The sequence below is a fragment of the Nothobranchius furzeri genome, chromosome 7, assembly GCF_043380555.1.
Source record: "Nothobranchius furzeri strain GRZ-AD chromosome 7, NfurGRZ-RIMD1, whole genome shotgun sequence".
Lineage (NCBI taxonomy): Eukaryota > Metazoa > Chordata > Actinopteri > Cyprinodontiformes > Nothobranchiidae > Nothobranchius > Nothobranchius furzeri.
This window is the reverse complement of record NC_091747.1, coordinates 47,943,830-47,994,690: the sequence shown is the minus strand read 5'-3', so window position 1 is coordinate 47,994,690 and position 50,861 is coordinate 47,943,830. Positions and strand designations below refer to the sequence as shown.

The 50,861-nt window shown below is 40.2% G+C and overlaps 3 protein-coding genes and 1 long non-coding RNA gene across 4 annotated transcripts; 3 read left to right on the top strand and 1 right to left on the bottom strand.

Annotated features, from left to right (window-relative positions):
• Nucleotides 1-487: 487 nt before the first annotated feature.
• LOC129167199 (uncharacterized) lies at nucleotides 488-1,429 on the bottom strand. Its single transcript, XR_008566033.2, has 3 exons — nucleotides 986-1,429; nucleotides 647-884; nucleotides 488-570 (listed from the first exon to the last, which is right to left on the bottom strand). It is a non-coding gene; the product is annotated as an uncharacterized lncRNA (long non-coding RNA).
• A 2,699-nt stretch (nucleotides 1,430-4,128) lies between these two features.
• Nucleotides 4,129-8,429, top strand: LOC107382473 (uncharacterized). The gene is made up of 7 exons (XM_015954616.3): nucleotides 4,129-4,457; nucleotides 4,526-4,670; nucleotides 4,951-5,064; nucleotides 5,148-5,292; nucleotides 7,643-7,791; nucleotides 7,865-7,998; nucleotides 8,075-8,429. Exons 1-7 carry the CDS (start codon nucleotides 4,352-4,354, stop codon nucleotides 8,221-8,223), a joined length of 942 nt encoding a protein of 313 aa, XP_015810102.2. The 5' UTR covers nucleotides 4,129-4,351; the 3' UTR covers nucleotides 8,224-8,429.
• A 1,121-nt stretch (nucleotides 8,430-9,550) lies between these two features.
• LOC107382474 (uncharacterized) lies at nucleotides 9,551-11,356 on the top strand. The gene is made up of 7 exons (XM_015954617.3): nucleotides 9,551-9,767; nucleotides 9,844-9,988; nucleotides 10,071-10,184; nucleotides 10,256-10,400; nucleotides 10,512-10,660; nucleotides 10,735-10,874; nucleotides 10,950-11,356. Exons 1-7 carry the CDS (start codon nucleotides 9,638-9,640, stop codon nucleotides 11,120-11,122), a joined length of 996 nt encoding a protein of 331 aa, XP_015810103.1. The 5' UTR covers nucleotides 9,551-9,637; the 3' UTR covers nucleotides 11,123-11,356.
• A 112-nt stretch (nucleotides 11,357-11,468) lies between these two features.
• LOC129167033 (uncharacterized) lies at nucleotides 11,469-32,401 on the top strand. Its single transcript, XM_070553437.1, has 7 exons — nucleotides 11,469-11,487; nucleotides 28,834-28,943; nucleotides 29,052-29,071; nucleotides 29,231-29,401; nucleotides 30,550-30,607; nucleotides 30,716-30,844; nucleotides 30,978-32,401. Exons 1-7 carry the CDS (start codon nucleotides 11,469-11,471, stop codon nucleotides 31,107-31,109), a joined length of 639 nt encoding a protein of 212 aa, XP_070409538.1. The 3' UTR covers nucleotides 31,110-32,401.
• Nucleotides 32,402-50,861: the final 18,460 nt, after the last annotated feature.

Sequence of the window (50,861 nt, the reverse complement as noted above, 5' to 3'; positions counted from 1 at the left end):
ATTTTACTAAAAGTTCCTGTTCTTGGTTGAAGCAGCTGGAACAAAATCTTCCCTTGGGGATCAACAACATGTGTCTGATTCTGGGTCTAATACAAGTCATGTTTCAGGATACAACTAAATGTCTCTGCGGCTGTTGAAACGTGAAAAAAAAACCTATATTTCCTGCTGAAAAACAGCACAATTAAAATATGTGATGCTGACTGTAAATAAAATGTAAAAAGCAAAATATATTTAAAAGCTAATACATGTGTAGTAATATAAATCAAAACTGCTTCATGTACATTTAGATTTCATGGCTTGAACTCAACTTTAAGATGTGATCCTAAGTATTTAGAATTTATGTCTTAAATTTAAATTTTATTCAAACTATTTAGATTTACCATACCATACCATACCATACCATACCATACCATACCATATACTGACATGGTTTGGGGAATGCGTTTAACCCAGAACATGCAGAATCACTCTCACAGATCTTATGGTAAAAAAAAAGAATCTTTATTTTAAAACGGGAACTGAAGGTGCACTGGAAAAGCCCAGTGGAGATCGAGAACGGGAGTGCAGCGTCTGAGGAGGGGAGAGCAGATACAGGTGAGCCCAGGAAGGTAAGTCTAAACTTGGTGAGTGCAGAGAATAGACTTACTGGAGTAGGGGAGTGTAGGAATGAGGGAGGGTAGGTTGGGTGCCAGGGTGAATCCAAGTGGAGTGTCCAGGAGAGGGAGCAAGAGGAGAGCAGGAGAGCGGGCCGGCCAGGAGGAATGGAGAACGGTGAGAGCTGCGTCCGGAAATCCTATGCGACACAGGTGAGTAATGCTGAGGAGTTGCAGAAAACCAGAGACGTAATCCAGAGAAGTCACAGAAGTCCAAAAACGTTCCAAAACCTGGTAACGGGTAAGCACAGGGAAGAGATCCAAAGGTTCACAAAAAATCCTAGAAACACTAGAGCACAAAATTCAAGAGTTGCAAGAGGGCAGGAAACTACCAAGCTGTAGTAATCATCCAGCGTCGAGGAGTGTTCTTCATCCTCCTTTTGTAGCCAGACCCGATGATTGCAAATCAGCTGCAGCTGGAGCCTCCCTCTCCTGAAACACACAACTCAAAGATGGGAAAATGAGAGGAGTACTCACCCCGGCACATACCATACCATACCATACCATACCACGGCACACCACACCACACCACACCACACCATACCATGCCATGCCATGCCATGCCATGCCATACCAGTGTAACATTTCACATTATACATTTAGATTTCATTCTAAATACTATTAAAAAAATTACGTTCTTAATTCAATTATGTTTTTTAATTGAATATAAATGTTGTAAAAATGTTTTTATGTAATACTTTGCAATCAGCACCCCATACTAAACAAACCTGAAGAGAGAGAAAATTAATTGAAAGGGAAAATGTTGCAACAAAATAGCAAAAAACTAAACAAAGCAGAAAAGATGACTATTTTGTAGTAATTGTAGAGTTGTTTTAGTTGACTAAAACATTTTTCATGTTTTTTAAAATATAAATACCTCTCTAATCACAACTCTGTCACTAAAACATAATTTCTAGAGGCAAACATCTTCCACCCTCCATCCTCACCTTTCTTGTCCTTTGCCTTCCTCATTAGTAATCTATTTGGCACAGTCACTAGTAATGGTCATGGCAGTATGATTGTCACATTGAGGCATCTTGGTTCCGTGGGGATTCCACACCAGCGTTAGGCACAAATACGCCATGAAAGTCACGCAGCTCAAGTTCTGAGGAGACAAAAACACAAATCTTCTTAGTCAAGGTCTCCAATTAACAAACAGTTCGTGCAAGAAAGTCCCAGTTGTCCCATCTAGTCCTCAAAAACTTGAAGCTACTTGTGCTGTTTACATGCTTGAACTATTTTTAAACGTAAGATTCTTCCTCAGCTTCTGACCGATTTATATTAACAGACTATTCTGTTTCATCTAAACCCATGTAAGTTAAAAACCTTACAAATGTTTCCGTGTTTTCTGCTGCGTGATGCAGGATCCACTGTTACCAAGACCTGAGTGAGTCATAAGGTGAATCATAATGCAACACCAAAGTGCCAGTGATCTTTAATAATATCCATCATACACATATCCCTCATAATGGATGGCGGGCGTGTAATTGGATATGATTTGGCTCATTAGATGATGAACAGCCTACAAATTGGGTCTTGTCCTCTGCCAGCAGCATGGGTCACAGTAATCAGTCAGTCAAACTAAAAGAGCCATCCAGACTCAATTTTAGGATTACAGAATCAGAACAGAAGCCAAATATTGTTCTGCCTGGAGAGGTAGCAGTGATGTTAAGTGCTCTTGTGGTATATTTAGCTCCATTCACTGAACAGGAAGAGCATTTTGACTTGAAGAGCTTTTATCTTTCTCCTAAATGCATGAGAAGTAATGACTCACCTCCAAGAGCATACCTGTAAAAACTCTCACTGCATGTGCAAAAGTCCAAAAAGGCCTTTAATTCAGGCCCTGTTGCAGGATTGTTCATTAATTATTGCAGACTGTTGAGAAGAGCACACTGTGAGGCAACATCTGGTGGAGGATGAGAAACGTAGCAGGGGAGGTTTCCTGGGTTGAGTTCCTCCCCTGGCTGTGATTCTAGTCTCAAAAGGAACAATGGAATGATGTGGAGAGGAACAAAATGCTTATTTTATGTCACTGTGTGGGCTGGATTATTACCAATGCAATCATTTTTGTTTAACTTTGTAAAAAGTTTGTTTTAGAGTGTTGATATTTAAAAATAAATAATGCACAACTGAAAAAAGAATCTAATGCCAAAACATGTTACTGAAACCAGTCTTTCAATGTTTGTGATCATAAATCTCACTCATTGTTCCACAAATGTCTCTTTTTCTGCCAATCATTTGAATTATAAAGCAGACCTTTAATCTTAAAGGAACTTTCCACCCTATAAGGGAAGTTAAGTCTGTTGCCATATTCTTCAGAGTTAGATAAGTGAGGAAAAAGCATTTTGTAACCATCCAGTCATTCTCCAGTAATCTGTTAGCTTAGCATTAACAACACAAGTGAATGGTAACAACTAGCATTACAATCATTCAAATAAAAATAAAACATCTACATCTATAAACACAAACGCGTGGCTACTAGGCTAACTGTTACCATTCACTCACACTGTTTATGCTAAGCTAAAGCAAAAAGAATACTGCTAGATTAGAAGAATGACTGGGCGGGTTGCGAATTGCTTTTCCCCACTGATCTAACTGGAGAAAGGGGCAACTGACTACATTTCACTTGGCGAAGGAACATCCCTTTAAAGTAAAGTAGGAAAGAAGGTGATGCAAGCTATTTATTTATTTATTTATTTATTTATTTATTTATTCGATTTGACATTCACCATCTAGGTGACAAACCACCTTCACAATATGTTTGTTATTCAGCTTGTGCATAAAAAGAACCAGGCTAAGAACTTTTGTTGTTTTTTTATGGATTCAGCAGGTCTATCACACTGCAGCAATGTAAAACAACAGTGCCACTGTGTGGACAAGACACACACACACACACACACACACACACACACACACACACACACACACACACACACACACACACACGCACACACGCACACGCACGCACGCACACACGCACGCACAAATAGTTTTACTTTGAAAAGGTATTACGCAGTTCCTTTAAAAATACTTTTTTTTCTTTTTTTTAACCTTTAAAACCATGAAAACACCTCACTTGCACCAACATATTTTCTTTATTGGTCAGCTTAGATACACTTCTAATCAAAGGAATATTTGTGTGACTATCCATTTTTATTTCATACACAGTTATCTAACTTACAAGTAAACAGATCTATGTGTACCATGGCCTGGTATTGTTTTTCTAGTTTTTATTTCGAGGATTAAGCTGTCAGCGTAGATAAGACCGTTTCAGCCTGCAAAACATGAAAGATGGTGGCACCGCTGGCCTCTACAGACAGTTTTATGTAGGACGCTGTAAACTTTCCACACAACAGCCATGTTAACCTGCTTTATGAGTTACATTCATCCAGCTGCGTTCTTTATTTTCACAAGCCTGTCTTTACTCTTTACCCTGCTTTTAACAACTAAACAGCAGAGTATTTATGGCGGGGGAAGATAACAGATACTCATTGTGGAGTTATAAAAGGACGTGCTGTGACACAAGTTATGATCCGTTCGGACATTTTCTATTATTTAACTCTTGACTCAGAACGATATTCGTCACAGGAGAGTCAGATGGCTGATGAGGAAACACGTGCAAGTTTATCCTTGAAATCTGTCATCATTTTTGTAGATTTTTATTCCTCTTGTGGACTTTCACCCCTCGGGAGGTCATCATGTCAGACCCCAGCCCAGCCCGTGTTGTGCTAATGTTTCTTGGACTGTTTATCCTTTTAGCTGCAATCACGCTCAACACTCTTTCAGGCTTTGGCGATAAATCAGGTAAGGGTTTCTAAGAGGAGTCTCTTTCATCTAAAGCTGTGGAGCAAATATCATACTCTCAAATTCAGGTGTCTTCAAGCAGCGCACAGAGGATGTCACGCTCAAGTACATGACGCCCATAACTCCTGCCCAGTGGGCTTTTTTCGTCTGGGATTTCATTTATTTTGGGTTTTTTGCCATGTTTGTCTACTTCCTGGCTGGACTCTGCAGAAGGCAAGCACTTTTAAAAGCTATTTTCACAGTTTATTTACATGAGCTCTATAGCTGCAGCCCAGTGGAGGATATTTAATACTTTTATCTCACCCTCAATGTGTGCATGTGGAAAAACTAAATCCATCTCTTGCAGGCTATTCAGGCTACTCAGAGTAGTTATTTTCTCTTTACATGCTCAAACATTGCATGAAAAGAGAGCTTATGTCCCCATTGCCACCATTTATTTGCTGCAGTGTACTTTGCCACTCATATCTAATAGTATTATCCTTTCTCCCTGCAGGAGTTCTTATGCCTGGATGTATACCACGCCTTCAGTGCTGCCCTATGGTTTTCATATCACCATTATCATCAACCTCTGCTTGAACATTACATGGTTGTTTCTGTATGACAGAGAGTGAGTCACATGTTTCTAAAATGGGACATTCAGTAGGGCCCTCTGCTGTCATGTGTGATGTGTACGTTTTTCTGTGTCTGCAGGTTGATACTAGCAGTGCTTATAACATCAGCACTAATGACTGTCACTGATTACACCATTCTGTTTTTCTCCTGTTGTGGACTCAAGATTTATGGAGCTTGGTTAAACAAACATCACAACGTAGAACTCTGGATTTTCAGAATATTGGTAATAATCATACATTTAAAGCAAAGTTCTGCATGTTTGCTGATTTTTGAGACAAGCTGAGCAAATTGTGATATAATACACAACATTATGTAACTCGACATGATGCAGTTCGACATAAACTGATACATGATATAGTTTGATTTGATTTGATACAACACATGAAATACAACGTAGATGATAAGACATAAATACTGAGCAAGAAGGTGCTATCTCATACAATACAATGTGACGTTATAGATTATGATACATTACATTAGATAATGCATTACAATATGATAGAAAAATAGGTAATTAACAGAGAAAAGTAAGAAATGAAGTAACAAAGCAAGTAAGTAGGTAATTAACTAAGTAAGTAAGAAATTAACTAGATAAGTATGTGAGTAAGTAAGTAATTAGGTTAAAAAGTAAGTAAGTAAAAGTAAATAAGTAAGTAAGTTAAAGTAATTTATGAAATTAAAGTAAGTAATTAAGCAAAAATGCAAGTAAGTTAGGCAAAAAAGTTTAATAAGTAAATGAGTAAAAGTAGGTAATTAAGTAAAACTAAGTAAGTAATTAAGTTATAAAAGTGAAAGTAAGTAATTGAGTAAAAAGTAATTAAGTTAGTAATTAAGCTGATAAGTAAGTAAGCAAGTAAGTAAAAGTAAGTAGGTAATTAAGTAGGTAAGTGAGTATTGAAGTAAAAGTAATTAAGCTGGTAATGAAGTAGATAAATAAGTAAGCGAGTAAGTAAAAGTAAGTAGGTAATTAAGTAGGTAAGTGAGTAATGAATTGAAAGTAATTGAGCTGGTAATTATGTAGATAAGTAAGTAAGCAAGTAAGTAAAAGTAAGCAGGTAATTAAGTAGGTTTGTGAGTAATTAATTAAAAGTAATTAAGCTGGTAATCAAGTAGGTAAGTGAAAGACAGTTGGAGCATCGTACACAGTGTGATGAGGGTTTGCTTTTACCTTTGCCGACATATTTCAACGTCACTGCCATCTTCGTCAGGCTTCGTCAGGGTAACCGCCGGATGTTGGTGGCATCACTTCGTAAGATAAGTAAGAAAGTAATTAAGCAATAAGTACTTATTAAGTAGATAAGTAAGTAAGCAAGTAAGTAAAAGTAAATAAGGTAATTAGGTAAGTGGGTAATTAAGTAAAAGTAGGAAAGTAAGTAAGTAGGTAAGTAAGGATGTTGGATATTATCAGTCTACCAGTAACATCGGCCTATTTCAGTGTTAAATTAAATATTGGTATCGGTTTTCATACTTTTAACTCAGTGACACACCTTTACATATCATAGACATGTTACACATCAACCTCTCCAGCTACCTCTCTCTCTCAAAATGTCAAAATATGACAGATCTGAAGTAAGTATGTAAGTAAGTAAGTAATAAAGTAACTAAGTAAGTAAGTTAGTTAGTAAACATAAGCAAGCAAGTAACTAAGTAAGTAATAAACTAACTAAGTAAGTAATAAAGTAATAGTTAGTCAGTAAATGTAAGTAAGTAAGTACGTAAGTATTAAAGTAACTAAGTTAGTAATAAAGTAACTAAGTAAGTAATAAAGTAAGTAATAGTAAGTCAGTAAACGTAAGCAAGCAAGTAAGTAGGTAAGTAAGTGTAAGTAAATGAGCATTAAAGTATCAAAGTAAGTAATAAAGTAACTAAGTAAGTAATAAAGTAAGGTAAAAGGTAAGTATGTAAAAGTAACTAAGTAAGTAATGCAGTAAGTAATAGTAAGTCAGTAAACATAAGTAAGTGTAAATAAGTAAGTAAGTAAATAAGCAACTAAGTAATAAAGTAACTAAGTAACAAAGTAGGTAAGTAAGTAATGTAGTAAGTAAAAGTAAATAAGTAAGTAAGTAATAAAGTAACTAAGTAAGTAATAATGTAGGTAAGCAAGTAATATAGTATGTAAAAGTAAATAAGTATGTAAGTAAGTAAATAAGCAAGAAACGTTTTGACCCATGAGCCGACTGGAAGGGAAGGAGACCTTAATTTTAACAAATAAAGACTTGAAGAGTCTCTGGCTTAGCATGTGATGAATCTATCCCAAATATTTGTTTCACCTTTAAATTGAATTAATGAAATAAACAAACTTGTGCACCATCTTCAGATTTTTGGACTTTTGCCTGTAACAACCCCCAAATGTTGTTTTGGTTCAATCTAAACAGATCTAGAAACCCAGCCCTCCATTCCATATGCATTTTTCCTCAAACAACGCCTAGCTCAGCTTCAGTTACCTACAATTTCAGCTACAGATAGAGTATTTGCAATATGTAGAACCAGCTAAAGCACCAGGAGAAACACGGAGGACATGCCAGTCCATCACACCGCCATGCTAACAGCTCTCTGTCACTGTGTTGAATCAGGTGCAGAACGGAGTGGCAGTTTATGCAACGTGGGGGACTCTCTCCACCCTACTGAACCTGACAATCTACTTGCAACATCAGAAAGACACATCGAGGTGCGACTGTGCCATGTTGTCGCTGCTGCTGCTACTGATGGAGCTGTTAGTGTGGTGAGGCTGACTCCCCGCTGTTTCCTGTCACAAAACAAGAGCCGAGGAACAACACTTGATTTGCTGCTCTCAGGTTTCTGTTGGAGAACTTCTATCTAGATGAACAAGTGCGTTACAATGTAACCATCTACCCCGTGGTTATCCTCTGGCTGTTGGGGGTCCTGACCAACTCTGGATCTTCTGATAACCTTATGTACATCTTTGCAGGTATACTCCAAGAACCTTCACTGCTGTTTTATTTTTACGCAACCCTAACTGTTTTTCTCTGTTCTTCTTTCTGCAGCTTCGATCCTGATGATTTCCTGCATCTTGTTTGTGTTACGAGTAGCTCTGGTAGCATGGAGGCATCACAAACAGCCGCTTTACAAGGACAATGGTCCCAGTTTGTCGCCAGTGGAAATTTCGTTGACACAAAGAAGAATCTTTTTATAAAAACTGGATGTAGCAGGAAGGATTTTTCTACAGGGTCTTTCATTGTATTGCTAAGTTATTTAAGAAAGAAAAATGTACAAACTTTTAGAATAATGAGTTTTCTAGTCAAATATTGAAAGTAGAGTTTATTTATGAGAAAAATATGTAAATAATTGAAAATATTACTAAAAAATAACATGAGAGAAATAAAATAATGTAAGCTCTTTAAAAGTTGTCAGTAATGTCAGACGCACACTCCAAGAATTCTAACGAAATGTTGAATTAACTTAACCAGATTATGTCAAGTGGTTCCACTAAATCCAGTTGCTTTAATGTAAAGAGTAATTCTTAAACTTTGTTTTATTAAAAGTAAATGTTTATTACTTTTCACATTGAAGCAACCAGGTTTAGTGGAACCAGTCGACTTTACTTGGTAAAGTCAATTCAACATTTTATTTTTTACAGTGTAGCATGTTTGGAAAGCCTGTTTCAATGGTTTCTAACATCTTTAGATAGTGTTTTTGTTGTTAAATAATTAGATATTATTACATATTCAATCAATTCCAGAATTTTATTTCAGGCTTTTAAAGGTTACAAGGTTAAAAAAAAGAATTAAATCACATGTTCTTAGAATTAAACAATAACGCTTGAACGAAAGTCCAAATGTAAAAGCCCACACCAAAACAGCTCCTTCTCTCACTCTCTTTGACAAAATACAGGAATATAACTCAATTTGAATTTTCAATCACAGTATCGTGCTTCAATTAATGTCAAGAAAGCTAAAAAATGTATTTGTTCCAACAAACAGATGCAAATCCAGCTGTTCTAACGCTTAAAACAATGACCAAAGAGCAAAGGGAAGCTAAGACCAACAGAGGAGGATTAGCTGTCACTCTTTGTGTGTTAAACAGTCTGTAGTTGTGTGCACATCAAAGCTTGCAGCTTTATAAATGTTTGAAGCATTTTTTTATTATAAACCTTTAAAATGTAATGAATAACTTTTCACATGTAAAATTGCTGAAAAATAGGGTGGAAGTTTGCAACAAACAGGACTAAAAAGGAGCACATGCAGTCCTCTGAAAACAAAAGCAGATACTCGCAGCTGTTTGAAGTAAACAAAGCAGCGCCTGTTACAGCCGGAAGAGAATCGTTAAAAAGCTGAGTTTAACCAGTCCATCTGGTTCCCACCTTACATTACATTAAATTACATTGAATCTCCACTGAATGAACTGCAACCTTCCTGTGGTATTTTATATTGTTTCTGTAGCAAATCTCATGTGGTGCCAAGTTTGAGGGGGATTACAGGTGTAGTCAAAACAGGATCATATAATTGCTCAAGATAAATAAAGATCCAAAGTCCAATGTACTCAATTACAGTGACAGTGTCCTACGGAGCTCCAGCTGGAGTCAGTCGACACAATCCAGCGGCTCCACCATGGTTTCTAACTCGGCTAGTAATGGTTGCCGTGTAGCGATCCACGCTGGCAGCATCGTTCTTGCGTTCATCACTCAGATAATCTCAGGCATCTTTTTTGTTCTGGCTCAGGAAAGCTGCGTTCCAAATGGTGAGTGAGTCTACGTACCGTTTAGAGCTCTGTTATGTTTAACTCCGGATCAGAAATGTTCTTTTGGGTCCCTCAGCACTGTTTCAGACCTCTTCGAGGAACGTGTCTGAGTCCTTCCCACTGGAGGTGTCTATGGATTGGTGGTCAGAGACCTACTGGATCCTGATTGACCTGTGGTCGAAAGCTTGGCTTATTTATGCGGTGGTTAGTCTCTTTAAAAGGTACAAACATAAACTCTGCTGTTAACCAACGCAACATGTTTAATCAGAGTTTCTGATCTGATTATGGTTGCTCCATCTGTAGAAACGTTCTCGGCCCCGAGGCTTGGAATCCTGAGATCCACCCTCCCAAGTTCTACCTGATGTGGGCCACAGTTAACATTACAAGAGTTTGCAGCATGCCCTTTTGGGATCAGCGGTAAGCCATGTGCAGTTCTCGCTCATAAACCTCTAAAAGGCAATAAAATCAACGCTCTCTGCTTTTTACAGCTTCATCCTATCAGCTGTGGTGCTCAGGTGGATTCTACCAGTCTACAGCTTTGGCATGCTCTACATATCCTACTCCAACCTCAGCAAACACAAATCCTGGCTGGCCATCAACAACCCCAGTGTGATCCACTGGACTCGCTATCTGGTGATCAGGATTTAATTTAAGGAGGCGCAATATAAAAATGGTTTCTTCTTCTTCTTAATTTTAATTTGTTGTCAAAGTAAGAGAGAAGAGCTGATAATTGTTTTCTGTCAGACCCAGAACGGGTTGGCTGCATTTGCTTGGTGGTCTGTCCTGCATGCTGCGGTGGGTCTTGGCTTGGTGCTCAAGTACTACGCTTTTGTGGAAGACCCATTAGTCAGCACCATAATCCTGGCCATCATCTTCTTGTGTATCATCACCTGGTAACTACGACCCAAAGAGAAGCTGCATATTCACAAGCCAAAACGGCGAATAGCATATTTTCTTTATTTGAAAGGTTCATCCTGCAGAACTTCTTCTTCAGCAAACACATGCGCCACACCTTCAGTGTTTACGCCGTCCTCGTTCTTGGCCTCGGTTCCATGTTCACCAGCAGTTATCGGGTCCAAAACCTCTCCATAAACACAGCCATCTGCGGTAAGACGTCAACACAGGGAATGAAAATATTTGGTTTTGATTCAAGAAACTGAAACTGATCTCTTTCTCTTTCAGGCATCATGATGCTTCTGGTCACCATCATGAGCTTCATCCACCTGATCAGCACATGTGTGGACAAGTCGAGCAAACCCGTGGCAGTGGAACCATACAGGAGACATGATGGCTGTGAGACAGTGTGCCAGCTGGGAGGAAAACCCAAAAGTACATTTCAAGCAATCAGCTCATGAGTTTGTGCTATATATTATTGCCCTAAAGGGGGCAGCAGACTACCACTTTACACACAGAATGTAGAATTATGAGAAGACCTTTGTTGTACCAGGAGATGGCACAGTGGGTACCCTGCATGTGATGCAACTGGTTTTATAAATAGATAACAGCAGCTTACAAAAATATCAACCAATGTAACTCAAAGCATTACTTTCAAATCAAATGAATAAACCAAGTAAGGATTACAAACACCACATCGGTGTGTTTTTATCCAACAACGACATCCTCGTAACAACACAGAGCACATCTGTTTTCCATCTTCCTCTCGGGTCCTCTCCCGCTCTGTGACGTTGTTCCACAGAGATAATGACGCTGGATGAAGTTGGTGAGAGCTCTCCGTCTTTAAGAACAGAATATCAAACATGCCCTTTGGCTTCAGAGGAGAGCAGCACCACCTTTGATGAGGAGACTGAGCTGTATTAAATGAAGCATTAAATTAAGCGGTGAAAAAGAAGACACAAGGGATCCAATAAATGTGTCAGAGGGGGAATCAGACAAAAGGAATGACATGCAAAGGAGCTGTTGGTCTAACAAGAGGCAGAAACACCTAATTCTAATTATTTGTTTATTTTTTTATTGGCTCATTAATAACAGAAATGTCTTTTTGCTGCTGCTGAAGTGCTGCATCATATTGTACAAGCCTCCTGTGTGGTGGGTGGATGTCTCTGACCTCCATCATAAACTCAAATTGGCAATTTACTCGACTGTGGTGTAAAATAAATAAACAATTAAATAAAACTGTTCTGCAGGAGATTATTATCTCCAGTGGGATGTTATGGAGATAATTGACTTTCAGGATTTTTATCTAAACTGCATTTAAAACCACATTTTATCTTAAGCAGCAAAAAACGATTCATTTTAATTCCCTTGCAGAAATGAATTATACATGCAGATGGAGGGTGATGCTGTGGTGCAAACAGAGGGACTTAATTCTAACTGTACTTTTTATTATCAGCAGCAGCAAAGTTTATTTTAAGAACTAAGAAAGGTTGCTGATTCTTTTAAAAAGTAATGAAATTATAATTAAAGGAATAATGTTTGTAAAAAATGAAAAAGGGTGCAGGAGGGGGACTCCGCTGGGTGTTTTTATTGATTCCATGAATACCTGATGTGCATTTTCCTACTTTGTAAATATCATTGCAATGGCGATCTGAGATTTTGTGACCAATAATTTAAAGTGAGAAAGGTTTGGCTGCATAATGTTTCAGTCTTGCTCCAAAAAGTCCCAAATCAGGACCTATGTGGTGTAAGAGCAACCAGAAGTAGCTCAATATGTAAAAATATTTAGTTCTGCTTAGATGGATGGATGAATATTTGCATCTGATTGAAACATCTTGAACTAGAGAAGCAGTTCAAAATGTTAGTTTGTTTCTTTAATTATCCATTTCAGTTGAATCCTTGACAGTTATAAATATGATGTGCTGATGCAAAAATTTTTGTAAAACAGCAGAGAAAATGTTTTTTTCCCCAACTCTAATCACAATAAAGTCTTAATTACATAGAAACGTCTGTTCTTTATTTGGCCTGAATCTTTATGGCTCTATTCAGATTTTTTTCTGAGGGAAAATCAGTTGACTTTACTCATTTTAGCTGAATTAAAAACTCCAGGAATTCATAGTATTTTTTATTATTTTCATTTATTGTTCCACATTCTACAAGAAAATTTGGTGCACATCATTCAATAGACTTCCAAGAATCAGAATAAAAGCCTTTTATTTTATTACTATGTTGTTTATTTTTTATTTTTATTTTTTTTCTAAGGGGTTTAAATGAAGGCAACTGGACTTCTTTGGTTTCTTGAAGACGTTTCGCTTTTCATCTGAGCAGCTTTGTCAATTCTGACTGGAAAATGGGAAAGTCAAGCTAATAAACTGCAGCTCTCTTTTTTTAATGAGCAGAAACTACCCACGAATACCCTTCCTCCCTATCTCCTGAGGAGTCGCTGAAGCCGTTAGGTTTGTTTTGCAGATTAAATGTGTCTTCTTGTAGAAACCTTTCAAACTTTCAGCTTCCTTCCCCCTTACTTTTATTTCTGTTTTCCATGATTCTCACTGGTTTGAATGAATTAGCCTAATTTTGAACACACAGAACCTCTGGAGGGGTCAGGGGCGGATTTAGCAATTTGGGGGCCCAAGGCGAACACAGACATGGGGCCTCTTACACTAAATTTTTGACAATCTTACCTTTAACTGGATTTGCGAAAATCTACCCTCTTCTGACACGATTTATTTTCACTTTTTATTAGTCCTCCTCTTTTTTCCTGTTTTTCTCTCCCTTTGAGTGCTTTCTTCTTCCTGTCAGTGCTCCTGCTTTTGCCTTTGTTATTTTATTTCTATTTTCCATTTTGGTCTATGTTTTCCTCCCTTTAAACATTTTCCATTGTCTTTCCTTTCTGCCTCCTTTTGATGTTTACATCAGGGGCGGCGTTAGGCCCGGCTACTTGGGCTGAAGCCCCGGATCTTTCATGATAAGCCCCGGATCTAAATCGCGGAAGTAACATGCAGTACCAAAGTCACACAGAGAGGGCGCAGCTGGCAGTAGTTTGTAAAGTCCCATTTAGTCGTCACACACACAGGTGTGTGGTGAAATTTATTCTCCGATTTTGACCCATCCCCTGAGTTGCAGACACGCCCGGGAACTATTTGGTGGTTTAACCCCCCAATCCAACCCCAATCCAATGCTGAGTGTCAAGCAGGGAGGCATTGGGTCCCATTTTTCTCAAAATCTTTGGTATGACCCGACCAAGAGTCGAACCCCTGATCTCCCGATCTCAGGGCAGACACTCTACCACTAGGCTACTTAGTCAGTATACAGTTTACCTGAGACTGAAGAGAAGCCCTTCAGCAGCTGGCTTCTGCAGTCTCTGTCTGAAACGCATGAGTGAAGATGGATATAAGGACGTTTTTTTAGACCAAAAGTACAACGACAGAACCCCAGCTCTGATGAGACTGGTGTTGACTCAGGTTTGTGAGTCTTATTTGAAAATATTTGTTGTGCTGCTGGTTTGCCTAAAGTTAGCTTACTATCAGGTAAAGTTGTTGGAGAAAGAAAGGGAATATTCACTATCATCTCACACTAAACACTAACAGGAACAATACTCTGCCCTGAATATGCTGAATATGTAGCTTCAGATTAAAAATTATGTGGTACAAGACAAATATATATGATGTTGACTAGTGCGTGTCACGTTTGTGCGCGCATGCGTGTGTGTGCGCGTGCGCGCGCGTGTGTGTGCGCGCGCGTGTGTGTTAAGCCCCGGATCTTCTTCAGTCCTAAATCCGCCCCTGGTTTACATCGAGAAACGACGTCACTTTCAGAAGTGAAAATAAAAGCTTTTATGAAGCAAGCTGCTTCTTTCTCTTATTGGAGCCACTAGGATAACTCCATTTCATGCTTCATGTTTTACTATTGCTTTGAGTTTGTTACAAACGCTCCCACCTCTCTTATTCTTCTTATTTGTGGTCTCATGGCACTTGGCAAACAACAATTTGGTGCATTTCCGCCACCAACTGGATTGGAGTGGAATGACTACCAATCACTTCCTGTTTGTGCATCGCAGTCTTAATAACCCTCTTATGACCATAGTTATAACAGGGCCGCCTGGTATGTTTTTAATCTTATGGCTGTAAAATTGTAATAAAAAGTACAAAGGTGTGTGTAACTCTTCTACTTTTTTCAGAACAACCTCAGCTTTCAGTGTGTGGTTTGTATTTAGAATTTATTTCTATTAAAGCCTTTAAAAAATCAGCTTCAAAGTGAAAAAAGCAAAAAACGGATTTGAATTTTTTACATTTCTTACTGAACAGGAACTTCAAATTTACTGGGCAAACAATTTAAACTTTGAACTGAAATGCATCTATTCCTTAAAAAGTTTGAACCTTGGTATCATTTTTAGCTGTTTTTAAGACCATTTAGTATTGTTAACTTTCAGACGTTTTATTTGATGGTAGACCTTGAAGCAGTTTCTCTCCAGCTGCAGGCAGAGTCCCACCTCACACTGCCATGGGGTGCTTCTCTGGCACACCGTGCTGCTATACCAAAAACTTTTGTTCTAGCAAAAATAATTATTTATTGTAAAAGGATAAATAATGCTGGAATGAAGCTGAATCTTACAATTAGCAAATAGTTGAGGGTTGTTAAAATAAAAAAATAAAATATAAAGACGGAACAAACATTCATATCCTGGTTCACTGGAGATCTGTCCTTCTTCGTGGTCACTGACTTCAGATATAAGCCTTCTGGGACACCTAATAGATCGTGTTGATTTTCTTTGAGGCATTTCCATAATTTCATGCTGGTTTTTATGCTAATTAGCTTCCCCGTTCCGATATCCGCTTCCACCGCGCTGTGCTCCGTTTCTATCAGGCTGTACAGCAGGATTTCCCCTCGTAGCGATATTTTCCCTAACTCTGATTGCTTCATGCTATAGATCGTTGGAAAGCTGCTTTTATGTACTTTTAGGAACCGTTGGAATTATTTGAATCTGTCAGCCGTTCAATAGTTATAAAACAGAGCATTTTGGATGACAAACTCAGCACGTCTTTGAATCTGTGTTGTGATTCGTTGCGCTCAAGACAAGGAATCCCGGTGGCTACCATAATGTATTGTATATGCACGAAAAGCCCCATTTTTAATCTTTTCAGCACTTTTGGAATTTTAATGATATCTTGAATGGTTCAGGAATTATGGTAATGAGAAGTGCGCATGTCCAATCCCGTCTGCGGCCACAGGTTGGTAATAAGAATATTGTGGCATTAACAGAGGGGTGCCGACGGTCAGGGCTAGGAGGCCCCCCACCACTAGGGGGCCCCAGGCAGCCGCCTACCTATGCCTAATGGTAAAACCGCCTCTGGGAGGGGTGCGTCTCAGGGTTCGGGGGGGGGGGGGGGGTGTCTTGTAGGTGTGGCGCTGGAATTTGGCACAGCGCCATGCCTGAGCCTATGTAGGAAAAACACTGATGTGTGTATTTACTGCCCCCTAGTGCCAGAAAACTACACACTGCCACTTTAAGGTGTAAGACTTTCCAAAAGACAGCAGTAACTTTTTCAACACACACACACAAACACACAGCTCAGCTGAACCTTCCGTTACTTGTTTCACATTTCAGCAGTGTAAATTAATAAAAAATAGCACTGCTGAAAATATATTTTAAAAAAAATCCCAGCGTGGTCTAGAAAAAATATAAAAAACAGATGCTCTCGCCATGTTTAAATAAAATACATTAGCCAGTATTAAATTAAAAACAGCCATGGTCAAAACTGCTCAGAAACATATTTCTAACTGCTTCCTTCCTAGCAAAGAAAAGCGATAAATAAGTAATTTAAAGATGTCAGGTGAAGGCCATTAAATTGTTTCATGGATGTGACTCCTGCAACCACAGCTTTATCACATCTCTCTGGAGCTCTGCAGCCAAATCCTCCCTGGAGTAAAACACAGGCTAGGGAAAAAAAGGCAGACATGTCGATAGAAATGGTGGTATTTCACCATCTGGCAGCCTTGTAATTGTTTCCAAACTCTCCAAAGACCTTTTCCTCCATAAGAGAAATAACCTAGATATGCAAATAGGCATTCTCAATTAATTTAATACATATAATTATGTGGAGGAAACGAGATTGATGGAGGAAAAGAAAAGGGAAAGTCCTAGCTCGTTCCAAGTTGTCCTCCCACTCGAATCCCCTCACTCTACAGCTAAATTAGTTCCAAATATTGAAGCATGCTTGGCTACACAGATGAGCATCAATTATCTCCAACAGTTTTTACACGTGGTCTTTGGAAACCAACACAGTGCTGCTGCTGCTAGTAGAAATCAGTGCAGGGCGTTTAAATCTGTCCCTAAACGTGACCTCATTTCCAGCAGTTCTGAAAGCTTAATTTGAGTTTTAGCGCTCAGTGAAAAGCTCTTTGGGAAAATAATGCTGAACTGAAAGGGAAAAAAAACAAGCAGGAGGAAATGCTGGGTGTTCAAGAATGATTATAAGTTAGTTTTCTGAAGGAAGTTTTGTTTTGTTTCTATGGGCGTGTCTAACCCAGTTGACATGTTGGGTCTGATAGATGATAGATGAGGCTTGTAGCCCTCCCCCTTGTTCCAGCTCATTGGATCTTTTGGCTTGTGTTTTTAATCAGTGGCCTCATGACTCTATCTTTGCGTTTTATTTATTGTTTCATACAGTTTTTGTGGTTTCACGATGTGTAAACCTTCCTTGGAGTGTCTAATGTACGAAAATGTACTGTCAATGCTTCCTTCAAGCTGCTTAGTAATGTTGAAATGGCTGCTGAGAAGCAGTTCATTCCAAGAAAACTTGATATAACATGTCAAAGCTTTTGAGACACCACCTTAAATTAGCATGTACCAACCCACTTCAACAACGGCAATGGTCCCAGTGACGCTAAACGCAGAATAATGCTAATCTGACCTACCATTGCTAACCCCAGCATTGAGCCTGAGACACACACATTTGACCATCTTCACATGCTCTCATGTCACACCTCCAATATCTCACACAACACACACACACACACACACACACACACACACACACACACACACACACACACACACACACACACACACACACACTTTGAAAAGTTAAAAATTTGGCAGCCCTGGCTAATGCTAGCCCGAGCTACTACTGCCTTCTAATGCTAGTTTGAGCTACTGCTAATGCTAGCCCAAGCTATTAGCATTCAATCTTTATTTCATCAGGTTAAATGTTTGAGAACATGTCAGGTGAAGCTCAAACATCTTCCGGTCCGACACTCACTTCCTAGTTTGTGCGTCTTCTTCGACAGAGTGAGGGACTGCCCCGTTGACTAACTGACTAGCTGTTAATATGTCACATTGGTTGTTGTCCAGTAGAATGTGGAGACAGTTTGAAAGACAACCATAGATCCCAAGCCTGAGATATGTCTATGGGTCGTGGCCAGACTATACAGTAAATTCATCCATCCATCCATCCATCCATCCATTTTCATCCGCTTATCCGAAGTCGGGTCGTAGGGGCAGTCGCTTAAGTCGAGAGGCCCAGGCGTCCCTCTCCCCAGCCTCTTGGGCCAGCTCCTCCAGGGGAATCCCAAGGCGTTCCCTGGCCAGGTGAGAGACATAGTCCCTCCATCGTGTCCTGGGTCTAACTTTAGGCCTCCTCCCGGTTGGACGTGCCCAGAAAACCTCACGTCCAGGAGGCGTCCAGGAGGCATCCTGACCAGATGCCCGAGACTGCTCAACTGGCGGGGGTGTGCGTATAAAAAAAAAAGGCGTGTTGCTTACATTATATCACAGTGCATGATAAGATAATCACTTTTATGGGTTTCTGACAAATCAAACATAATTTCTGAAAGGGAAAAATTCTGGAAAGATACTTTAAATGAGTCTTTCATCCACAAATATGTTATAATTAATTTACATTATTTTTGTACATTTAAGACAATTTATACATTGAATTTTTATAAATTTTAAAGCTTTAGACAGGGGTGTCAAACTCATTTTAGCTCAGGGGCCACATTGAGGGAAGTCTAGTCCCAAGTGGGCCAGACCGGTAAATTAAAAAAATATTTCAGATTGTTTTCTTTGTTTTAATACAATCGATATAAAACAAGGCTGGAGCCTGAGGACAGTGTAGTACAAGTACAACACCTGAAGTGTACTTGAAAATTTGAAAAAAAAAAAAAAATCAACAAATAAAAACATTCCTTAGTGATTCAAAGAGCTCACAGATCACATGGCTAGATCAGTTTCATGCAGCACTTAAAGTATATTTGACTCATTTTACTTTACATCTTTTAGCTTTCACCAGCACATCAATATTAGAAGTCACATCCTGAGTGGCGGCCAACTTCAGGATGTGATTCAAGTTCTTGTGTGAGCCTTGGGTGCAGCTTTGTTTTATTTATACTCATTACAAAGGAAACTTGCTCACACTGATAAGTTTATTTTCACTCTACATTGTAAAGTTTACACAACCATCTTGCGGGCCGGATTTAACCCGCTTGCGGGCCGGATCCGGCCCGCGGGCCGCATATTTGACACCCCTGCTTTAGATTAAAACAGCAGGAAAAATCATTGGTGCCCAACTGCCCTCTGTCCAGTAACTGTACATCAGCAGGATCAGGAAAAAGGCAGTGAATATTGTCCAAGATGCCACACATCCTGCATCTACTCCCTTCCATCTCCTCCCATCTGGCAGACGCTATAGATCACTGTACACAAAAACTACCAGACACAAGAACAGTTTCTTTCCTTCAGCCATTTCTCTCCTGAATCTGTAGATTATTTTACCATCCTTTTACTATAGTTTTTAATACTTAATCAGTATGCTTATGGATATGTGTGTGTGTCTGTGTGTGCGCGTGCGTGTGTGTGTGTGGGTATGTATATATGTATATAGGTGTGTGCGTAAATGAACATGTGTGTGGGTATACATGTTCTTATGTGTTTTTAGGTATTTTTATTCTCATTTATTATGGTTGTTGTATGTTTTCGAGAGCGAACATCTACCGAAGACAAATTCCTTGTAAATGTAATTTTACTTGGCCAATAAATCTGAAATCTGATCTGATCTGAGAAGTTTCAGTGTGCCATGTAAAACGTTATCTGAACAAGGCAGGAGTGATACAATAAATATTTTGGACAAAATTGCAGCTTGTTCTGAAAAACAAAGGCATTGATCAACAACCTTTGGATACACTTTTTTCACTTGATATTCTTGGTGTGTTGTACGCATTTCAAACAGCCAATAGAGCAACAACAACATGCACAAGGTTGACATATTTACTTTTGCTCGGAGCAAACAAACTTCAGCAGTCTTCAATATCTCAGCTGTGGCACAGTGATGCCAATTAGCAGGCAGAATATATGTAAATGCTCTGAATTAATTAATCCCATGACACACATGCACTAATTAGCTGGTAATCCCAGAGTCGACTCCTTTAGCTTCATATTTAAGACAAACCCTCCCAGTCCAGATACGGGGACAGTAGATACCAAAGTGTGAGATCTGTATGAATAATTATTTCTTTAAATTAATGTTTTTCCTTTTTTTTAAATCTGTTTCCCATGGATCCACAAGCATTTGCAGCCGTCTTCTAGGACACTTGCAAACCAACAAGGAGGATGTTGGGATTAATCAAAAGATTTTGACTTTAAATTACAGTTTTAATTAAGGAGTGCAATAATTATGGAGATTCTCTGGTGGTCCTTAAGTGACTTAAAAAAGATAGAAATGTGGATCGTTGCCACGTGTTTATCAAGAATCTGAAAAGAGACAAGCTGACAAGTTTCCACACAGCAGAGATTGTTTCATTATGAAGAAAAAGTGTCTTCTGATTTTATGGCACACATCACTGGAACGGAAATGTAGATGCTAAATGGGGAGCACAGTCATTTGGTGTTGTGATCACCAAATGCCAGTGCTTGAATGCCAGAACCAGCATGTGTCAGATGTTTTTCCACTTTGAAGCACCTGATTCAAATGAATGGGTAATTAAGAGGCTTCTGCAGAAGTTGACATGCTGAGGGGTAAATGTAACCCTTTGATTCAGATGTTTTAGAGCAGAGAAACATTTAAAACATGCAGGACAGAGACCTCTAAGGACTTGATTGGGTGAAGCATTTTACGAAAAGTACCTGCACTGTACAAATGGAATGCTGGAAAACTGTTTTTCGTCACAGGACTGCAAGAACATTAAACGGTAATCTTGTTAAAAGATGGACGACTGAGAACTGTGCAAACTGAGCAGAAAGTAGGTGTGATGTTTAGTTCTTATGATCAGGTGACAGGAAGCAGAACAAAGATAAAAAAAAGACTTTTTGTCCTCTCCCTGAGCTGCCACCTTACCGTGGTGGAGGGGTTTGAGTGTCTCAGTGATCATAGGAGCTAAGTTGTCTGAGGCTTTCTGCCTCTGGTAGGGTCATCCATGGCAAACAGGTCCTAGGTGAGGGATCAGACAAAGAGCAGCCCGAAGACCTCTTATGATGAATTATATGAATGGAAACCGTGTTCCCTCGCCCGGACGTGGGTCACCGGGGCCCCCTCTGGAGCCAAGCCTGGAGGTGGGGCACGCTGGCGAGTGCCTGGTGGCCAGGCTTTCACCCATGGAGCCCGGCCAGGCACAGCCCGAAGAGGAAACGTGGGTCCCCCTTTCCATGGGCTCACCACTCTTGGGAGGGGCCAAAGGGGTCAGGTGCAGTGTGTGATGGGGGGCGGTCGAGGGTGGGGACCTTGGTGGTCTGATCCTCGGCTACAGAAGCTGGCTCTTGGCACATGGAATGTGACCTCTCTGGTGGGGAAGGAGCCTGAGTTGGTGTGTGAGGTTGAGAGGTTCCGACTAGATGTAGCTGGACTCACTTCAACGCATGGCTCTGGCTCTGGAACCAGTTTCTTAAGAGGGGTTGGACTTTCTACCACTCTGGAGTTGCTCCCACTGAGAGGCGCCAAGCAGGGGTGGACTGGGCATACTAGTTGCCCCCCCCATCTTGGTGCCTGTACGTTGGGGTTTACCCCAGTGAATGAGAGGGTAGCCTCCCTCTGCCTACGTGTGGGGGGACAGGTTCTGACTGTGGCCTGTGCTTATGCACCAAACTACAGTTCAGACTACCCACCCTTTTTGGAGACCTTGAAGGGGTGCTGGAAAGCGTTCCTTCCGGTGACTCCCTCATTCTGCTGGGGGACTTTAACGCTCATGTGGGCAACGACAGTGAGACCTGGAAAGGTGTGGTTGGGAGGAATGACCCCCCGATCAAGGATTATCCATAATGGCTCAGATGGTTGGGGGAGGATGTCGGTCAGATCAGGCAGGCCCAAACGTATCGCTAGGGTCTGCTGGGAACGTCTGGCAGAGTCTTCTGTCAGAAGGAGCTTCAATTCCCACCTCCGACAGAACTTCCAAAATGTTCCGGGGGAGGCGGGGGACACTGAGTCTGAATGGACCCTGTTCCGTGCCTCCATTGTTGAGGCGGCCGACCGGAGCTGTGGTCGCAGGATCGTCGGTGCCTGTCGTGGTGGTAACCCCCGAACCTGCTGGTGGACACCGGCGGTAAGGGCTGCTGTCAAGCTGAAGAAAGAGTCCTATCAGGTTTTTCTGGCCTTTGGGACTCCAGAGGCAGCTGACGGGTAACGGCAGTCCAAGCGGAACGTGGCTCGAGTGGTTGCCGAGGCAAAAACCCGGGCATGAGAGGAGTTCGGTGAGACCATGGAGCAAGACTTCTGTACGGCTTCAAGGAGATTCTGGTCCACCATCCGGCGCCTCGGGGGGGAAAGCAGTGCGCTACCAACACAATCTATAGTGGGGATGGTGTGCTGCTGACCTCTACTCAGGACGTTGTGGATCGGTGAGCAGAATACTTCGAAGACCTCCTCAATCCCACCGACACATCATCCAGTGAGGAAGCAGAGTCTGGGGACTTTGAGTTGGCCTCTCAAATCTCTGGTGCTGAGGTCACTGAGGTTGTTGAAAAGCTCCTCTGTGGCAAGGCTCCAAGGGTGGATGAGATCCGCCCAGAGTTCCTTAAGGCTCTGGATGTTGTGGGGCTGTGTTGGCTGACGCGTCTGCAATATCACGTGGACATCGGGGGCAGTCCCACTGGACTGGCAGACCGGGGTGGTAGTCCCCTTATTTAAAAAGGGGGACCACAGGGTGTGTTCCAATTACAGGGGGATCACACTCCTGAGCCTTCCTGGTAAAGTCTATTCAGGGGTTCTGGAGAGGAGGGTCCGTCGGATTGTTGAACCTCAGATTAAGGAGGAGCAATGTGGTTTTCGTCCTGGCCGTGGCACACTGGACCAGCTCTATACCCTTAGGTGGATTCTGGAGGGTGTGTGGGAATTTGCCCAACCGATCTCCATGTGTTTTGTGGATTTGGAGAAGGCGTTTGACCGTGTCCCTTGGGGAGACCTGCGGGGGGTACTCCGGGAGTGTAGGGTACCAGGCCCTCTGATACGAGCTGTTAGGTCCCTGTATGACCGGTATCAGAGCTTGGTCTGCATTGCCGGCAGTAAGTCGGGCTCGTTCCCAGTGACAGTTGGACTCCGCCAAGGCTGCCCTTTGTCACCGATTCTGTTCATAACCTTTATGGACAGGATTTCTAGGCACAGCCAAGGTGTGGAGGGCATCCGTTTTGGTGGCCTGAGGATCAGGTCTCTGCTATTTGCAGATGATGTGGTCCTGTTGGCTTCATCAGAATGTGATCTTCAGCTTTCTCTGGAGCGGTTCGCAGCCGAGTGTGAAGCAGCTGGGATGAGAATCAGCTCCTCTAAATCTGAGACCATGGTCTTGATTCAGAAGAGGGTAGAATGCCTTCTCTGGGTCAGGGATGAGGTCCTGTCCCAAGTGGAGGAGTTTAAGTATCTCGGGGTCTTGTTCACTAGTGAGGGAAAACTGGAGCGTGAGATCGATAGGCGGATTGGTGCTTTATCCGCACCGGTCTGTCGTGGTGAAGAGAGAGCTGAGTCAGAAGGTTAAGCTCTCAATTTACCGGTCGATCTACGTTCCTACCGTCACCTATGGTCATGAGCTTTGGCTAGTGACCGAAAGAACGAGATCGCGGGTACAAGTGGCCAAAATGAGTTTTCTTCAAAGTGTGGCTGGGCTCTCCCTTAGAGATGGGTGAGAAGTTTGGTCATTTGGGAGGGGCTCAGAGTACACCCGCTGCTCCTCCACATCGAGAGGAGCCAGTTGAGGTGGCTCGGGCATCTGGTCAGGATGCCTCCTGGACGCATCCCTGGTGAGGTTTTCCGGGCACGTCCAACCAGGAGGAGACCTAAAGGTAGATCCAGGACACGGTGGAGGGACTATGTCTCTCACCTGGCCAGGGAACGCCTTGGGATTCCCCCGGAGGAGCTGGCCCCATTAGAGGGAAGCCTGAGCCTCTCGCCTTAGGCTGCTGCCCCCGCGACCCGACTCCGGATAAGTAGATGATAATGGATGGATGGATGGAGACTTTTTGTCCCAAGTTAAAAAATAATACAAAGAAAGTCAGCAAATCAAATATATCAAACAATAAGTATTACAAGGAATTGTACCTTAATAGTGTGGCACACTCTAATCAATACATTTGCAGTGGTCTTTAGTAGGAATGACTGCCTTGTAAGTTGTACTAATTCTAAATTCTTACTTACCAGATATAACTTGACCTAGTGGTCGACTGAACCCTTTTTCCGTGCAGAAGTTTTATTCCATTACCTAACTGAACTCTTTATTATTGCAAGAATCATTTTCAGAGGTGCTGCGTGCAGACAGGCAGGGCAGGCAATTGTGTGGGGCCCCCTGGCCCCAAGGGCCCCCTCAGAGGGCCAAAACCACTTTAAATCAAATCAGAACTGCACTACCTGAAGCTTCCTTGTGCTTTCGCTTGGGGCACCATGACAAACTTGCAGCGCCGCTGGTTTTTTTTTTTTGTGTCAGCTCTCTTTGATTTTAGCCTCCCATTCCTCCCATTCTTTGCCACTTAGTGCGTTCCACACACAACAGCCCATTGGATCGCAGTTTGACCGTTTTGGCCACTCCTTATTTTTTCCAAGAACCACATCTTCCCAAAGGGCTGTCGTGTTCTACTGCTATTTGAATACTCACTGAATCAACAAAAAAAAAAGAAAAAAAAATCACCTAGACAAAGGATTGTTTAACTAGCTGACATTACAGTCCAGCCCGGTCATTTATTCATTTTGAGCTATCTAATACACGCTGTGTGCTTTTCAGTGGCTGTTTGTTTTGAACTCTGCTGAAATGTGAAGCTAGAAATCATCAATAAAAAATGTTTTACATTTTAATATTAGAGAGTGGTGAATTAATAAGTTGTATACATCAGTTGCTTTTTATTGGAATGAGTGGATTAAATCTCAAAGTAATTTGTGATCTAATAATATGGTTAGAAATAATTTGAAATTTACATTTAAATAAATATAAAGGAAATAAAATGGCATTCACAAACAAAGAGAACATTTATGAAGAAATTGGTCTTATTTTGTAGCCAGATAAAAGTGGTTTTATTTTGAAGGAGTGATGTGATGGACTGAACAACAGCTGTTTGGATTTAGAGTTCAAACTGAGTGTCACAGCATCAATTTGATTGTCACTTTTGCACAAATAGGAAAACACCGTGTCATAACACTTTTATTCTCCCCGCTGCAGAATAAAAAACCTCAGCTGCAGACTGGGAGAGAAAGCCTAGGACTACACCTTTCCAAATCAGAGGTGTCATGGCTGACCCCATAATAATCCTCGCCAGTGGGGCGAAGCAGCCGACGCAAGAAGGGAAAATAGAGAGTGTGCTGTTGTATGCTGTGATGGGATCCGTTTCAAGTGTCTGACTCTTTAACCCGAAGGTCTGGGCTCTCTGATTGCAGCAAATTACAGATTAAAGAACCCTTCATCCTGCTGGAGGAGTGGTCTCAGTGCTCTGGTTGGGATCTGAGATGAAATGTGAAGACTTGGGGAAGGTATGTGCCGTGTGTGCGCATACCTTCCTGGCATTTTTATTTATTTACAGGGAAAGGAAAGAAGAGAATTGAAGTAAACTGGACCAGATATATGACATTGAGAGGAACCGTAAGGACTTGATAGCATATTAAACCCAAATAGGCTTTTAATGATTTATCTGGAGCAAAACAGTGTCGGATAACTGAATTTAACTTGAAGAAAAATGAGCCCTCACCCCGTTTTACCTCGTAGCCTCTCTCAGCAGCAGACACATGTCTCCTTGCATAATCTAATGTAATATGACCTTGAATGGTTTATTAATTTCCTTCTTTTTTTAGGGCAGCACCTCCAGCTATTCCCCTAAAAGGTTAATCAGGGGATCTCTTGACACATTAACAATGAAATTAAAACAGTTTCCTGTTAAAACGGAAGAAATTGTTCATTAACTATTTCAATTATGTGGTTTTGTTGGAGAATAATTAAATTGAAACAATTGAATTAGCTGTTTTTTAGGTGCAAGCTTCCTCTCCAATTAGTCAAAAGGTGCTAATTTTTTCTGGTACTTCAGGACAAAAAAAAGTAGTTGCCATTTGTTTCCATTATATCAGAAGTGAAACTGAAGATCATCATTAACATCCATCCTTTCCTAATTCTAAGAAGGCCTTTTTAAAAGAAACTGAGAAATTGTGATGCAGAATAATGCATCACTGGCATTCAAACATTTCAATTAGACGCCAGTTTATGAGAACAATGAACTCCGACTAGAACAATGTAAGAATAAAACAGAAAATTGGGTCATTTTGTGCTAAAAATTCATCACATATTATTTTTACTTTCACCCACAGTTGGAGACTATCGCTGCACTCACTCAGCGTTTCAACTCCAAGAATCATAAATGGAAACAGGTTTGACTTATTTTATCAAGAAAGAGATTTTAGAATTACAATTACAAAGGTGATTTTACAAAAAAATAAAATAAAAATAAAATAAACATCTAGATGCCATAAGTCTTATAAATGACAAAAACAAAAAGGAGTCAGACAAGATCCTTCGTAAAACACACGTGTAATCGGGTTTTGCAAAACCAAAAATCCTCCCCCATCCATCTAGAAACAATCTTGTGGTCCACACCACCTTGTTTTCAGCTAAAAAATTCCAGTGCTTTGTGAAGCACATCCATAAGCATGCCAAGCCTGTAGGTGGCAGTAGTTTCCCAAAACTTTCCTTGGACATGTGACTAGGTTGCAATTAATTACAACAACGTCCTTCGCCTGTGGTTTCTACATAGAGCTGTAAGCTAGCTTGTAAAAACAAGTAAGCAAATGAAAACATAGGTCACACATGTAACGTTGGAGTAGTTTTGTCAAGGCAGTGACGTTGGATCATAAAACCCCGGTTGTTTACATCTACAAGCAAATGCAGACAAAGGAGAATTAGCTTCATTTTGATCAGTGTTTGAAAGAATTGTTTTTGGTGCTATTTATTTTTACAACCATGTGGACGAAAGGTGTTTGGACCCCCAGCTGTGTTTTCCATGTATTTCACTCAGTGCGTTTACAGGCACATCAGAAAACCAAATTATTGTCCTAAAAAGCCTCACGTTGTTTTTTAAGTGCATGTAAACGTTTTAGTCTGGCTGATGTCGAACTAGTTCTAATCAAGCTGAAGCACCCAGATAATGTGGTAGCAATCCCATTGCATCCTGCATGTAAACAGGTCAGCCAAACTAAACCGGTAGGATGCTCGTGTTCCGGATGTGACAAGATCCCGGAAGTGGTCTTCTGACAACACCATCGTCACAAAGAAACACGCGTAACACCGTGAAACAGAGCAGCACGTACCAAATAAGCTTTTCTGCAGCGTCGTTGTTGTGCATTCCTTCATTGTGCTATCCTGCTTCAATTCCATCTGCTTCACTCCCGCCAGCCTCTATATACTACTGGTGTTGCTATAAGCTAACAGGAAATGCCAACATGAAAGGGGCATGTCGCCACCTACTGTACCAGAATGGAACAAACTTTATTTGAGAAGCTGGTTTTCTGATGCGCATGTAAACTAGGATAAACACTCCCAGCTTATTACAATAAAATCGACCTGGATCGACTTAGATGTCGGTCAGTACACACATAACCACACTGACTGCTTGTTGCCAGTCCTGTCATCTCCACTTCTCTGAACAGAGGATGTTCAGGCTAGCTACAAGATAGTAATCATTTATAGCTTTGGTAGAAAAATGAGCTTGAATATTGACCAAAATTTCCTTTTAATAAATTCAGAAAATATGTGAGGAACAAAAATTTTTTAAGTTTTTCTCCATGACACTTATCAACTTTTTTTCTACCGTTAAATGATCCAAATGTCAGCTGACAGTAACAACTTCATCCTTTTCAAAAACACCTTGTAAAACAAGATTCACAAAGTTTGTGTAGAGTCATTAATAAATAAGAACTAAGTGTTTTATGCTGACAGTGATGCCGACAGCAGGGCATCACATGACCTCGTGATAACAACCCGACTGCTGTTCTTGGATTTATATAAAAAGTGAATGAAGAGAAATGAGGACAAAAGGGAGGATCTGTCATTTCCAACTGCTTGAAATTCTGGAAACACAGAGAGCTGCAGCCATATATTTTATTCCTGGTGTGTTAACAGTTCCGCATGGAGGTCAAAGTAATTTATCACCTGACAGCAGTACAATAAGGACACCTCTGTCCCTTGTGTTACAACCATGTTGGACCAATCATAACTCATATGTGGAATAATGGAGAGGGTCAACTTAGAGTATGAGGCAAAAGATGATAAATCACAAAGAAGCAATAAAAAAACACGGAGTTTGTTTGACTCAGTCTCATGTCATGCCTTCAGCGCTCCATATGAATATAAAAACAAATGAACACCATTTATATACAGTTTCACAACAAAAACACAGCACACAAATTATACTGACTGGAAACATAGCAAACTGGGATTTAAGCACATATACACTTTTAAAAACTCACAAAAGGATCATCTCAAAACCAAAACTGAATTAGAGTTATGAAATGTCTTCATTCAAAAGATTGCTTTTTTAGATCAAGACTTGTCCTGATTGTTCCATATTCCTTCATTTATTTATTTATTTTGTAACTGTCTAAACTCAGAGTTTCAACATGCATGGGGCTCCGTGTGCAGTCACAATAGCAAAGATGAAGAATTACTGTTATTTATGTGGCTGGGGAACAAGGATGTGGACTCATGAGCCTATTTCATTTCTCACTTTCAGGGGAGGAAGATCCAGGCATCCCTGGAGAGAGGAAGGGAGGCGAAACTGTGGAGATTAGGCAGGAGCATGAAGAGCACTGGCAGTTTGAAAAAGACAGGCTCTCCAAAAAAGTTGGTTTTGTGACAAGGAGGAGATTGGTTCTCAGTAGTCAATAGTCCAGCCAACTTTACGAGAGTAGAGAGCAATGGTGGAAAAAGTACTTGATTTTTTTTACTTAGGGTAAAGTACAGATGGAGGGGTAAAAAAATAACTTTGTTACAATTTTCAGTTTTTATAATTAGTCTCTGGAAATATCCATTGAAATGTTGTTGTAAATGAATTTAAAAAGATACCCAGTTGTTGAAAAATATTGGCGGTTTCATAACATATGATTAGAGAAATCGGGTCTAAAATACAGAGTAGGACCTGGCTGCAGACATCAGCTGGTGTGTCGAGAGCAAGATGGCGTGTCATTACTTTTACCGGAAAATCAACGAGCGAAAGACCTCGGCAGGAAGTTGGTCTTTTTTTGGCGGCCGCTACGTTGTTTTTGTTTCAACCATACTCGACGGGTTTCAATTGAGGAAAGGTAAGGATAAGGATGATGGATAAAGAAAGAAAGATAACGATGAAATTAACTAATTGTTGCAACCGTTCTTAGTTCTTAAATGTAGGCACTATAGCGTTTAAAGCTTTACCAGAGAATTATTGCAAAGGCACCGTGTTTCATAGCTAATTGTATCAATATTAACACGCAGTCTTAAAACGAATGCAGGGAGTTCACAAGCTAGCTAACACAAAAGCTACATAAATAAAGCAATCAGCAATTGTAGCTTAGTTTTAACTTAGCTATTTGATTTTTCTGGTCTCCCTGTTTGTTAAAACAGTTAAAGTAATAATATTAACTTTATATATAATTTAGATATGATATAAAGACCACGATTTCTAATACTGACTTGACTGAAACGTTATTAATACCCTTTTTTAATTAAAAAGCGTAGATTTTCAGAGATTTGTAAGTGGTTTCAATCACTAGGTTTCATACGAGGCTAAAGTTAGCTTCCGATTCGGGAAATGGCTAAAGGGCTAATACACCCAATTTTTCTCTACTCTGACCATTTTTATTCTGCTCTAGCTCAAAACCTACAATACATACACTCTTCAAACCTGTTTTAGATTATTCTGGGCTCGTAGGAATGCAGTTTGTGATTTGTGAAACCTTCCTCTGATTTGTGAAACTTCAAAAAAGACAGATTTATGAATTTATTTTTCAGCATCTGGCCCACACTGGAACTGGTCCTGTGCACCCAGAAATAAAATGTATTTTCTGGACAAGCTTAGCTTTCAATATCTCTAAATATTTTTCAGTTATTGTGTGGTATTGTGCTGGGTCATTCAACTGTGGTTGCACAAATCAGGTGATATGCAACAGGTACAATAACTTTGAAATAGTAGCCGCTTCTCTAATTAATGCCGCCCTCCTTCTGATTCTGTTTCAGAATAATCCTATCCTTATAAAAAATAGATATTTTTGTCCACTGACTGCTTTGATCGGGTTTGGTTTATATTAATATTACCGGATTTAAGCACATGTAGCTGCAAATCATTCAGGAGTTACAGGCCTTAAATATAGATCTAAAATGAATATCGGACTTCTTCAAGTGACCCTGACAAAACTCCTTACATGTGCTTGTATTCTTCATTTGCTAATAAGATGTATTTTTATCTAAATTACAGGACAATCGAGGCTTTGAAAAATGGAACCCAGGCAGTGATTTCAGATGGTGAAATCAAGGTAATGTTTAATTATAATAAATTAAGACTCTAAAATTGGACATAGGATAATGCAATCCCTTGTTTTCTGAGGTAATGTTGCTTATTTTTAACTCTTGTCTTTACTCAGACTCTGTATAAGGATCTCTGCAGCGGTAGAGTGAAGTCTGGCCTCATGTATCTGTGGCACAATCCAGGTGTCTCGCTTAAGTTAAAGCAAAGACTAAAGCCACTGATGTTCCACTTTGCTGATGCACAGGTAAATGTATACTGACTTTTAATAAGCTGCATCACATTTATTTATGTGGATGCATGGTCAGTGGGCCACCTGGGTCTGTTGTCTAATGCTGAGAGGAACGTTTTGTTCATTTTTATGTTAACGTGTTTTATAGGTTGACGAGCTGACAGAGCGGATTGGTTCATGCTCTGGAATAGATAAACTAATAAAGAAGGGAGAGTTCCAGTTTCTGGACTTGGTGTTTGATGTCCTTGTTCCAGAGGTACAACGCAGTCTTCAGCAGTGATTGGTATAAAAGTTACTTTTCGAAAACATTTGACAGTGTATGAAGTAATCCTTAACAGAGTTTGGTGGCAGGAGAATCTCGTCTCTGCTTTTTGCGGATGATGTGGTCCTCCTAGCTTCATCCAGCTCTGACCTTCAGCTCTTGCTGGGTAGGTTCGCGGCCGAGTGTGAAGTGGCTGGGATGAGGATCAGCACCTCCAAATCCATGGTTCTCGACCGGAAAAGGGTGGCTTGCCAACTCCGGGTCGGGGGAGAGGTCCTACCTCAAGAGGAGGAGTTTAAGTATCTCTGGGTCTTGTTCACGAGTGACGGTAGGAGGGATCGGGAGATCGACAGGCGGATTGGTTCAGCGTCTGCAGTGATGCGGACGCTGAACCAATCTGTCGAAGAGGGAGCTGAGCCAGAAAGCCAGGCTCTCGATTTACCAGTCGATCTACGTCCCAATCCTCACATATGGTCATGAGCTTTGGGTAATGACCGAAAGAACAAGATCGCGGATACAAGCGGCCAAAATGAGTTTCCTCCGTAGGGTGGCCGGGCTCAGCCTTAGAGATAGGGTGAGGAGCTCGGACATTCGGGAGGGACTCGGAGTAGAACCGCTGCTCCTCTGGATCGAAAGGAGCTAGTTGAGGTGGTTTGGGCATCTGGCCAGGATGCCTCCTGGACGCCTCCCCGGGGAGGTGTTTCGGGCATGTCCTGCCGGCAGGAGGCCCCCGGGTCGACCCAGGACACGTTGGAGAGGTTACATCTCCAATCTGGTCCGGGAACACCTTGGGGTCCTGCCGGAGGAGCTGGTGGAGGTGGCCGGGGAGAGGACGGTCTGGAGCTCCCTAGTTGGGATGCTGCCCCCACGACCTGGACCCTGATAAGCGGAAGAAGACGACGACGTTGAAGTAATCCTGCATGTATTTCAGGTAACAATAAATGTGTTGGAAAAATGGGAGGGGATGAATCAATATGCAGCTGAGAAAGCCATGCTTCAGCAAATTCATTTGTACCCAAAATAAAATGGTTGTGAAATAAAGTGTTTCTTTGGTTTTATTGTCTTTCACTCAAAATAAATACCAACTAGCTAAATAGTTATCAGCTGTAGTAGTTAAATTCTGTTGCAATGAGCTCCTGTGATACACAATAGGACAGTGTTATGGATATTTAATAACTCATTTTTGTTGCTGGTGAGAGAGGAGTGTTGCTGAAATGTTTTTCACTGCTTCTGGGAGTCCTGTACTTTTTTTCAATTGGTGTAGGTCAAAAGTTCATCTTGGGCTTAACAATAAAACTGAATATTTAGCAAGTACTATTTTGTTTGCACATTTTGAAAAGTCTTAGTTTAATGTGTTATCATTTTTTCCATAAGTTTTTTAAATTCACTTTACAGCCTTTTATTGTGTGTGTGTGTGTGTGTGTGTGTATATATATATATATATATATATATATATATATATATATATATATATATATATATATATATATGTATATATGTGTGTATGAATATATATATATATATATATATATATATATATATATATATATATATATATATATATATATATATATATATATACATGTATGTATGTGCTACTGTCATAAAAAGTCCCTGTCTGAAGGACAAAGGGATTTAATATTCAATTTTCATGCAACGCAGGTAACAATGTTACTTAAGTTTGCCAGTCCAGATCTGAAGAGAAAAAAAAATCCGAAATAAAAAGCTTTTTCCGGTAAGTTTTGTTTTTTAAAAAACTACTTCCAGTGAAAGTAATGACTTCTGGTTAAGGTAATGACCCACCGTGTAATTTTTCTCTTAAATATGTACAAATCGAAGAGAAAAACGACACGGTATGGTTTTGACAAATTCAAACTACTTTTGTGCTTTGTCAATAAAGCGTATTCAAGAAAAAAAAAACTACTTCCGGCAAAGGTTATGACCCGAAAAAAAAAACTACTTCCGGCAAAGGTAATGACTTCCGGTGAAGTTAGTGACACTTGTTTTTCCGGATACGTCATTTCCTGTCACGGCAAAGACGCCAGCTGATGTCTGCAGCCAGATGCTCTTGAAAATACATGGGAGCAGGTCTAAGTCTCTGGGCGACGCCATATTGGATGCCATGTTTCCTGCTATGGAAGCCCTTGAGGACAGAATGCATTTAATGATTTGTAGCAAATGATTAACTTTCAGCATTAACAAACATTGTTCTTTTACACATTTACCTCTTCACTCATTGCAAGTAATGAAAGGGAATCCGATGTTCTTGTTATTTTGCTGGAGGTTGCACTCTCAAAGATTTTTTACCCTAATGGCCATCTGCCGGTAAGGTCTTACTTGAACACAAACATAATGCTTGCTTGCAATTATTTAGGTAACTACTGCCCCCATCACCAGGGAAAATACACACTTTACGTAAAGTGGAAGTATCCAAGAAGTCTGTAACTTAAAGGTGCAACATGTAAGAATGACATCCTGTTGTCAAATTTGGGTAATACAGCCAATTTTTCTAATCAAAAAGCAGAGGTGGAAAGACTACTAAAATTTCCTACTTAAGTACGAGTGCCAATGCTTTGATAATTTTTTACTCAATTACAAGTAAAAGTACTTGCCAAAATTTTTACTTCAGTAAAAGTAAAAAGTATCGTAAACAAAATGTACTCAAAGTAAAAGTTACTTAGTTACAAAGTTGGTTACATTTTTGTCAGCGTAAGGATGGCTACATCTAAGTAGTGCTAAATCACAACGCCAGTTCACAATTTGCTCGTGTGTGTGCGCACACACACATACACACACACTCAGCTTGAAGGAGGGATTTCTATCCAATCAGTGAGAACAGGACGTGCACATTGATTGGACGAGGTTTTTCTAGGATGGTAAGTTTCAACTGTGGTTAAAATTATTCTTTATTTTGAGAAAAAATAATTTTTTAAGATGTTATCAGTGTGTGAGGTATCTCAATGTTTTCATGACAAAACTCTAACATGAGACTGTGCTCTAACCTGTCACATAATATAACAAGCCTAATGCAGTCAAACATTTCAGATGGACCATATGACAGCTACTAACGTTGGCCCTGCCCTACTTTACCTCTACATTACAGTTCCTTTATTCGTGTCCATCCTAGAGCTCCTCTCTGACCATCATGCTTATTTAGAGCAGCTGATTTTTAAAGCTAGCAGAGTTCATCCTTGGTGGTGGGTTCACTCACTCATTTAACCATTCACCACTGAAATCATTTTGTTCATTATAATCCTCCAATCGTCCAACTGGAATCCTTAAGGGTCCTGTAACGTCCATCCTGTCAGAACAGGCCTTGGGTGCCCAGGTGTTACTAGAACTAATGGTGTCTCCTCACCAGCGTGAGCCTCCAAACTGTGAAGGTAGGTCTCCAAACATGAACTTTAAATTTATGCATTTATCTCCTCTTGTAAAACTTTAACATGTTTTAAAAGGCTAGTATCATGATAAGTTACACCTCAAAGACCAAAGATAAGATAAAACATTATCATAAACACTGCAGAGACGTCATTATGTATGAAATATGTTATTTTGCTGAGCCATTACTTCAGCCAAGATATAGGACAGCATGAATTTGATGAAACCATGCTGTCTCATGCAGTCCTATATGTGTAATACACACACACACACACACACACACACACACACACACACACACACACACACACACACACACACACACACACACACACACTGCAGCATGTTAGAATCTTTTGAATGACTAATTTAACTACATTGAACTGCTTTTGTAATAATTTAATCTCTTATTCTGGAGTAAAATAAAGAAACAAGCTAAATCATCACATATCTGTGGCATCAAGAAGCATCTTCTGAGTTCAAACACAGGGATGGAGCACAATGTTTACACCTGAACAGTATCAGGATGTTTTAACTCACAGAGGCCTGCAGGTTTTCTGTTTTATGAGCAGAGCGCTGATAATCCGCTTGTTATGAGCGCTAAACGTTATTTTGCCATTGCCGTGTGGAGCGGTAGAGAAACACAATTAAAACACGGAACCGAGTCCGGCTACCGAACCGAGCAGATTTCTTATGACGTCACACCGGTGCGCGAAGGTGCGAGATCCAACCCACAGGAGAGGAGGGAGAGAGGAGGTAAACAGGGAGTTGAGGAACTGAACCGATGTCTTTGAGCTAAAGTGTACACCCACACCCCCACAAGGTTTAGACGCGGCGCTCATGCAGGTGTCTTTCCGTTCCAACGCTGCTACACGTAATATTTTTAATTTATTAAGCCTATAATTTATTTTTACTCAGTAACGGATATGATTTAAAATGTAGCGAATTACAATTCTTTTTTAAAAACTTACTCAAGTAAAAGTAAAAGTACAGCTTTTAAAAACGACTTAAAAAGTATAAATTTACAAAAAAGCTACTTAATTACAGTAACGTGAGTAAATGTAATTTGTTGCTTTCCACCTCTGTCAAAAAGTTACTTTCTTACTCCCGTTCAATGAGTTTCATGGCTATTTCCAGTTATGGATCAGCACCAGAAGATTCTTGATGACAAGTGAAGAGGAGTCATACACAGATAAGTAGAAAAATACAATGTACTATCTGGTGCTGGTACTCTTGGGTGTTATATAGTAGGAAGCACTTACTACACTTATTATGGTAGTATCCCTCCAGCATTAGAGGAGTTTGCTGTCTTGCTGTTAGATTGCTGTTATAGTTCTGAATGGCTCATTAACTCATTCACTGCCATTGACGACTAAAGTCATCATTTTAAATCCAACCGTTCACTGACAATGACGACTAAAGTCGTCATTTGCATTTTTTTACAGTGTGGGCATCGGAACGAGCCCCCGCACCGTGAGAACAAACATCTCAGCTCTAAAGCTGATCTTCATCCGCATACGTCACACATCACGTGATCAGGAAGCAGAAAATCCATGTGTTAGGAGATCGTTTTGGGCCGCTGCTGTAAAAAAAAGCGAGGTGCGAACCGGAAAAGCTTCTGCCGATCACAATTCCACAACGGATTATGAAAGAACGGATAACGCTCGAAACGCGCAGATTCTTCCTGATGTAAGAGGTGAGTCTACTCTTTGTTTTGGTTGTTTTGGCGTTGACATCATCCTAGCACGCAACGTTCTGTGACTCTTAAAACAACTGTAAAAATGCTAAGAAACACTGGCAGCGAAGGGCTTTACCGATCAGGAAACAGCTGGTAGTGAATGAGTCTTCTTTATTCTTTCGGTCTTTATTTTGGTTTATAGCATTAACATAAAATTTTTCTTTTCAAACAAAACAATATTAACAACTTGAATTTAAACCAAAAAAGGAATAGGCAGAAGCAAAGCTTATTTTAGCCTACCCTATTTTCCACCTAAGATACATAACCAATATACATTTCTTTTATTTTCCCCAATATAAATATCCACAATGAAAATTCATTAATGTCTATACATACTTTTCATACCCTGTAAATATGTGACACTTTACACCTGCTTTAAACTTTAGTAAAGAAGTACATTTCTTCAAATCATCATCTAACTCATTCCACAAATGAGTCAAAGAAAGTAAAACATCACGGTCATCATTCATTTTACACATACATTTCATTGCAATATCGAGTTTTTGGTAAGTGAAAAAGTAGCTTGAGATAATTTTAGAGCCGACTATTTGCTTTTAGTTCACCATTAGCATTGTTAGTTCAATGTTAGCCTCTAGCCTTCTTGACCCGATATTAGAACAAAACAAAGAGATGCAGTGGCTTCTTAAGGATACAGAAAATAACTTCTGGGCCGCTCCTGTTTACTGGCTTTGGGTCTTAAATCAGCTCTTTTTTTAGATGAAATAACAAAATATTATGTGTCACGGCCCCCATAGGGAGCCAAAGACATATCCATCTACTTATGGACCATGGGTCCCCGGAAGAATGGAAAAAATTAATGCAAGTTAATGGGACTAAAAATGCCATTTTCTAATTCCACTTGTAATGTGCCATGGATTTCACATATAAAATTTATAGATGCATTTTGATTCCAAGAAGATGCTTATTTTTGAATAGGGGGAAACATTATTTAAGGTTTAGTGTGAAATTAAGTCCAGGACTACAAATGCGCTTCACAAAAGTGATGTCATCAAACCAGACACGGAGAAAACTGAGGAAAAATGGCAGAAGTGTGGACTCGAGTCACATGACTTGGAATGGAATCAGACTCGAGACATTATTTTAATGACTTCTGACTTGATTTGATAAAATCTATAAAGACTTACGACTTGACTTGGACTTGAACGCCAATGACTTGAGCCTTGAATTGACTTGTATCTGTAGACTTGATGATGACTTGAGATTATTTGATATTTTAGAACAAAAGTGGCACGACATGGACAAAAATCATGAATCATTCTTCGTTCTGGGTTTGATTTTGTTCTGCTAAATGCAGCAGCACTTTTTTATAATCAAGTTCAGCTGCACTTTCTGCTTGTTTGAGCAAATAAATTAAGCTTTAAGAAGCTTTATTCCTGGAATTTATTTATTATCATTGTCAAAATTTAATGTGAATTGAAGTTTGACAGATGACTTGATTATGACTTGAAAATGCAAAGTTAAGGACTTGGACTTGACTTGGACTTCGACATCATTGACTTTGGACTCGACTTGGACTTGGTAGTCTTTGACTTAGACTTGACTCGACTTGAACGGAAAGACTTGTGACTTACTTGTGACTTGCAAAGCAGTGACTTGGTCACACCTCTGGAAAATGGCTTTAAGCTCAGCAAACTTGAAATCCTTCCTTCATAAGGAATGAACCACCATAAATCTAGCCATTTGGTAAGTAGCAGCTATGCTAGAGGAGAAAAGATTATGTGGTGACGTCACATATGCGACGTGCCGACGTCTGATTTGTAGTCATGCTAATAAAAAACTTTTACAAGCTGATAAATCTCAAAGTACGTGACTGGCATGGTCGAAAAACCCATGTTACTTTTCATTTAAATTGCAGCACAACATATGTGTAATCCAGGACGTAAGGCAAAGCGAATTAGAAAATAGCTCTTTTAGCCCCGCTGACTTGCATTTATTTTTTCATTCTTCCAGGGACCCATGAGCGGACCGGAAGGGGAGGAGACTTAGGCTCCCTATAGTAAACATGCATTATTTTCTCGTCGTAGATTAGTCTGGGTGCTGCTGCCACCTAGTGACTCGGGGTGGTTTAGCGTTCCAGCATGAAAACAAAGGCTAAAAATAATGGATTTGCCTCTAAATTATATAATTAATGCTCGTTTGGAAGCTTTGACCTGTAAAATTAGCTACGTAAGCTTTATGTAGGAATAAAAGAAGAAATAACTATAGCTGGTGCACTCTTGTAGAATATGAGAAAATACTTTTTTATATCTAGCAGATAAAATTAGGGTAAATCTGTATATCAAAGTCAGAAAACCAAAATAGACAAACCAACATTTCACACAAGTATCTAGGTTCAACCTTAACATGAATCCCCTTGTGATCCTTATCTTGTGAATCTCACATGGACATGTCTGCTATACACCAGAGCCCTAGGATGACCTGAGTGTTATCTAAGAACAGCTTCTTCTATTTGAACAAAATAGTAGATGCCCTGGGATAAGAACTGGTAGTTATATCACAACACATTTCCATAATGTCTGCCCAGTAGCCAGTTTGATGTGTCTCCAACAAAAGACGGAGCACCTGTCTTCCTGTCTGCCACTGTTGATAAATCAGAGCAGACTGAATCTTTGGGGAGATGAGGCCTTAAATAGACAGAAGCTGAAACCATGAAGTGCAGCAGCTGCAAATGGTTCATGAAAATTACATCTTTTTTCAGTTAAAGTGAATGGTTTTAATTGGGGATCCAGCTGTTACATAAATATGAGAGGGGGGAATCGAGACATAAATTTTCAGCTGGTCCTTGTATATTCTTATTGCCGCAGGCACAAATGACCTCCAGCAAAGACCCCTGGCCCAACCCAAGCACACAAGCTGCTCTTTTTATTAGTCAGGTTCGTTTCTCTGAGTCATGAGCTCTGAGGTTCAGCCCCAGCAGATGGTTATGGGGAAAATTGCACTCTCCATCACAGAAGATTTATAGATTAGCATCATCTGGTTTTAAGTAGTACAATGATCTGACGTTTCTGTGGCTGGGTTTGGGTTCTGCTCATCTTAGGTGTGAAGAGAAAAGATGAAAGAGCAGCGTCCTGCAGTCCTCCTGGACTGCTGACCACCCTGAAGCTCATCAGTGTCACAAACTGCCTCCCGTCTGTCAGGTTGTCAATAAACCAGGCAGTATTTTATGGAGCATCTCACAAACAGCAGTGCAGGGTGAACTGTGTGAAGGCACAGGAGAAATTAAAGAACAGGCTCCTCCTCACAGCGCTGCCTGCTTTGTCCAGATAAGAATGGGATTACTGATGGCATCTTCACCTCCAACCCAGGGCGACAAGCATATTGGCTTCTCAAAGGTACTTCGGTGGGCCAATAACAGTCTCTCCAGGACTCTCATTTAGTTGGAATGATTTTTTATGGTAATTGAAAGCAGATGAAGGAGAATGTTTTTTATGTTTTTTTATGTAATTTTTTTTGTTTTTGTTTTTTTGCTACCATGCGGCAGCATGTCTTCAACAACGTTGGAATCTTCTTCTGACTTAGGCTGAGGTTAAAGACGTGCACAGCTGCTCTGCAGAAGAATCCAAGACACCATCTGGACTTACCGCCTTGTTCTGGTTGAGTCGCTCCAAGAGCTTCTTCAAAATTCTGCAGGAGATAAATTCCTAGAACTAAAAGGCGGAGATATTTCAGTTTCCAGTGAGTCAGAACCTGGAGGAGACGTGTTCTCCAGGCAGAATAATATTAGAATGACAGCTGATTTCTGCACACAATGTTAGCAACAATATTTCGTTCCATGGGTGATTAGGTTTGCAAAGTGAGAAAATATACAGCTGGATCCACCAGAAGTTGCCATGAATGCACTGAAGAGTTGTTTGTGGCCTGGCTATAACTGAGCTGTATGTCACATGCAGCATCAGCAGAAGCTAATGCAAGATGTACTCTGCTACTAAAACAGCAGTTGGATCTTCAAGGAAGAAACATTTCAACTTAGAGATGCCTATCTGGGTTGTAGATCTACTGTGACACAGCTGCAGGTCCACAAGAAAACAGTTTGTAAAAGTGATCAAATTAAAAATCTCTAGCTCATTCAAGGCTCAAATGTGTTTTTGAATGCATTTAGGAGAAACAAATACAGCTCGCTTTCACTGGTCAGTCTATTGAGTCTGTGTGTGTTCAGTTACTTGCATCCAGTAAGAAGATAAGGCTCTGTGTTACAAAGCTGAGATCACCTCAAGGCAATAAGTTGTCTGGAGACCAACGACCTCCGAGATCACCAGATCTCAATCCAGACCAGAACCTTTGAGATGCAGGAGAACCGACGATTCACACCATGGAAGTGCAGCCGACAAATCTGCAGCGACTGTGTGATGCTGTTATGTAAATACAGAAAAGAAAGTGCATTTACTCTCGCAAGTATGGACTCAGGTGTTTTGACACATTACCTTGGGCTGTGGTTGGCACTAAAAGCACCATGATTTAATCACTTCTGTTATATTATTTCTGTTACATGTTCTTTTGTTGTTTGGCTCTGTTGCTGTTCTGTGTTGCAATTTTATCAAGCTTTAAAAATATATACTGAATTCAACTCATGAAATTAGCATGTTAGTTTATCTTAACACACAGCTGAACAGCCTCTCAACAGGGCTTTACTCGCTGAGTGAAAACACTTCTTAAGTCTCTCTCAACTGTCAGATATAGTTGTCAAAACTGTGTTTTCACACCGCAACAATAACAAGATTTATTAACAGATCATATTCTAGTTTTTCTTGTAATCAGCTTCTACAAATTCTAGCCACATTTCTTTCTTTTTAAATCCAGCTATGAGCATCATTTAGGGGTGGTGCCCTCTGCCAACAGCCTGTCACTCCTGGGTCTCCACTCTTCCGTCTCCTTAATTCATTGAATCGCCTCTCCCCTTTACCTCCATCCATTGCTGCTTGCCTCAGCACATCATAGCCTAACACCTTGCCTGTCTGAGCCAAGCGCCTGACATCCTCTGATGCTGTAATTAGCTACAAGCGGTAAAGCGCAGATACATATCATTGAGTCTCAAGGACAGCAGCTCGATAGTTTCCTCTTGTCTGTGGAATAAAGGAGGAAACGTTGGAGGTTTTTGCTCTAAAGCACATTTAACACCAAATTACATAGAAACCCACCCAGAAAGGCGGTGGTGATTTATATGAAGGTGTCTGGATTAGAAACAACTCCGTTACTGGTTACTGATGTACTGCAGGGGAGTAAATCAGGACCCGCCCTCAGAATAACGGATCACGTTTCACCAAAGTTTGCAGGCGTGTGACCGTTTGGGATGACAGAGCAAAGAGGGGACACTCCGGGATGAAACACCATGATTATCTCTGCCTTTGTTCCAATCACTCATTACACAATCACTGCAGGTCAGAGACAGGGAGAATTTATATGACATGTTTACCGACACAGCCCCTCACCCAAGACGGCCTCATATTTTCTCCCTGGTCATTTTCCAGGACCTGCAGTGCAAAGCTAGAGCTGTCACCTTACAGTCTGGACACAGCAGCTGTAATTGATGACTGCAGATGTATAGGGAAGGACAAGTATGGCAGGACAAGGGCGGAAAAGTGATACATAGGAATCTGCAGGGACCGAAAAAAAAGAAAGCAGAGAAGTTTTCATCACGTGAATCAGTTCATTGAAACTTGCATCTTCAGCATCACATGCAGCTGCAAGCCACACTGTTCCATCTGCATGTGGAAGAAGCATCTTGCGATATTGTTTAGTGTGCTTCTTCATGTGTTCATCGAGTTGCTGCAAAAACAACTCCTGAGCAGATTTTTGTGCAGCAGCATCACCTTTGTGAGGGCGTTGAGGGGGAGGAGGAACAGCGGAGGAAGTTGAAAGAGAAGGGTTGCAAAAACCGACTTAAATGTTTTCCTTGAGCAAGGAATGACAAACACACAGCATACCTCTGCACTTGTGCAGCTGCGCATGTTCGCATTTGTTCCAGAACCATCTCTTGTCCTGAAGAAAAGAATGGATTAGAGAAGAAGTAAGTGGCGGGAGTGTTAGATAGATACACTCCACTCACTCTCCAAAGCAAATAAGATGGATGGGGCTTGTGTTTGTTTTTCCATTTTCTCTGGAAGAGCTGATAACTTCATGCGGGCTGTGCTGAAGCCAACTGGCTCCTTTGTGTGCTGGTAACGAAGCAGGCATCCCTCGGCGCTAACCGAGGTGCTGAAAACAACGTTTACACATCTATGAAAGGGGCTCAGTGTGTTTATGTTGTAAAAATTAAGTGTTGTCTTACATTTATAAACAGAGTGAATAGGGTGTGAATGGGGAGCATGAGTGGGTGTCTAGCATGCATTTTTGTAAGTCTTAGGTTGCATGTGTATGTGTGAGCATGAGGGAGGGAGTGTGTGACTGTGTTTGTGTATGACAGCATATGTCAGGTGGGGCCTTTGACTCCTCCCCTCTCCTGGGACTTCTTGTACTGCTACACATCTTCGCCTCCCCTCTCCCTGCCACACTTGGTGTGGAGTGCGGTGCCTAGGTCTGCCTGAATGTTCGCAGCTCCCAGGTCAGGGGATTTAAGATTTTTGGAGTCTGCCTGATCGATCCCGGTGGCTGCCTGGTGGGGTCTGGGTCCCTGGGCTCTGTTGGGTCCCCGGCGGGGCTGGTCGCCCCTGAGTCCCGGGTTGCTGGGTTCCGGGCTCGGCCGACTAGGGGGTGGGAGGCTGTGGGTGGGCCTGTGGGCTTGCCGCTGATATCCCCCGGGACTCAGGCAGCTGCTGGTTGTGGCCTCCCAGGGCAATCCTCTGCTCTTCTCAAGAGGGGGCAAGGGCTTTTCTGGTTACAGTCTCTCTGGGGTCCCTGCACTCTGGGACAGCTCCTGGATCTCTGGGACTTGGAGCTCCCTCCATCTCCTACGCATCTTTGGGGGACAAATCTGTGGCCCCTCACATTCTCTATTGGATGCTCCTATAGAGAAACCTTACATAAACAAGCGTGTGTACACACACAGGTGCTCACATGGTGCTCTCAAAAGTATGGACTTGGGCACGTTCAACACATGTGTTAAGGCTGTGGCTGGCACTAAATGCCCCGTGATTTATTATCGTGATTGTTCAGTAAAACAATGTTGATTTTATATTTCCTCATCAGGTTGATGCTGTGATAGCTTGCTGTAGTTGTATTGTTGTGTCCCCTTATTTATTTATTTTTTGTTTGTTTTTCTATTTCTGCAGGTCTAGAAGCAGACTCTTGTTCACCATTGAGTGTTTATTTTCGTGGGACCCCCCCCACCCCCACCCCCATCTCTTCCTTTCTCGCTCACCTCTGACTCCGTGTCTGGTCGGAATTACAAAGCATTCCAAAACAATAACAATAAATTTTTAAGTATCAGGCATGACATTAAAAGCAGACACTTTGATGCTCCACCTGAGAGTGAACCTGTAAGGCTTGTCACCAGCATTCAGACACCAATTCTGTTTGGTTCACAGCCAGACAGGACACGGGAAAAATAAGATTGAATTAAATTAAAATAATTCATAAAAATAATAATAAATAAACAGCTGAATGTCAGCCCCACCCACAAAACAGCATCTTGGCATTATAAAGTCTGATATGAATCCTATTTTGCTGCAGCAGTCGGATCTTGTCCATCTTTCTTTTTATTGGCATGTTAGAAGAAACCAATAAAATGAAATGAAATCCCCAGATGTCTGGCTTACAGAAACAGTAACGCTCGGGGTGTTTTAATGTAAATTGTGTTTTTGGTGAAGTGTTTTTGTTCCAGATAGAATCATTCTGACCTAACTGACATTTAGAGTGTTTTCCACAAATCTTTTAAGGTTTTTTTTCTTGCAAATCCATAATTTAGCTGCCTCCATACAGATGTTTCATTGCAGATGTATGGCTTTAATCCTGAATCATTAGATTTTTTTTTTACATAAATTAAAGAACTTACATCATCAGAGGATATAAAAGTTTCATTCTCATACATTCACGCTTTTAATGATGGGAGCTTTAACCCTTTTTCTGTTAATTTAGGACTTCAAAGAACAAGATCTACAGTTGCCCTGATCCGCCTTTGCAAAATGTTCAACACTTACATCATCATCAATTTTGCACTGGATGGCTATTAACCAACATATTTATAGTTCTTTGCTTGTGTAAGTACAGCATCTGTAGCAGCAGGCGTTAATTGTCGTGAGATAAAGTTTATAGTTGTTAAGGATCCAAACAGGAGGAATCACGTGATTAGAAAGATGTACATGCGCTCAGATTTAATCAGATTAGTTGAGGGACCTGCTACTGTGCCAGCAAGCATGGCCATTGTTGTTATGCATCTGGTGGGTTTTTGATATTAATCGCCATTATTCTTCTTCTTCCGTGGACGTTAATGGGGCTCAAACGGCAGAGAGCACCCCCCACATATTTTACATTAAAACGAGCGGCTCAGCGATGGGAGGTGTGCTTTTACTTTCCTCAGAGATCCGATTTACCACGGCAAAATTGTTAGAATTTTTTTTTAATGTCTCAATTTTGGGCAGATTTTGCTACCTGTTCAAACTTTGAGTGTGCGGCGTTTTTTACATTTGCATTAACACTGTCTAGGTAGCAAGTCCCTTTTTAAAATTTCTTCAGAAATGTCCTAGTTTATTTTTCTGTTTTACTCCTAAGCAAACAAGATGGGGCAGTTTTAGTGTTAAAAATTGAAAAAAATATACCATCAGGTTCAATGTTTCATTATCAGTGACACCAATCAGTGTTATCAGTGTTTAGGCTTTTATCAAAGCAGTGTCCACCGTTCAAATAATGTCCTTTATAATGACAATGATTGATTAGATTGGACACTTTTTCCTTTATTAATGTATTTTTTATTTTCAGAGGTCTTAATATGTCATCAACAATCTCACTTTGGTCTTTGAGCTGCTCAAACCGGTGGCGCCCCCGAAGGAAGACCCTTCTGTTTTAATAAATCATATTAAATATGTATATAAATAATAATAGTGAATCAAATTTTTTTTGTAAAACCCATCAATCTATCCTCTTTATCAAGGCATGCATTTCTAACTCTATAAAATATATACGTATTGACCAAATAAATAAATCATAATTAATAAATAATAATATGCTGCAGCTACTCTTCATTTATATAAAGTGTAAAACTCAGCTGTTTTTGTGAAGACGGCCATATGAAATAAACTTTTGTAAAATTATGAAAAATAAAATAAATGTTGAAATAATAGTTCAATCTAGAAATCAGAAACTGAAATGTTAAAAAGGGATCTGCCTGCTGGCGCAAGATAGTGGCCATGTGCTCTAGAGGCTCAAATTAATGATACTGTTGGGGTGAACAACCCAAAATCAGGATATTTGGATGGCATTAAGTTGAAGATAAACTAAATTATGTTGTTCAAGTCACACACACTCATACCTAAGGACAATTTAGAGAGACCAATCAACCTGACAGTCATATTTTTAGATTGTGGGAGGAAGCCAGGCTACCTGGAGAGAACTCACGTATGCACAGGGTAAATTCCTTGTAGAGAGACCCCCAGGCCAGGAAGTGAACTCAGGACCTTCCTGCTGCACGGCCACAGAGCTAACCACTGTGCAACTACAGAAAAACCAACAAATGAAATGTACACCTCTCATCTGGATATTTACATCCGCTCAAACCACAAACAAGATAGCCAAAAGTGTCTGTTATGTAGAACGGCAGCAGCAACAAGTCTTTCATAAAGATCTAAACCGCTTAAAATGCTGACTTTGTCCACATGCCGGCCCCCGACTTCTCTATTTAATGTATCCTGGTCGTTTTTGGGATTTTAACATGTTGTTTAATACTTCTTTTCTCACAAATCTGCTTCTTCTCTGCAACATATTGTTTGTTTTCATGGTTTATGTACTCTCACAAGGCCATCAACATGTCTGCCACATCTCAGAATGCAACGTTGTAACTCTTCAGTGCCCGATGGGGCGTATTCATGTCTGTGAGCGTGGTGGTCTGCCTTTCTCTGTGCGCCAGCTTAATGTTCCTGATTTAGGATTTATTTTTATAATTAAAAAGAAAAATGAAGATAACCACTGGAAGAGGATCAAAGTCACATCTCATTCTGTAGAGCTGGGTGTTTAAAATGGTTACGAATGGAATAGCACATCTGGAATGGAAATCATGTGAAGTGTGAGATTATTACAAATAAAGATGCTTTCTGAACTGCGACGTGCTCCGGTGTTTCTGTCCCTCTGTGTTCTCTGCTAATGTTTAACATGTGGTGACAGAGGCAGTGGTAGTGAGGTACCGGCTTGAAGTCCAAACGTTATTAGTCACAATGGATCTGTTCACATCACCAGCAGGGGGCACTTTGGGTTAATTTAGCCTTATTTAGTCTTATTGGAAAGTAACATTGATAAGTTACCAAAAACACTGTTTGTGCTTTTGTCCAGAAGTGATATCATCTCTCTCTCTCTCTCTCTCTCTCTCTCTCTCTCTCTCTCTCTCTCTCTCTCTCTCTCTCTCTCTCTCTCCATACATACATACACACACATCTCTCTCTCTCTCTCTCCATACATACATACACACACACATCTCTCTCTCTCTCTCTCTCTCTCTCTCTCTCTCCATACATACATACACACACACACATCTCTCTCTCTCTCTCTCTCTCTCTCTCTCTCTCCATACATACATACACACACACACATCTCTCTCTCTCTCTCTCTCTCTCTCTCTCTCTCTCACACACACACACACATCTCTCTCCCTCTCCATACACACCTCTCTCTCTCTCTCTGTCTCTCTCCCCCCAAACATACATACATGCACACATCTCTCTCTCTCTCTCTCTCTCTCTCTCTCTCTCTCTCTCTCTCTCTCTCTCTCTCTCTCTCTCTCTCTCTCTCTCTCTCTCTCTCTCTATATATATATATATATATATATATATATATACATATATATCTGTGTGTGTGTGTGTGTGTATATATACATACATACATACATACATACATACATACATACATACACACACACAGATATATACAGCACCCGATACATCATCGGACAAAGACCACTAAAGGGGGCATGTATGGTCCCTCCGCTGCTGCGGATGTCCGTTTATCTTGGACATAACTTCCTTAGAAATGGCGTTGCAGCAAAACGAAGACATTGTTTTGTAAAAATGGCTAAACACTGTGAGTTGATACAGCTGTCATTAATAATAAAACAAAAGCTGTAAAACTTGGGTTTTATTTAGAAATAGATCTGATGCATCGCTCCAATTGCCCTGTCAGCTGATTCTGATTACAAAAGCAAAACTTACGGGCAGAGGTGGAAAGTAACAAATTACATTTACTCACATTACTGTAATTGAGTAGCTTTTTCGTATATTTATATTTTTTAAGTCGTTTTCAAAAGCTCTACTTTTACTTTTACTTGAGTAAGTTTTTTAAAAAAGAATTGTAATTCGCTACATTTTAAATCATATCCGTTACTGAGTAAAAATAAATTATAGGCTTAATAAATTAAAAATATTACGTGTAGCAGCGTTGGAATGGAAAGAGACACCTGCATGAGCACCGCGTCTAAACCGTGGGGGGTGTGGGTGTACACTTTTGCTCAAAGACATCAGTTCAGTTCCTCAACTCGCTGTTTACCTCCTCTCTCCCTCCTCTCCTGTGGGTTGGATCCCGCACCTTTGTGCACCGGTGTGACGTCATCAGAAATCTGCTCGGTTCGGTAGCCGGACTCGGTTCCGTGTTTGAATTGTGTTTCTCTACCGCTCCGCATGGAAGCAGCAAAATAACGTTTAGCGCTCATAACAAGCGGATTATCAGCGCTCTGCTCATGAAACAGAAAACCTGCAGGCCTCTGTGAGTTAAAACATCCTGATACTGTTCAGGTGTAAACATTGTGCTCCATCCCTGTGTTTGAACTCAGAAGATGCTTCTTGATGCCACAGATATGTGATGATTTAGCTTGTTTCTTTATTTTACTCCAGAATGAGATTAAATTATTACTAAAGCAGTTCAATGTAGTTAAATTAGTCATTCAAAAGATTCTAACATGCTGCAGTGTGTGTGTGTGTGTGTGTTACACATATAGGACTGCATGAGACAGCATGGTTTCATCAAATCCATGCAGTCCTATATCTTGGCTGAAGTAATGGCTCAGCAAAATAACATATTTCATACATAATGACATCTCTGCAGTGTCTACGATAATGTTTTATCTTATCTTTGGTCTGGGAGGTGTAACTTATCATGATACTAGCCTTTTAAAACATGTTAAAGTTTTACAAGAGGAGATAAATGCATGAATTTAAAGTTCATGTTTGGAGACCAACCTTCACAGTTTGGAGGCTCACGCTGGTGAGGAGACACCATTAGTTCTAGTAACACCTGGGCACCCAAGGCCTGTTCTGACAGGATGGACGTTACGGGACCCTTAAGGATTCCAGTTGGATGATTGGAGGATGATTTAGGAGGATTGGAATGAACAAACTGATTTTTCAGTGGTGAAGGGTTAAATGAGTGAGCGAACCCACCACCAAGGATGAACTCTGCTAACTTAAAAAATCAGCTGCTCTAAATAAGCATGAAGGTCAGAGAGGAGCTCTGGGATGGACATGGATAAAAGAACTGTAATGTAGAGGTAAAGTAGGGCAGGGCCAACGTTAACAGCTGTCATACGGTCCATCTGAAATGTTTGACTGCATTAGTCTTGTGACAGGTTAGAGCACAGTCTCATGTTACAGTTTTGTCATGAGAACATTGAGATACCTCACACACTGATGGCATCTTAAAAATTTATTTTTTCTCAAAATAAAGAATAATTTTAACCACAATTGAAACTTACCATCCTAGAAAAACCTCGTCCAATCAATGTGCATGTCCTGTTCTCACTGATTGGATAGAAATCCCTCCTTCAAGCTGAGTGTGTGTGTATGTGTGTGTGCGCACACACACGAGCAAATTGTGAACTGGCGTTGTGATTTAGCACTACTTAGATGTAGCCATCCTTACACTGACAAAAATGTAACTAAGTAACTTTTACTTTGAGTACATTTTGTTTACGATACTTTTTACTTTTACTTAAGTAAAAATTTAGGCAAGTACTTTTACTTGTAATTGAGTAAAAAATTATCAAAGTATTGGTACTCGTACTTAAGTAGGAAATTTTAGTAGTCTTTCCACCTCTGCTTACGGCCCGTTTTTACATTAATTTTCAATATAGTTGCAGGCTGGAGCTCGGCAGTAACTCCCCACGTGATCATGACACATCCCTCTGTAGCACCAAGCCGAATTCACCATTTATTAAACAGACAATTACAGCAATATTATTCCCAAGTGAGGCAGAAAGAATGCCGCAAAATTCGTGTATCGCCATGCCGCCATGGCGCGTTTATAAGACACACAATTGCAGTAATATTATACTGATTTGCAGGGACGAAATTTTGATTTCAGAAGTGGGGGGGACACAGCAGGCTTGTGCGGATTTGGGGTGGGGGTGTTATGTAAAGACCCTTTGACACATCACATGCCCATCTCAATAATTTTTCCATCCTCAATATATATATATATATATATATATCAAAGTTAAAAAATGTACAACTCTATTATCATTAATATTTATTATCATTATTGAAGTGCAGTTTTGGCTGTTGACAATGGATAGGCCATTGTATTTATTGTTTTGGGTCTTTTTTTATTGTTTTTGGTGCAACATTTTCTAACAGGGAGTGAGATTCTTTTTTTTATTTAATTTTTGTTTGTTTTTTTATTCATTTAGAAGTTCTGGTTCTGGACATTTCAATGTTAAATGAAGGTTTATTTGTTGCATTTTAAAGGGTGTACTTGCATTATTATGATATATTAACATTATATTAGTGGTTATTTTGGTCTAGATAATGTTGACAATGATATCGTTTATCATCAACAATTTGTTGGACAAAATATCATCCAGCAAAATTTGTTACTTTGCCAGGCCTAGTCAAAAGTATAAAAAGTATTTATACATAAACGGTCCCTCCTGAGATCTGGCCGTTATTTCATTTGCTGTGTTAGAGGACATGCTGAACTAATGTTTTACACATGATCATCACCCTAACATTTGTCACAATGATCAATTTTATGTCTATCGTATCTTCATTATTTCAACCTCACCTGTGAGCCTCCAGCCTCTGCTCCATCTCCTCCAGGCTCTCGTCCTCCATCTCCTACAGCCTCTCCTGCTGTACCTTCACCGGTCTCTCCTCCTGCATCTCTGTCAGTCACCTGAAAAAAAGATGCATGAACTATAAACAGTGGGAGATTTTGGAATGGAACAAACAGAAATATTTACAGGATGGTTCTAGTATGATTCACAATTATTATTAATATAATGTGTAAATTATTCATTACCAATTTGAGTGTATAAAAACATATTAAATATGTTTTTTTCCCTTAAACGTGTTTAAACAGTTGTTGCATTTCAACACACAAAAAATAAATGGAAAAAATAAGATAAATCTAATGAAAAGAGTACATATTTGACATTAAGCTTAAAAAAATCTGTTGACGATGATACTGTTCATTTTTCAGAGCTTTTTAATGTGAACATATACATTGCAATAGATAAGTTTACAATAAAGTTAAATGATAAAAGTTTTGAAGTTACACTTCTACTACTA

Bases quoted from the DNA above. Each gene is read 5' to 3' on its own strand.
- LOC107382473 (XM_015954616.3), top strand. From the start codon at position 4,352: ATGTCAGACCCCAGCCCAGCCCGTGTTGTGCTAATGTTTCTTGGACTG. The intron at 5,065-5,147 runs GTGAGTCACATG...CTGTGTCTGCAG, and splicing joins TTGTTTCTGTATGACAGAGA to GTTGATACTAGCAGTGCTTA. The intron at 5,293-7,642 runs GTAATAATCATA...GTGTTGAATCAG, and splicing joins TCTGGATTTTCAGAATATTG to GTGCAGAACGGAGTGGCAGT.
- LOC107382474 (XM_015954617.3), top strand. From the start codon at position 9,638: ATGGTTTCTAACTCGGCTAGTAATGGTTGCCGTGTAGCGATCCACGCT. The intron at 9,768-9,843 runs GTGAGTGAGTCT...TGGGTCCCTCAG, and splicing joins GGAAAGCTGCGTTCCAAATG to CACTGTTTCAGACCTCTTCG. The intron at 10,185-10,255 runs GTAAGCCATGTG...TGCTTTTTACAG, and splicing joins ATGCCCTTTTGGGATCAGCG to CTTCATCCTATCAGCTGTGG.
- LOC129167033 (XM_070553437.1), top strand. The intron at 28,944-29,051 runs GTTGGTTTTGTG...TTTTTTACTTAG, and splicing joins AAGACAGGCTCTCCAAAAAA to GGTAAAGTACAGATGGAGGG. The intron at 30,608-30,715 runs GTAATGTTTAAT...GTCTTTACTCAG, and splicing joins TTTCAGATGGTGAAATCAAG to ACTCTGTATAAGGATCTCTG.